This window comes from Columba livia, chromosome Z (assembly GCF_036013475.1).
Source record: "Columba livia isolate bColLiv1 breed racing homer chromosome Z, bColLiv1.pat.W.v2, whole genome shotgun sequence".
Taxonomy (NCBI): domain Eukaryota; kingdom Metazoa; phylum Chordata; class Aves; order Columbiformes; family Columbidae; genus Columba; species Columba livia.
The window spans coordinates 73,098,001-73,162,232 of NC_088642.1; the positions used below are offsets into that span (position 1 = coordinate 73,098,001).

The following is a 64,232-nucleotide window of genomic DNA, read 5'->3' on the forward strand; positions in this document are numbered from 1 at the left end:
ATGCTTCCCACATTAAACTGAAACAGATGTAGATGGAAGGAAGATAAGTACACAACAGATGAAGCCAGGCTTTCAGCCAGAGGTCAGGTTGCCAAGACTAAGCAAGGAGGCAAAGAGGGAAACTTGCAGGACCATAGCTGTCTTGGAGAACTGAAGATGGCAAGCAGTCCTGCCTGATGGCTTCTCCGTCACTGGTCTGTTCCTGGGTATTAATAAGCTGCACTGCTTTGCTATGCAGAGATGTCCAAATGAGTCAGTAAATACACTATGTGGATGTCTGGTGAAAAGAAATCTTGGTCTGAAAACATTAAGAAAATACAAGCTACATAAGGAAGAGGCACACAGAAAAGAAACTACTTGATGAAGGTTACATGTAGACCTCCAACTTTCCAATTATACCCAGTGACAAGATGGACTTCATGTTCCTGGTCTTGAATAACATACTGGATCTGGTTTAATAAAAGGCGAATGAGTTTTTCTTTCATAGATTATGGCACCTCTGTCACTTTAAATAATTTCCTGCCTCTCCAGCTCTCTCTTATTCAGGAACAGCTGCTCACGGACATCACAGGACGAGAGCTGCTGGAAAATGAACTAGAATGCAGAAGTATATACTGCTGTGCCAAACCTTGGCAACCTGTTCCATTGAGAAAGGGAATTACAAGCAGAATGTGTGAGAATGCGTTCCACAGCAGAAAAAATCAAGTAACAGTAACCCAGCATGAACAGTTAAGTTGTTCTTTCACCAGCAAAGGAAAACGTTACCAGCTCTTAATCACTAATGTAGACCAAGGAGTTCTTACTCAGCTACTAACTACTGAAAACTTAACTTGAAGGGCAGATTTAGTGAGCAGTGGAAATGCTGGGTAACAGAAATGGTATCTGCTCAGATCTGAAAAAGGCACCCCAGGTAGGTGCAGCAGTTAAAAACTCTCTCACGTAACTTTGACTGCAATTCTTCTCTGCTACCAACAATGAAGTCTGCTGTTACACTTTAAAATACCCTTTTTAAATACAAAAAAAGGACTTACACCACCTAGAGAGACAGAACATCTAAAAGTATAAAGCCAGCAGGAATCAGAAACATTTAAAATTCCAAGAAGGTGCATAATATATTCAAAGTGCTAAACCGCAAAACGTAACTTGGAAAAAATTACCAAACTGAGTAAAAAAAACCCAACTTTTTCTTTATTTCAACAGTTAACAGAAAATTATTTTGTTAGTATATCTCAAAGCAACTTCTGAGCAGGAGTGGAACCAATCAAAGACACGTGATTCTTTCTTACAGAAGAAAAATATTAACTGAGAATATGCCATAAGAAATTGATTAATTGTACTTTATTGACTCTAACCAGATGTTACACACCAGCTTATTAACCAGACAATGATTTAATGGCTTTACTCAGCTGTAATTATAGAACAGAAATTAGCAAAACTGCACTTAACAGAGATAGTTCCTTATTTCAATTAGTTTCACATGCCATTAAAACTGCTCAGCTTTTTGGCAAAAAAACCTGCAGTTTTATAGATTGGTATATTATTTGCAATTACTGCTAATTGCTACGAGCAATGACTGCAATATCTCTGGAACACATCTGTTGCTGACACTATTTAAATCTGACAATTTCATGGCTAACAACTCTGTACTTGTTCCTGAAGTACCATTATCCATGACTGATTAAAGTGTTTGACTTTGATACTGAGGAAGTACAATAACCACTTTATCTGATATAAGGGTTGATGTGCATTTTCTCTCATAATGGGCCAGTTTATCTGTCTAAAGGTATCTAAAGTAGCAGTTCATCCTCAGACAGTCTCAACTGAATCAGGGGATTATTCGTGTAATAAAGTAAAATACAGACATTCATCATCAGGCATTCACGTGGCTGGACTAGCTGAAAGTCAGTGGCCAACACAAAGGACACATGTTAATGTCTCTAACACAAACCTATTTGTTAAGGAAAGTTCTCCTTTACATATTACACCATTGGGAAACAAGGGGAAACAACTCCCAGTAACAAACACGTTCCAGTTGCCCATGCTACATATGTGTCGTGCAGATACATCCGTAACCAATAGATGCTGGCTTTGGTAAGAAAAGTCTATGCTGACTTCAGAGGATAACACATCAGAGAAGAGAGACATTTTCAGTCTCTGTGAATGACGATATAATCCCTGTTTGTGCCACGTCCATTGTAGCAGATAGATGTACAGCCTCGCAGGCTAAAGCTGCAGGTGGGGAGTGCACTGTGCTGTGGAGATAAGAGCTGTGAAAAGAAAAAAATCCAGTTAAAAAAATAATTGAAAAACCAGTTAAGATTCAAGTGTGAACCTGACAGAGAACATGCATCATACATGTGATAGAATAAATGACTGAGCTTCTAAAGTTTTTTGAAGACTTGAGGTGCTGATATAAATTCTGAAGATTGTAGCCAGTGCAAGAGGGGTAGGAAGCATTCCCACAGGGTCTGATGACTACCTGGCCTATGTAAACCTTGGCATTGACAACACTTGTGCCCAATGCAGATCTTCAGAAAGCTGAAGTTCTGACACTGTCCTTATGCATCTGAATGGGCATCATATATTAAGTGAAGCAAAGGATTAGAAGGAATGAAGCCAGGTCAATGTGTGACAAGGCACCTTAATAATAACAACTGTGGGCTAATGCATTTTTGAAATGAAAAAAACTTTACAATATCTAAGGAGATCAGCAGTCAGTCAGGCTGTGTGTTTTGTGAATCCAGTGTCAGACTTTTACTAACTGAGGAACAGTTAAAGCTGCTGTCAGCAACCAAGCAAGGGGGAATTCACAATCTGTCCCACTACAGTAACATGACATTTGAGGAAGCAGACATGTGGCAAGCTGGTGAGCACTTGAATACAGTGGTTCTTTGTGACAGAAGCTGCAGAACAGGAAACCTTACAGAGACCCCAAGAAATAATCTAACACCATTCACCCCACACCATGGCAGGATCAGCTGTAGCTGTGTCATTCCTGACAAAAGTTTAACCTGCTCTTGCAGACCGCCCAGAAGCCATGGTTTTACAGCATTTGCTGAAATCTGTTCCCATGCCTCCCTTTCCTACTGTTCAGAAGCACAGGGGTATGCTGCCCGTGGATGGCCCATGTACCATGGGCACTATGGACAGGAAGAAGTCTGTCTTCCTATAATGGCTCTCTGCGTATTTGTATATCATGCTTCACAGTTTATTCTCCTCCAGGCTAAGGAACACACTAGTAGATTAACCTTACTCGCAATTGGATCAGCCAGATTTCATGTCTCTCTTGTCAAGTTCCTTTGTCCCTTTTTCCTCATGAGCTGCATCTTTCTTGGAGCACAGTGCCTAAAACAGCACCATGGCTTTACAACTGTACAGGGCAGAAGGCTGATTTCACATGTTTTTTCAAAATACATTCTTACTTAGAAATGCATTAAACTGACGATTATTTAAAACTAAAAGAGTATTTGTTATTAATGAATATTACAGCTACCTCTTGTGAGCACTGTGATGGGTCTTATCACAAGTGACATATGGGTTTTCCCTTTTCTGTCTCCTACTGGGATGGGGCAGCTTTAATTCCTGCCAAGGATTCTGTCTCACTCCTTTTAAAAGAAGACTGAAATGGAAGTTCAGGATCTAATCTCTACACTCATTCACAACTGGTTCATATTCACACATGATTCTTCCAGTACTGCCTATTATCTTAAACAGCTTTCCTATCACCATTATGCTAATTGATTCGACACAGTTTTAAAAAGTATTCATATCCTCCTGTCACATTTCCACCAGAGAAACTGAAATAATGGAGAAGCCTTTCACACTGTGGCAGCCCAGGGATGCCCTTCTTCCTGCAACAATCCCACTGCCAGGAGTGCTACTTCTGATACTGAGACAGTTACAGCCCCTTCTGCCTCAAACATCGAAGCTGACTACGACAATGTTTTTCAAAACAATCAAGACTGCATGATCAAGTTTACCACTGCATCCTATTGCCAAGGGAACCAAGAGATCCCTTTCTCTAATTACTTAAAGAAAGACACCGTGGAATCTTTAATCTGGAATTTAGATTGTAAGAACAAATTTGAAATTTAGACAACTACAAATAATCCTAATTTCTCCAGCCCTGTAAAAGACTAGCTCCTTCTATTTCTGAATGCCAAACAAGCACCTTAAAAGATAAATGCTTGACTCACAGACCCCCAGCTGGAGGTTCCCAGCCATTCCAGGGACACAAGTCACAAGACTACTCTTAGAGATAAACATTTTAAAACAACAACAAAGACATATTTTTTAGTCTGATTTTACACACGCACAGACACTCACAATTATTTAAAGGCACACATTTGTTGTACCTTTGAAAGGAGGACAGTTAAAAAGTTGCTGCCCCTGCATGATGGATCATGAAACAGAAAGAAATCAATTTCTTACAAAATTCTAACACTTTTTTGTTGTGGCCTTTATCTAAGGATCAACTGCTACTGAAAAACAATCCTTCTAGACCTTTTGAATGAAGTTAGGAATTGGTTCCTCACATAAGAAAAGTACATCAATGTTTCTGTTGATATTACTTCACTTTTAGAGTAGCACAGCATATAAACTTTATTTAGTTATCATTAAATCAAAACACCTTTGAACTAAATTCCTGGTGCTACTTACTGTTAGAATCCTTCCTTTATTAAGATGAGCCCCATACCTTTCAGATGTTTTGCCAGTGATTGCATAGACATAGAGGGCATCAGTTCAAGGAATGGACAGCATTAATGGTCACTGAAGGAACTCTTGATAATAGTTTCTAACCACCTAAGAGGCCTAAACCAAGCAGGCTGGCAAAAAAAGAACTATCTGAAAAGATACATAAGCTTTGTACTGGAGGACTGCAAAAGTGGAGTTAATAATGATACATACCGTGCTGCTGAGAATGACAGGAACAGTATAAGGCAGACAGCAGCAACTGACCCTAATCCAACAGCAGTCATGTATTGCAGAGTGGGTGATAAGTCTGAAATAAAATATCAAACAATTCAAATGAATGAACATCAAATAGTATAGCTTCAGTCTGGTGACTGACCAATTAAGTCTGCTCAAAGCTAAAATTCTGTAACAAAACTCAGATGCTGGACTTACTGCTCAGTCAAGTAGTAATGGAACTTATTATCTAGTAGATACTGTCCAATTGAGGAAAATTATATGGTGTATATCTCAAAAATTATTATACTTCTCCATTCTTCAGTACCCTGCCTTTTTTTTTTTTTTTAATTCAGATACTCAATGTCAACATTTCTGGCAATTTCACTCTAAATCATATGCCAAGCTCATCTCTGGTGCCAGAAAATCCTAGTGCTTTATTAAATGGCTTGATGCATCTCCTTCAATTTTTTTTATGATCTGGGCATGACTGTTCTTCCCCATTCTTTTTTTTTTTTTTTCCCTCCCTTCCCAAGTGACAGAATAGACATAAGCCTGGCAATTACAGCCTTACCCAGGCCCATAATACCGAAACCCACCCAGGGACAGAACAGAAGGCTTACAGTGATTTGCTGTCAAAACCAGAATTACTGAGAACTACTGATGAAGATAATCTGAGAAAATAGAAACTCAATTGCTTCCCACCACCTTCATCACATCTTCAGCATTAGTCAAAGGTTACCTAAATGGTGTTTTAAAAGATGGACCCAGTTTCAAAGCAGCATATTGGGGTCCATCTTTTTAAATACCCTGTATTTCTTAGTGGATTTCCCACAGGCATCTAAGATGCCACATCTTCTTCCTGCAACATTCTGCAACTCTGCTGGCTCTCAAATATTGCAAGCGTTAGTATTTAATGTTTTAGCAAAAATTTTTATGTTTGTAAAAACGGCACTTATTCAGTAAAAATACTGTGTATGTCCATGATGAGAATCCAAGTGCCCAAACATCAGAAAAGCTACTTCTTTTACTTAAACTGAACCCTTTTTTGGCTCATCTGAATGCACCGGCACAAAGCAGGCTGGGCACTCACCCAAAACACCTTCGACAATTGATCTGAAGCACAAAAAATCATACAAAGTTATAAAAAGATCCTGGGCAGTTTACAATCTTTGCATGATACTGCTTGGTGAAGCACCACTCATATCTGTGCAGCACCTCTCACCTGTAAACCTGCTGTGGGTCTGGCAAAAAAAAAGAGTTTCAGACAGGGACTCTACAAGGAAAATCTGTTCAATCTACAAGAATGTTAAGTTTTGGTTAAAGTTGTGTCTGTCCTTATGTCACTGTAACACCGGTTTCCGTAAGCAAGTTATGCATCTGTAGACCAGATGAGAGCCCTCCATAGAAGTGACAGAACTGTCTTCCCTATAAATCATAGAGTATATTTAACACACTCAGAATTCCTTCTACTTACTTGTGACAGAAGGAAGTGTGCTTTTAACAGCTTTCTACCACTTTTTATGGCAACGATTTATCATGCAATGTGTATCTTTGTCTAGACAGCATGTGAAACAGGCCAGTTTACTTTAGATTTAATTTACAGATTTGTCTTCCACACAAGTTGAATTAAGAAACACTCCTCAAAGCGTTTGGTGAGCCAAAAATACTCTTAGCTGCACAAGTACATCAGACCATGGATGACACTTGGCTGGAAGTCCATTCAATATGAAGGTAGACAGATTTACAACAGAAAGTCAAAGCCTGACCTGTCCTACTCCCATCTTCCCATGCCCATTCTTTTAATCCCAAGACCAAAATCCACTGATGTGTAAGACAGTCTCTGATGATGCTCTGTAAGCTCATAAATGGCAAATTCAGAAGAGGACAGTTTTCTGTCTTTCCAGAGTTATTTTACAGCTCTTGCCTGTACAGCTCTAGCAATGGAGCTCTCATTGCTAGGGAATCCTTGATATTAAGCTGAGCATCCACAAACACAAACTGCCCAAATTAGTTATTCTAAATGTGGCAGTGAATGAAACACGTCACATGAGTAAACAACAAAATGCAACCTAGAAGTAAACATACAGCTGTCACCAGAAGATCAGTAATAGCAACAGTCACGCAAGGGTTTTGTGAACAGTAGAGGAGATGCACTTCAGGTGCTCCAGGCACCACATGATTTATTATCATTCAAAAGTACTGTTTCCAGAGTCACTGCATTTTCTAACTCCAATTTGTGAGCCTTTCAACTCAAAGGCAGAATTTAGAGTTTGCAGGGGACTCCAGTGGTTCCACTTTGTCAGGAGAAATGAATGTCTGCATTTTGCTGAAACGTGATGAAGTTGGTGAAGAGAGTACTTTCTACCATGGTGGAAAGGATGGAAACCGGATGTCTAGTGGATTCCAAACTCCTCTGAGGTAAACTCATTCACAGGCAACATTTTATAGTCAAAAAGAAAAACAAGGATAAAACCATGCTGAGAAATAAATTGGCTTTTACAGTTATGGAAGTATACTTTTAAGAAACTGTACTTCCAAGAACAAAAATTAGCCATATTTTTCATTTTTGCACAGTGTCTTTTATTGTCTTTAGTTCATAAAAGGACTTAATTCTCTGAGGACCAGCCAAACATACCAAAATAAATCATGTGGCTTCTAAAACATAGAAATTATCTTTTGTTTTACAAAAATATCTTTTTATCAATACAGAACTATCTTAAAACAGGCTTCTAAAATTTCACATCTTCTATGCTACAGACCCTTTGTGCACAAAAATTGCTGTAAAGATTTAGAAGTGATGCATAGAAAGAGTAATACTGAAAACGAGGGATAAACCAGAGAATCCACTTTAGAATGGATTACTGAATCAATTAGAACGGAATATCAAAGAGCAAGGCAACTTTTCTGCCTCTTACCTTTCCAGCCCTCAAAGTCAACCAATCGTTAATGGCAAATGAGGAAACAGCCACAGCAATTATCAATTTATGCTGTCAAGCAAAGCCACAAAACTTCTGTTGTCTCATTGAAGGAAAAATTGACTTACTTTTAATTTGTGCCCAAACAGCACAGGACTGTGTTTTCACCTGAAAAAGGAAACATAAAAATCTCTGTTTCTTATAAGATATATTTATTAACGTTAACACCCTCTGCAAGAGCAGCCATCCACAACATAATGTATTTTATTACTACTGGAAATTGAGTTAGTTATTTCCCTGGTAGCAGCCTCTGGCTTGTCTGAAAAGCTTATAAAATATAAAGATAGGATTTGAGACAGAGCTTTGATGAAAGACTGGCTCTAGTTTTTTAGATCATCACTCTTTCTTTCTTTCTTTCTGCAACCTAGGCACGCAAGTAACATGAAAGGATCTTTGAAGCTGCTTGGATAAGAATTCAGAATTTATTAAATGCTAAGATAAGGATGAATATGATGTATTAACTCTACCCCCATTTAGAATACATGTTAAAATATGGTACTTAATAGCATTTTTTTCAAACATCAGATGTAGGGTATCTTCAGTTATGACAACTTGCTTGGTAATTTTTAGCAATTTGAGTTGAAGACTTATAGTAGTTAACATTCACAATAGTTGAATAAAAGTTTATTAGCAATCTGCCTTTGCATGTGTTTAACAAGTTTGTGGGTTTTTCACAGTAAGATTTGGCCCCTGCACATCTTTTTCCCCCCAGCACTTCACGCTCATACATAGACAAGAAGTTCTATTCTAAGTTCTATTGTCTATTGTATAATTACTGAGAAGTCTATTTTTGTACTTCTTCTTTGTGTACTTTCCTCCTAAATGACTGTCACAGACATTCACAGAATACATACCCATGTATTTTTCATGTTTTGGCAAAATGTGTATTATGTTGCTCTGGTAACAGTATGTTTCCATAAAATGAAAGGCTACATTTTGAGGCATTGGCATGAAAGGACAAAGGCACATTTATAAGCCTAATCTTACTTTTGTGTGTCTGCATGCTGAACTGTGGACTCTCAGTGTTTCTTAAACTCATTTTTTATAAGAAATTTTTGGTTATGTAAAAAACCAAAACACTGACAAAGAAAATCCTCTTAGGAGAGGGACAAAAAGGAACAAGGGGTGGATTTAAAAACTCAACCAAATGCCAGATTCTGGAGGCAACGTTGTGAGTGCCATCATCTTGAAATAGCTACCCCTGTGGCACGCTGCAGTTTGGAGGAAATCAGTCATCTCCTGCATATCTGAGAAGTTACAGAGGTCCCAGGAATCTCAGCATTGCACTGATCTGCACTTTGTACTAAATCATAAACCCCTTCCTCTGATGAATTAGCACCTTCCCAGATAGTTATAAGTGAAATTACTCCTCCAAATACTTCAATGTCCACTGATCTCAAAGTCCATATTTCAACCTGGATATTCACAGGTAGCTAAACTGGAAATAGAAACCCCTTCCACAGACACACACTTAAAAGATTTCTGGAGAAAATAGAAAACATTTTTGCCATGCATATACACATTTCTCATCTGATTTTTTATTAGGCTAGTTTTAACAGACTCTTCTCACAATGGGGGTCATTTTGATTCAAATTTTTCAAAAATCTTACAGCATTTTTCCTGAGAAGACTGTATGTCATTTTCACCTTTCACAGGCCTGCTCTTACTCCTGTTGCATACATAAACTGTTTGATCCAAAAAATCTGATGCTGACACTGAACAAAATGTATGCTAAATAAATTAACCTCAAATAAGTTGTACTAAAGAAATTAATGTCAAATAAGTCTAAACTCCTAACATTTCTTTTTTAGTTCTTGCCTTTCAGTATAAGCCTTGGTTCTCTGCTCAGCATGGAATCCATAAAGTAATAATTGGAGATTAAAATAGGTACCAGATGCGTCTGAGTTATTTAATTAGCAGTATCCCTCATGGAGCAGGACACCTCCAAGGCTGGACAATTTGTTCCACGTAAGTAAGGTTTTCATGATAATGACGGTAAATTCTTGTTTGTTCCCAAATCCTCCCTTGGTCTCCATCATCCCCATTCTCCAACTGCCAAATTCAGTAATATGGAAAATGGTAATTTCCAGTATCTCCACCTTCCTAACTGTTTTTCATTTACATCCTCAACAATTTCCTCAGATCAGCCTTTTAACACATCTGAATATCCTGTACAAATGAAATATGCATTTTAAATCCTCTACCTTGAAAAATAAACTGAAAGTAAAAACCACACAGCAGACACCTATCTTAGGACCTCCAAATCTGAGATGGAGATAAATGTACATGCTCTCAGTGAAACAGGACAGCTTACTTGTCTCAACTGTGTCTACACAATTTTATCTGAAGTGATTTGCCCACCCTTACCACAAAAAAAAAAAAAAATTGTCAGTTATACTAAGGAATGATGGCAATAAAAAGTCACAACCAAGGCATGATTTTGCAGCATGTATTGTAGAAACCACACCATTCTCACTCAGCATGAAGGGGTCTGGAGCCAGAAGAGGCTCTGGAAGATGACAGAACATAAAAGTACAATAAAGGCAACATGAGTTAGGAGGTTATGACCTATATTTCATATGTGTCTGTATTCAAGTGCAAATGTGTTCACAAGTAAAACACACTACGGAAATGCTGATTTCACGTGTGTTAATAATTGAGGGCCAATTAAAGAACAGTTTGGTGTTTTTGTTTTTGTTTTTTTTTAAGCAGTCTTTTAAGTATTAACTGTTGAATCCAAATTCAGTTACCTAAGTAATCAGATTTTCAGAAATTCTCAAAACTGAACAACCCCCAACTTATAAATCAGAATTTCTTTACCTTCCTAATACCAACAATGACACAAAATACAAAGGCATGAGCATTGAAGATAAACCAGTAGTTCTGAGCCACGTGTCTAAGTTCCACTTCAAAGAATAGCTGAGAACCAAAGTTGTTTGGGATTTGCAATCCTTACAGTTATTTATAAATGTTGTATGTAACCTTGTGTACTTCGTCAAGTAACAAAAATCATACAGAAATGTGTATATCAAGATGATGCATTTAAATGGAAGGAAGCAAAAAGTAACTTCTACAAACAACAGTAATAATATTCCATTAAATCAGTGGCCTAGAAAATATATCTCTCAATGCTAAAGATGAAACATCAGGAAATAATTTATATGAAAGAGAAAGAATAATGTAATTTAGAAGCAGTTTAACAAACAGCTGCCAGAGATGCATAAGCAATCTGCACTGTTCTGAGCAAGAAAAGCCTTAACACAAGTAACAATAGGAAACGTTCCTCAGCATCAGAAAATACCAGAGGGAAAGAACTAGGGAAACCAGTGCATAAAACCCGAGAATACATAAACTGAGCTCAAGGATGTATTTAGGAGTGCCTGAAGTGGCTAAACTTGTCTACATTTGAGTGATTAAAAATCGTGCTCCACAGAGTAAATTTCTCTAAAATTTACAGTTGTCCAAATTCCAGGATAATTTGGGCTAATTTAACATTATTTATGAACCGAATGCTTTCTAATGTCATTTCCCTATTTATTCACTCACACAATCAAAAATTTATGACAACAGATTTGTATCAGGATCAGAAAAAGACTTTATCTGCGCTATAAAAGCTTCTTACACTATTGTTAAGGTAGATGCCACAAAAAACATACACTGCACAGACCAGCAGATACCAGTAACAGCTATTACATGTACTTGTTTTACTTCACTCACTTTGGACTGAAGCAGAGTTGTATTTCTTCACAGAACTTGTTTTCACTTATTGAGATTTGGGTGTAGGCTTTCAAGATTATTTACAAGTGACTCACAGATGAGTTTTTGCATGCCTCCCTGCTTTGTGCTGTATACACAAAGCCCCAAACTCTATTTTAATTTTTGGGGTGGCAGGGTGAGGCACTGTTTAAGCATGTTTTAATTTAGTATAGGTTGCTTTGTTCTGTTTTTATTTTTGACATTCAGGAAATGTATGCACATGAAAAATCTACCACCTGGCCCCACTGCTGAGACTTATGTTATAAAAAAATTACAAGCTGTTGACCCCTGAGATAGATAATGACTAGAAAACTACTGGCATAACAACATAATGGGAGGCAAAACACTGGAGCACTAAACAGGTGAGATGCATTTTTGTTTTTAATTAAAATACGTATTTACTTTAAAATTACAAAAAATAATGCTAGTAATATGCTTTTTTTCCCAAAAGGCTTTCCCAAGGGAGCTGGAGTTGAGATTCGTTGCTACCGGGAAGGTATTTTTCCTTGTCATTTGGAGAACTGGAATACTTCACTATAGAACATTCAATTAAAAAATGGCTGAGATTTCATTGCTAAGGAGCAATTTTCATACTCTCATACCAATCTCTTTCATTAACTCCTGGCCCGATAAAGACACCCTCAGTTACTGAGGGCAGTGATGGCCCTTCATTTTCAGTTTTTTCCACTGTTTGCCTTTTGGCATCCCAAGTTGCTCTAACATTACAATGACACAAATATCTGTAAAGAATGAGAAGAGTTATTTAAAGAGCTTCAGACCTAATCTAATTCTGTCAACTAACAGATCCTTACAACATCATAAAAAATTTAACACAAAGTGAACATTTTCCTCTTTTTTTCCCAGCAACATATCATTTGACAGGTATAAAGAAAAGGTTTTAAAACATCCATTACCTTATTCCACTCACTTATTATTCTCAAAACAACACAATACTCTTCTCCCAGCTTTAAAGGAGCATTATAAAACTTCCCGTAGTAATGTCTGTCTCCAAGAGCAATTGACATGTTATCAGCAACATCCTTCGCCTGAAATTCAGCTGCCACATATCCTTTAGCGTCAGTGGTGTTACCAAAGAAAGTTGCAGCAGCAAAGGAGTCACAAATAAAAGTGCTTTGCAAACCCAGAGGAAGGACAATCACTTGATAAAGACTAGAGTGAAACAAAAAAAAGTAAACATTAGCCCTCATTTCAATGTACTATACATCAGACAATCATTAATTCACATTGTCTTTACTACTTGTAAGCCCTTAACTGCTTTTTATTCTCAATGCCCAATATGAAGTCATCTTACACTAAAATATTGGTGTGTTCCACTGCATTTTGAAACAGAAGCACTGCATGCACAGCTCAGAGCTGATTCTTCTCATCAAATGGACACTCACTTCACATGTTCATTCCTGTTGCTCAGAAGAGCAAACTGAGTTATTGCAGGCTATTTCTTGCTCCTCTCGTCTAACACTTAAGTTCACCTACAAAACGTCATCATTGGTCTCTAAAACAATTCATAATTTCCCAGAAACAAGACATTTCTGTTTAAAGAAGGAAAGGACAGATAGAATTTGTAAACAGTTAATAAAATCTGTCTTCAGACCTCTCAAATCAATGTTCAGTCTGTGGTATCCAACCATAGAAAGAGTAATTACTAGTGCTATTACACAACTCAATTCCTGAAACATTACTAGCTTTCAAATATTTTCTGCTTTTGTGCAATGTTGAGTTACAGTTACAGTTTCCTTCTATCATAAATAGCACTTAGTAAGGTGTAAATCCTTTTTATCTAGAAGTACATTTTGGTAGTAATACACTAATATGAAAACACTATTTCAGAATATGCATAAATACAGACATGGTTCACCACTGCCTCTGGCTCTTAATAAAAAAAAATGTACTGCCTGCATGAGTTTGTTGGAAAAGAAAAATTACTTGCTTAGAGCTGTGCTTGGATCCATCAATAACAACCTACTGTGGCTTCACTGTGGACAAAGGAAAAAATAAAAAAGAAAAAACAACAAAACCAACAGCGAAAACTCAGAATTATCCAAACCAGAATTTTGTTCCAGAAAGCAGGGAACAATCTGAAGCCAAATATTACTCTGCTAAGGGACAAGAAACTGGGAGTTACAGTTTAAGTTTTCTCTAATCTCTAATACAAATATTCTAACCCCCAGAAGAAATTCCAGTATGTAAGTAACATAAAGCTGCAGAATGTTTCTTGAAAGGGTGAAGAGTGCAGAGACAAACCTGATCGGTCCATTTCGATCTTCTGCTTTCCGAAGTTTGAGCAAGGGTGCAGAACCTTTTACTGCCACAAATTCTACATCTGGGAAAGGGGGATCTAAAAGGTAAAAAAATCACCAGTGCTTCAGAGACTTTTCAGAAATACTTCAGGCATGAGGGTCCCTAGCTATTTTTTCCCCAAAAACTTCTTCTGTCAACTGAGCCTCAAACTCCTGACTGTTACAGTCTGCACGCAACATAGTCTGGTCAAGAAAAACTAAAATAAAACAAATAAGAGCATGATGGCATGGCAACCTCAACTCAAACCCCTGTATTGAAGTTTATCTGCCAGCTAGGGAAAACAGTTATGCCCCCAAATGGTGACAGACCACAGAGAAACAAGACAGGAAAGATTTGTTGGAAGAAGCAGCATTATTTATTAAACTAACTGAAATGGTCAAGAAGAAAAAGATGAAATTGCAATCACACAGCCCACTGCAAGAAATAAAATAGAATGAATAAAGGAGAATTAAGGCAAAAAACACTTTCAAGAAGGCAACTTCCTTAGTTACTGCTCACAGTCAGCTAGCAATATCCACCCCTTAAACTGGATTTAAATATGAGTACAGAGCTGCAATTTGTTTTAGTGGGAATTTGCATCAACACCAAAACTGAACAAACACTTCTGCCTCTAATTTCAATGGCAATGACAACAGCCGCACGCTGACAGAGACCAGTGCTGTGGTAATGGAAACTACTACTATCAGTCTTGAAGAAGAAGCAAAAGAACTTCAGTGTGTACAACCAATGGGGCAGAGTGAGCAGCACAGATACTACCTACCCCAGAAGTCCAAAAGAACTAGCAGAGATATTTACAGGCTTGGCAGTTTGAAGACTGGTCTACCAAGCTCCTGATATGATATCTGCAGTAAAAAATGCAGTGCTCATATACAGAAAACCAAGGCTAGAGAGCACTGTTAGAAAGAATAATCAGTGCCACGGAGACAAACCAAACAAAACTGATGCAAATTTGCTGCATTTAGGCCACATCAGGCGTTGCTTGCTGAGATGCACGTATTTTTAAAACAGCTGGAATACAGACAGCTGCACATATATGTTGAATTTTGTTAATAATCATGGTGCAAAGTCCAGGTGTGTACAGATGAATTTTGCTGCTCAGTGTTAGTGTACAATAAAAGCAGTATGGAGACATTACACAAGAACTGAATCACCTTTGTGGCTGTTTTGCAGAACCAGGATGAAATCCACCACTAGAAAGTACAAGGTGATACATCTGGGGCTACTAACAAGATTTTTTTTGCTATATGTTGTAAGCTCCTTTGAGTAGTTGGAAGAGTATATGAGTACATCTCAGAATGAGTGTTAGTCACCAAAATCATAACAGAAAACAAAAACAAAACAAAAAGACTGTGAAACAAGGTTTCTGTAACTCTAGAATAGTATCCCCAGAGGTACCGAAGGCCCAGGAGTGATCATTTCAGTGTCTGAAGTTCCAGTCACCAGTCCAGCAGAGCTAAGTGAAATCAGTGCACAGGATGGCTACAAGAAAGATCCAAACAAAGGAGAAATTGTCTTTCAGCAGGGAACCAAAAGCTTGTCTTTTTAGCCTATGAAAAAAAAATTTGAAAGCCTACATGATCTCTGCTTTAAATCGATGAAACATGGAAAAGGAACAACTTAAGCACAGAGTGCCTAAAATAAAGACAAGAGGCCATACAAGCATCCCTAGCAAGAAAATCCCCACCTTGACCTTGGCAAAAATCATCCTGAAAGCTTACCAAGTCAAATGAATTGCTCTGGACCTTCACCAGGTCCTCTTCAAAACGAGGCTATGAGTGAACTACCAGTGAAGAAACCAGCTATGAATGTTTAGGATTGAAATAAGATTAGTATCTAGCAAATCCTTAATGTTTTGCAGTGCCTTCCCCCTGTCAGAGACAGGGTAGCTTTTTGTTTGGTTAGGTCATTTTGGTGTTACAGCACCAGGAATACACAGAACATAGCAAGAAACGCAAGCGCATCCAGAGATAGTCCCACTCGAAGCACTCCACTGTCATAGCAGTGCTATGTTACTAACACTTGGACATTGCATACTGAGGCTCATTTTCTGCAATAAGAATCCATGCACTCAGTCTCCCTCTGAACTCGAGGCCAGGCTGTAGGAAAGAAACACCAGCTAGGAGGGGCCTACGATTGCAAACAACACATGCCTCAACACGGGAGCAAACGCTCGCTCAGTGTTATACTGTAATCACGCGCTTCAGAAAAAGCTGTCACATTGGAAGCACTTTACTATTACTTATCATGAAAGCATTTTGCAATGGAACAGCTGCATTTATTTCTTTAATCCTGGAAATATGCTGTTTACTTCTTGTATTAAAGCCCTGTTTTTGCCAATAACTATGGACCACAGAGGCAAACTGTTGCAATGCAAGGAACATGACCCTTTTATGACATTTGCCAGTAGTGATAACAGGAATATTTAAAGCCTTTCCTGTCATCTCATCCTTTGTAAAGCTCTGAAGCTGTAACTCTGGGACAACACTGTGCTACTTACCTTTGCACATATAATGCTGGCAAGAAAGGTTCCAAGTTTCCTATACACAGACGGATCAAAAATGAATGCACAAATCCATTTCTGTCCCACCCTACATATGGATATGCACTAAAACCTGTTAAACTGAATGATTTCTGCCTTACTGAAAAAACTTTAGCTTGGTGGCAGCATAACCCTCTCTACAGCATCCCTTCACCATTTTGTGCTAATCATAAAGCTTTAAAAATAGAATAATGGAATTGAACCTCAGAGTCCAAAACCAGACGGTAACTCTTCTCAAGTTCAGGGAAGTCAAATGAAAGATTCTCTTAAGGCCAAGTTCTAACTGATATAACCCTCTCCTGAAATAATGCGATTTGTGTGATCTTCATTTCCTGCAAACAATGGTTACTTGAGGGCTTTATGTCCAAAAATTTTTTTACTGCATTTTAAAACAAGGAAGTCATAAACACTGCTGTATTTTTTTTTTTTTAAGGTAGAGGTACTGATGCAATCAAAAAGCTTCTTTAACCATTTTTATTACTGTCTGAAGAGTAATTAGGTTTACATATTACAGATTAATTGCTTTAATAAAAACTAAGAATAAATTTTTAACTCGGAGAAAGACATTACTTAAAGAAGGGAGAGAAGGAAGTAGGTTAAATAAACCAAGAACACATCTACAGAAAATAATTATTTAAATCTTTAAAGATTGTATCTTAAAAATGGAAATACTAGCAGAGTGTACGTGTGATATTTTCATGTATAAATTCATAGCAAAAAGAGCTTACAATCTATCTTCCTCCCCATTTTAGCCTATACTTGAATTGTTTTTTTTCTCATTTGCATTTCATCTATTTTACTTAATGCTAATTACGCTAACATGTTGAGAACAACAAAAAGGCTGATGCACATACATCACTATAACTACTTAAAGGACTACCTGAAGCAATATGAAAGAACTCCCAGTTCACACAGACTGTTCAGCATGTACAGCATTGGCTATAAAGTATAAACTGTACCACCTATATTAAGCGTTTTGTAAACAGACTGATAGATGTGATCAGAATGATCATGACTTCACAAATATTTATGAAAAAATTGTTTATATTAAGGAGGCCAGAAAAATAACAGGGAGGTGGAGTTCATATAAAATTAAATATCATGCATTTGAGTAGTGTCTACATGAAAATTAAAAGTGCATGCATTAACATGTGTATGAAAGTGTTTACAGGATTCTCAGCTAATTTCCTACGTACATTAAAAAAAAAATATATCACGTTCAGGTTTAAAATCACTCCCCTTTTCCCATTAGACAAATCAGAAACTCCCTTCTTTGCAACATTTGTAAGCTGAAGCTTACACACATCTGAAGCTTCACGCTGTAATGGATTGTCTCTCTGCAGGTACGTGATACGCTGTCAGAGCACCACATCTCTAACCATCTTTCATTTCCTCACTAAGAAGTAGGTTTAGTCTTTTGCTCTTCTTCTCAGATCTTAAAGCAGTCCCTTTATGAAAGAATGAATGTAAACCTTTTCCATCATACAACAGAGAAACACAATGTGTCTTTCATGTGTGTGTCTACATCCATGGGTGGGCAAACAAATTAGACATCACAAACGGATCTGTAATGTCATACATTTTCACATACTGAGACAAAAGTGCAGAGCTCTAGAAGATTATAGTCATTATGTGATGGAACTCATTCTTCTAATTCAAGTAACTTTCTAGACTCCCTGTTTATGAGTCTACTTTCTGACTTATGTGTTCATACAAAGAGAGAGACAATACATATTCAAGAGTATGTGGCCTGCAGGGAAACCCTGAAATAAACCAAAAAGAACAGCTGCTGAGAAACATGGGAAATATTACAACTGTTTGACGTACACAGGCTCGAGGTCAAAGCTACCCAAACCCACTGGAAATTGCGTGTACAAGTATGTAGAAATGGCAGCATGTGGAAACAGTAAGCATAGAACCAACTCAAAATACACCTTGATTCTAAGCTAATAATTGAGAGTAGAAAGAGTAATCAGAAATCATAATTGATTCTAAGATGAATTATTTTACAAGAGGAAATGTAATCCAGTAATTCAGGCACAAAATATCTGTTCCTAGTGTCAAGAAAAAATTCTGTCTTACGATGTCTTAGGTCACAATGTTCTGCTCCAAACTAAAAAATGATAGGCAGACACTGCAAATAAGTAGGCATTCATGGAGTTCCCAGAGACCACCATTTTGTTGCATCCATCATACAGAATCTATGCCAAAGCAAAACTTGCAAAGAGATTCAAATACCAACAGTATTTTTATGTAGCTCAACTGAAGAAATTACTCTTATTTATGACATTAGAAGCAAAAGCAAAAGCATTAGCTCTTTATTATTCTGTTTTGCAAACACTTGTAAATGGTTAGAAATTCAGCCTTCTTGAATTTGTATGTGAAAACAAATAATGAAATTAACCATGCCTTGTCTAAGCATGCCTTAATAAATGATCTTCAAAAATGGAAAGATACAGACCCATGTGTAGGACAGAAAGAATGAATGAGAAAGTATACCCACAAGAGACTCCTTTCTTATAAACTGATATGAACGGCCTTCTTGCTTAAAAGACAATGTTGCTACCATCTTTTTACAACTGTAATATAATCATTGCCTAATAATTTTTCATAACTGACTCAACTTCCTATCTCAAGTAGACATGTGCTGAGAGCATGTCTGAAGTAAGCTAAGAAGACACAAAAGACCTTGCAATATGCCTGTTACTGGAAGTGTGAAAGGAGCAGAATTTCAATGATCCATGAAGCATGTGCTAGACTGTATTTACCATCCACAAGATGACGGGCAAAACCAAGTTTGTGCTCATCACATAACTATTTTTAAAGGATGCTACTTGTCAGGGAGAAAAGCAGGCTTCTAAATCCTAAGTTTTAGGTTTTTTTCTTTAGAAAGACTATGGATATAATATATCCTCATTCAGGAGAGGTATAGATACTCAAAATATAGAAGTAGCTTTCTTAACATGCATTTACAAATCTTCCTCTTTGAAAAAAGACCCAGCCTTATCTCTAGGATTTACATGTTTATTGTATTCTGAAACAGTCTTTAAGAACTTACACGGATGACTATCTGTTGTCAGGAAATTAAGTCTGTTACGCAGTAGTCATCCAACCATCTGGGACATGTCTCTTCACAGTACTTGAAACTTGACTGTTAAGGCTTCCCTAACTCAAAATTCAGGAGGCATGTGCCAGTCAAGGAGATACAACATCTGAATTTGCCCATAACTGGGCAAACAGACCAACCGACTGTGCATTTGTTAAAGGGTGCAATATGAAACCTTAGGCAACAAATGAGGCCACCTCCAGTACAGTAACAGTAAAACACTTTCGTAAGTCTCAGATTCCTTGAAGCCTCTGGGCTTAAGCTGTATCTCACATTTCTACAGTACTATGTAGCCAGAAAACAATCAGAGCCAGAAAACACTTTTCAGACTTAAGCTGGCAGATAAAACAGAGATAATTTCAACCACCAAACCACAACTATCTGGTTTAACAACATACATGATCACAAAATAACTGGACAAATGAAGAAGCAAATTATACAGCCACTCTAAAAGTAGAAATAGTTTTTTATAAAATTAAATTGCTTGTACAGATAATGCAATTCCTGAAACATAAGGCACAGAAGTCAAAGAGACACTGTCAGAAGAATTACTTCAACTGTATCTTTTTCATCTTGGATAAGCTGAAATTGCAACAAAAATAATATCTTATTTAGATTATAATTATTTAGTGAGCTTTGGAGCGTGATCACTCTTGGCTTTTTAATTTTCACTCAATTTCAACTGCAATAAGACCTGAATTTTTTTTTTTTGCTTCCATTAAAAAACAAACAAACAACAAACCACAACACAATATAGAGTGTTTGCATAGCAGATTTTAGTTCAAGATTCCTAATGACAGAGCAACACATACCTTATATTTTTCATTGAAAAGAGTAACTACTACCAGATATAAAATGGCTTGTGTCACAGGATTTCTTCAAAATGGAAATGACCTAACTTTTACACGAAGCCCTTTTCTGGGGTATTTGTTAAGCACTAACTCAGCAGAGAGGGAAACACGCCAGCTGCCAAGGCACAAATACCACTTCACACAGCACCTGCTGCAAAGTGTTCTCTAGAGCTCAGCTGAGTAAGCGACCTGACGCAATCCTGCAGACTTTAGGAAATACCACAGGATGACAGAGTAAAGAGCTATGCCTTTACTTTGGGTATGTATTAAAAAATTACTTCAGTCAACCAAATTCTGAGACAGCTTATTAGTTTTCACAAAGCTACATGTACTCATGGCTGCTACTTTCAAGTGAAAGCCAGCAAACTCCTGAAAAGGAGTTATGAAATGGTTGCTGTCATTTAACATAAATCCAGGTAATTGTATATCCTAAACAGCATCTTTAGGAAACAATATATGTTTTGCCTTTGTGAAGCTTAAAACCCCTAGATTTACCGTTAAAAATACTGTAATACTATCAGTTTCAAAACCACCAGAAATCCCCAGTTCTTCATAAGCTGTTAGAAGAGAACCAGTTCCATCTAGTGGCTGAACATTACAGACCCTCAGCTTTCACATTTCTTACCTATTCTGATTTGTGTCCCCAATGGGAAGAGTGATACCAGCACCAAACACTGCGCTTCACAGTGTAACACTAATAACCTAATACAGAAAGTCTGACAGTACAGGGATGGTGCAAGACTGCTTTGAACAAAAAACGGGCTAAAAAATGACAGATTTTTTTTTTTCTAATTGTAGCTTTTTAGTGCGATACAAATATCTTGCTAAACAGTGAAGCCAAGACTCTCCCTACAGAACCATATTTGCTCAAATGCCTTTTATATTTTGCACTCTACCAATTAGACATGAAGGTGTCTGCCTGAGGTACTTGCAGAGGCCTCTGTACTTTGGGTCCTTGCAGACTTTACTGATATTTGTTGTCACAAATACTCATACAAAGTGCAGTTGTGCTGTATCTCCACTTCACAGTGGAGAGAACTCGAACTGAAAAAGTGACTGAGCTTCTAGCAGGGCAGGGAATTTAAGCCAGCTTGCCTAGATACAAATCCCATGTCTAACCCATCAAATTATTTTTTCCCTCCTGCACCAAAATGACACTTCAAAACATCACACACCCATTTCTCTCCCCCTTCTACTGCTGACCTGTCAATTCTATGAAATCTTTGAAAACAAAAAACAATGAAAAATTTTGAGCATGGAAAGAGAAACTTTGACAATCCAGTACACAGCAGTGAGATCAACAGTGTTGTTTCACTTCAGCTTCTTGCCCCCAACGGGTGCTTTTGTAAATACAGCAAATAAACTGCAGGACCTACCTGTGATTTGTGTTGTCATGGAAACGAGCAGTGAAAAATTCAGTGCTACCATGGAAATATTAATAGAGTAATTCGTGCCTGGCTGCAAATCAAAACAAACTTCTGGAGCCTGCTTGTGTGTGGTAAGGTTGAAGGTCATTTCATGAGAGAACTCCTTCTGATACCAACGCTGGCCTTGCACATGAAACTGTAATGAAACAATCATGGCATGGAAATGTTTTAATATTATCACTTTCATTCAGTCATTTCATGCTCTAAATTAGAAGAAACAGCAGAAGAAACCATCACTGCACACAGAGTGTCAAAAATGTTGGCACTGACAGTTACTCAAATTCAAATGCTTCCAAAATTTGACAGGAATGGCAGACCCTCTTGATCAGTTCTGACATTGTCCTATTCTTTCACTTCTCCTCCTAGTCTATCCTCTTCATTATTAGTACTATAGTTTCCTTCAAGTCTTGATTTCCTGCTAACATATAGGCTTCCAGTAACAGTGCACTTTCATTGTAGTATGCCATCATGGTACAAAGTGATGAGTTAAACAAGTAAGCTCACAAGAACACCTCTCCAGTTTGACCCTGGGGATCAAATCAAAATCTAGTCATTCTGACCAATGTCAAAATGCAAAGTACCCTCCAGGATCTGCCACAGACAGACATGTTTCCAGACAAATTTACAGACCTATGGGGTTCTTTTGTTTGTTGCAGTTGGATTTTATGCATGTTTGTTTTGTTGTTGATGTCCCAAATTATAACGAAGTTATTAAATTAAGGCCTCTGTTAACGAAAACTAAAATGCTTGCTGTATTTTAATAATGTGCTAATTTTCCTTTAAATAGATCCTATGCCTATAGATAGTCTTGGAGCACCTCTTAGCACATGGAGATATGAGACAACAGCAGGTGGTCACAAGTCCTGGCAGAGACAGTTGATGCAAGAATGCCCTGCTGGGAGGAGGGAAGATTGAAGGCACATCACAAGGTGGAGTGGGCTGATTCCATAGAATTGGAACAGAGTTGGCTGAAGCCTGAACATGACAGAGTTGAAAGTATAGGGAACACAAAAAAGAGTACAACGGGGGAAAAAAACAAGCAAGAAACAGGAGACTTGTACAAAAGAGCATAGTGGTGTCTTTCTTTCCTGAAGGTTGCTATGCAAGCTTACACCCTGGGTTTTTATGACAGACATTATTATAATGAGGAACACTGCTAGCAGTGCATGTTTGAAAAATTACATGGGTTTTGTTTCACACAGGTGACTGATATAATTGGTTTTCTGGATTCGAAATACAGATTGTCACTTACTGAGTATCTGTCTTCCACACCAGTTCCCCTGACATTTCTCCGCCATTTCAAGCAGGTATCATTAAAAATTAATACGTTATTGAAAGCTTCCTTTACTGTAGAGACAATAAAAAAGGGAGAAACTTATTACAAAACTTCACCTTCTTCAACTTAATTGAACTAGAGTACCTGAAAATTTAAAAAATGGTTTTGTTTTTATTCTCTTCTGAGAAGGAGGTAGAATCATATTTATTTCTGAATGAACACAAACAGTTAATAAAACATGAACTTTTTTCAGAGAAAATGTATTTTGGAAAAATGTAAGCACGCTATTCAGGAAATCAAGACAGGATTTATTTGTCCAGACCTAGGGAGGTTAAAATGACAGAAAGGTCCAGGGCTTCAGAGCTTCTGACAGAAATAAAATTATCAGAGAACTGTTTGTCGCAATTGATGCCCTTTAAGAAACAGCACATGAGAAAAATGCATATTTGTGGATTGCAAGGGCAACTGCTTCTCAAGGTCTGTCTCATTGGAATTAGTATGTCAGAAAGCAAGCTTAAAAGTTTCCACGACCAAATTACTACAGAAGCCTGCTGCTGGAATATGCCTTTTCCACAACTATTAATTGTCAGAATATTGCTCATCACTGCTAAACATAGGAACATTATCTATAATGCTCACATCACTTAAGATTAGTACCGCACAGCTCAGCAACAGGGAATTCTCCCACAGACAGAGAACCAGTTTTCAAGGCAAGCAATGGAAACCAGTAAGTAGCACTACCACAGACTGAAATTCCCAGCATGTAGCCAGGAATGCCACTGCACCAATCCTGCCTCAGCCAGGAGACAAATCCTGAAGAAGCAAGTTTGACAAATCTTTCTGAAGGGCACTTACTGCCACTGCTCTGTTTGCTTATGCACTCAATGGCCACAGGGAGCAGAAAGCAAAACATCTTTCAGAAACAGAGGGTGCTGATGGTGGCTACATGTGTGTAGTCAGCATAAAGAATGACACAGTCCAGGAGACACTCTGTTATTCTGAGTGCTAGACTCAAAACAGTGAACTATGCAGCACAGTAAGTTATTCTATAAGCATATAGAATACAAAACACAACCTACCCTTTGTTTGAACTGCTACTGTAACTGAAACAGTGATGTTTGTGGAAGAGATGGTAGTAATATTCACCAGGTAGTTAATGCCAGAGCTGAGATCTAAACACACCTCTGGATTATCTTCACTTGTAGTGATGTTAAATATCACGTCTTCAGAGAAGTTCTTGTCATCCCATCTTTGGCTCAGTATGTGAAACTATTGAAGGATTAAGAAAAATTATGGTGCAATTGGTTGTGGCTCTCCAAAATTCAGAATGCTAGTTCAATTAAGCCTTAGAAACCTAGGATTACATCTTTTTTAGAATGTAATCTCAATCAAGAAAATAGGCTTGTGACTGACCTTTTTGGTGCAACAGGATGGTTTAATAAATTAGATTTTTAATTTATTCTGGCTGTTAAAATTAACATTTTTTCATATATTTCAACAATGAACAGAAGGAATCTATAATGTGGACCCCACAAACAACTCCAACACAAATAGTAAGGTGTAAGTAAATATTCTTTCTTGTTTACAGCACACAGATGGAAACTACATCTGCTTGCTACTTTCTGTTCTTTTTTTTCTAGCTTTTCTTCCCTCCCTTGCAGAAGCAGTCGTAAGACTGAATGCCAAACAAAAGTAAAAGACAAGCTTCCCTAAGATCGTGCTGTTGCAGTGAAACAGAAACCTGTCGTTTGTATGAGATGGACAGACAAAACTCATCCAGTTGAGCTCAAGACAGTCCAGACTGTGTTCTGAACTTTACTGCATACACTCTGTACCTACATTATCCTACGTTTTCATTATTCTTAAGTGTCCTGCAGATAGCTGAATTCAGACAAAAACCCATGCACAGAGCACATTACACCAGGGATCCATAGCTTGCCTGTTATGACTGGGTACATGAAAAGCACTTGTTTTGAACTGTTTTGCTAACTTGGAACTTGTTTTTTCTATCTCAGTAGTGTTCAATAAAAGCAGTCACACTAAAAACACATTGGTTTGTAACAAAGGAGAAGAAAGACAGGTTGTTTTCCCAAATTATCACACAACCTTGAAACATATTTTCCACATTAAACTATCCCTCTTGGAGATCCTAAAAAAAAAAAACTTTTTATCTTTTCCCTGTTTGTACACAATTAAAAAATGACCTTTCTTGGGTGCTGTCATTCTCCAAACATGCAAATGCTTATCATATTGTTTTGGCTTCCAGTAACACTGACTGAACTATTAATTGCTGAGAATTTATATCTTGACTCTTATGTTTATAGAGGGGGAAAAAAAAAAAAAAGTTGAAAAAGTAGTTACCGAGGTGGCTTTCAACTGCTATGAAAAACAGTTCTGAAATGTTCAAATATAAGATGGTTAAATGTCTTGAGCAAGGCATGGTATTTCAAAATACCTTGTATTTCTAAAACAAGTTACATCCAGTATCTGCAAACGATACACTGTTTACTTGAAATGTTTGTATCGCAGATAGGGACAAAGCCCAAGCTTTGCAATGTTTTCTATGTGAACGTGACCTTAGCTCTACCACAAACCTTCACTAAAAACATAAACTTGTGCTGAAATTCTTCTTATAGTTTCAAGCAGATGATTTGTTTATGTTCCAGTGTTTACTGGAATGGGAACCCAATAGCTTTTAAGTTTTTCACTCAACTATAGGACTTGAATTTGTTTCTTTTCTAACCCAGACACCTTCAGGCTTCTAGGCAGTTCACTGACAAGAGGGAGACAAATTACCATAAAAATAAAACCCACAAAACAAATCTCCACTGCTCACTCACCCAAATTAACCAGGATAAAGCTAGTCCCAGACTCACATACAGTTCCACTTACTGTGTATGTTTCCTGAACTCCCAGTCTTCCAGTTTTCCTTTGCCACTTCACACATGTTTCATTGAATATGGACAAATTACTGAATAATTCCTCCTCTGTGAGCAAAAATGTAATAATAGAATGAAAACAGTTACTATTTCTCATGCAAATCTTAATATGTTTGGAGCACTTGCCTATTTCTTCCTCTTTCTCTGTTTTGGTGTTGGTTTTTGTTGTTGTTTCAAACAGGAAAAAATAAAACAAGGTAGGCAGAATTTAGTAAGTTTTCCTTTAACTGTGTTGAGTCCTGAAATTAAAATAAAAGGCCAACTGAAGAAACATGTTCTGAACTAATGACTGTGAAGTCCATAAAAACACAGCCAGCATTACATACACTGCTATGATTAATGAAAACAAAATACTTTGCTAGGCTTGCGTTTTAAAGTAGAACAATTTAAATTCTTTTAATCTAATGACTTTTCAGTTTATCTCAAAAAGCTCTTCTTCCATATGTAAACATCATTAACCATTCCACAGAGGCCCCGTTGTAGCACATGAACATGATGCTGTCACTGAAATATACAAGTACATTGATAGTCTCTACACTTCCTACATGTGGGCAGTTAGTTAGAACCAAATTGTACCTGATTCTGTATTTTGAAGCACTGTATTTTCTTTTTCCTTTCTTCTGATTAGTAAAACTATCATAAAACTTTCCTAGTATCTCCATCTCCACATATTCAACAAATAGATGCCTCACTCACTAGAGCAGTTTAACTCCCAACTAATTTTAAATCCTCTATTCCAAACTGCCATTAAACAGAACAGAACAGAAGAAAAAGACATTAATCTGCATGTCCTCTAAAACAAATGTCCTTACAAATGGCTTTGTGATTAATTGTATTCATTATTTGTTTCACAACAATGTCTAAAAACTCCAGATTACTGACTTCTGTACCAACACAGAGCTAAAGAGTATCTTCAGTTGTTGTATTCTTCGAATCAGATATACTTCTATTAAAAGGCCAGATGGCAAAAACAAATCATTAGGGCACGGCTAGAGAGAAAATGTTTGCAAATCCACAAGATCTGAATTAAAATGAGTAACAAGAAAGGAAAAAGAGTCATTGCTGAGATTGCTCAGCAATAAAATCAGGCACTGGATTCGTAAGTTCATAAAATAGTCAGTAAAAAAAATAAAGCAAAATAAAGCAGCAAACAACAAGAAAGTTATTATGCCACGTATTCAGCCAAGGAAAGAAATCTTATGCAGTGGCCTCCTTGGAGGGAAGAAGACAAACCTAGCAGCATTTTTTTCTCTAACAACATCAATTTTTCTGTCTTGCTTTCTGAACTTCAAGAAGGACAAGGCCACCATGCACTTACCACACATACACAGAATAGCTGGCAGACTTTTTCTTACAAGTTTCCGCTCTAAATGAGCAGGAGTGAGAGGCTGAAAAGCTGTAACATGCACAAATCGAACACCACAGCAAAGTCCTGGGCTTCCTGAGGGGTCTGATTTTCCTCCCTGTTACTGATCCCAGCTCTGTTTGGATAACGTACAGTAAGTGCTTGGTTTAACATTAATCCCTGTAGCATAAACACAGTATCCAATAACAGCACAAAGGTATCTCTGTGAAAACTATTCTCACATATAGAGAGAAACAGGTTCCCTGACAGATTAGTTCTCCTGTAAAATCTAATGGTGCCAGTGACTTCCAGAGCTTGGGAATTCCTGGTGTCAAACGCACTATACACACCTGGCCTCAGTGCAATGTCTTGGCAGACAGCGTCAGCCAGATCTTCAACATATCTGATTTTGATCAACAGCTTTCATTGACTCACAAATGAGGTGGGAGAAGTGAAGACCCTTGACTTCATCATACTTCAGCATTAGAAATTTCAATTTGTGATTAACCGAGAAGGCCACTGGATGCCACTGCTGCTCCACTGACCTCCACATCACCCTCACAATCTCCCTCCTGTCCTAAGGGAAGGGTCCTAGAAACGACCAATGTGTAAATGCCTGGAGACCAGAGCAGACAGGTGGAAAAAGATCCTGGAGAAGTCAAATACTGAAAGGCAAATCTGGGAGAGCGTAGAGAGATGCAAATAGCATCTGGCTGTTAGCCAGGAAAAACAGGTGCTGGTAAACAGGACAGAAATGGGAAACCATAAAAAGCAAGCAACAAAGTAATTCAACAGTGCCAGTGAGCACTGGAGGGGGAGAAATAGTGCTATAAAAGCCAAAGAAATTAATTCTAAGAAGGAAAACAAGTGAAGGTCTCAGCCTTTTTACTCCACTTGCAAAAGCTCTGCTAGAAAGGAGGGCCACTCTCGGTGCTTGAGTGTGTGGGAAAATCTTTACAGTAATTACTGGCAGTGCATAAATGCCTGTATTGCCATGCTCTTCTGCCTTAGCCCTTGGCTGTGCAGCCTTATTCCTTCACTTATCAGTCTCTGTGAGTTCAGGTCCCAGCACTCATTGTTATTATTTGCTGATTCAGGAAAAATATAACACACTAACAGCTCTATGTTTAAACAGTTATTAAAGCCACATGACTTCTTCCACATATACAGTCCACTCCTCCTCAGCTGAAAGAGCACTTGACTACCACTGACCTCAACTTGAGACATGTCTTATCAGTGAAGTATTTTTGAACTTGCACGAAAAAACAGTATTTACCAGAAAGCAGATAGAATAAGCTCAAATCTGACATTTCTTCTTCTGCAAGTCGCTTAGAGAGCACTCACATCTGCACATCCACTTGCTGACCTCTTCCCACCAATCCCCACATATACATGCAATTTAGGGGAAAGAAAAATCCCCACATTACCTATTTTTGGTATGTTTTGCCTGCTCAATTCTGTGTAAACTGTGAATGATGCAGCAAATGCCATCTGCTACTAACATGCACCACACATATGTTCAGATACACAAATTATATGACAGCAAACAACATTTCAAAGAGAACTTCTGCTCAAACTATTTCAAGGTACCTGCTCCATAGCATACAGGCAAAGTCCTCATGCACAATAGCTTTCCGAAGTATATATGGAATTTATTTTAAAAAGACATATATTTGAGAGTAGCACAGGTTTTCACATTTTAAGTAACATACTTGCTTCCAGTTCAACTAGCATTGCAAAATTTCAGCAGGTTTTCACCTTCAGCCTGAAATTTTACACGTAGAAAATCCACAAGGAAGCAGCAAAACTGCAGGCAGAGACAGTCATGCAGGAAGGAGCAGACAGAAAGCTAATGATTTACTACTTCCTTTGGTCTAGCAGTGTTACTATGAGATAATCAGGAGCAGAGTAATTCATGTATTGTACCAGACGGACAAAAATATGAGATGCAATTGTGAGCACACTTACAAAGGAAAGATCTATCGATAAAGGGTGTCAGACTAGACAGGATTAGATGGGCTGAGATCAGAAATGCACATGATCTACTCAGCAGCTGAAAGAGGTTTCAAGACGGGTATTTGCTATCACAAACTGACTATTAATTTGGTTTCAAAACAAACAAACACCTAAATAGCCTGCAAAACGCTACACATTTGTTTAGCTGTCACTGTGTTGCATCACTTCAATTTAAGTAGCAACCCCCTTAACACAGGCTCCACCTGTGTTTTTCCAGGCAGTTAAATAAATTACCAGATGTCTGGATTTAATGTACCAAATTAGGCCTTTACAAAAACTAAGGCACAGAAGATCCTTGTCATTTATTACTACAATTATCTTAACTGTTTGATGGGGTTCTTATTCCTACAGAACCACAGGTTTTGAATCAATGCCCACACATGAGTGACACCTTTTCTATCAAGATCATCGTGGTTGACATGAATTATTTACACATGGATGTGAATAAAAATTAGGACAGTGCTGCCACCATAGAAACATTCCAGCTGTCTTTCTTTATCACCTAGTATTGTACAAGTGAGGATGTAAAAACTGACATCCCAGAGGATTCCAGCTAGAGGGGAAATAAGTCATTGGAAATATGGTCAAAGCATAGGGGAAGAATGGAAAGTGGAAGCAAAGGGAAAACAACTCTGAATAAAGAGAGACTAATTAGATAGACACTCTCCATTGCAGGGAAATTATCTTCCTCGCAAATCTACAGTTAAATTACACCTGAAGGATGATCCTGCTCTGTTTATTCCAGACTAGATCCAGATTTTGCTTTTGAATTTTTTCAAGTTGTTTTCTTTCACATTAAGAAAGAATTCTTTTCCTCCTCTGCGATGTTTTAAAGTACACAGTGTGTACAATCTGCTATGCCTTCTCTGGACCTATTAATCAAACCAGACTTCCTTCCAAACCCTCAAATCTCTGAAGCAAGTATCCTCTGACCTCTTCATCCATTCCAATTTTCAATAAAGCATCAATTTTCTGGGAAAAGGCTCAAAACCTACTAATACCTTATTTTCTTGATGCTTTGAAGGTATTCCTCACTACCACAATAACCGAGTTTCATGTTACTATTTCAACAAAGTTTCAAGGTGTCAAGGTATGCAGCTAAACCCTACTTGTGGATGGGGAGTCACAACACAGAAAAATGAAGCATTCTGAAACAGAAAATTAACGTTTTGTGAAAGATGCTGATTGGAATAAGCTGTTGGATTAAATGCAATTCACACTGCTTTTAGTAAGAGGTAACATGAAAAAGAGGATGCACACGAAAAGTTAGGACACAGAAGCTCCAAGCTAAGAATCAGATGGAACATGCACTGGTGTGAAGAAGGATTATTTTTCCCTACTTGAGTTCCAGATTCGCAATACATTGGGACTGGGTTGTCATCTCCTCTGGACACCATGTACACGAAGCTTGCAATGTGCTGACACCACTTACTGCCTAACACTATTTTGGAAGCCTCTCACAACTGACTGGTAAGATTGCTGTGCTGTCAGGCCCAGCATTAAAGGCACACAGAGGTCAGTTTTCCCTTTCCCACTGCCAGAATTTTGGAATACTTTACCAATAATGTGCATTACTTTTCCATGCAGGCCAGATTCACTCAGTCCTCCAGCCTTTTCACATATCCATGAACTTTTCCCACACCTATGCTGCAGCTGCTTCTTTTGTGAGGACAATATTTCACTTAATACATCAAAAAACACTTTAATAAATGCATTTGTAATAATAAGAGTGGTACTGGAGACTTACTTAAACACCGTAATTCTTTAATGCAGATTTGTATTTGCTTTGGATAAAAATAAGGAAACTGGACAAACTGTTTTTCCTATGACAAAATATTGTTGCTACCCACACCAAGAGCTGCTAAATACACTGAATACTAACAATCTCCAAAGAAAACAGACATAGAGTAGGAGTTTTCTAGGATCAGAATAATGAGCAGCAGCCAACCCAGTCTATGTGCTTATAGCTGAGACTAGAGCCAATTGTTATGGAAAGGATATATCAGATACTGTGAAAAACATCTCCATGAGAAGGATATCTCTAGGACGTGAGCCTGGGAAATTGCAACAAGCTTGATGAATAGTAGAAGGGAGTACTCTGCAAACAGGATGAAGAGAGCTGCAGTAGGTAAAGGGACTATTTACCCCCAAAATCTACCTAACAATTATCCATTTAACATTAAAAACTGCATCAGACACTGTCCCTTCTGTGCACTAACTGACCCCTTCACAACTGTGAAGAAGATTGGAAAAAGTACCAAAAATAGTTTTAGAGCTGCACATGGTATTAATAGGCATCTCCATAAGCACTCAATTCACCGTAATTTATTGTAACTTTCCCTGGATGCCCAAGAAAGATGCTCTCAGAAGTTAAGCTCTCTCTCTCTGTATATGCATGCACATACGCAATCTACACATATTACAAGGGGAAAAGGTTTTCCTAGCACATTTGTGTTAGCCCTTCTGACCTTTTACTTTCAAAACACTTGTGTCCAAGCTCAGTGAAAGATGAAACCAACTAATTCACACTTTTTCATTTCAGACACCCTCCAGTTCCTCTCCCTGCCCTTCTCAGAGTGATGCTCTTCATGGATTTGGTAAAGGCTCACAATATACATTGCACAATGTGCCACTTGCAAGTGCAGATATCAGATAGCGAAAACACAATTCACCTTTTTCCTGGCCCTCTTACAGACACAATAAATTAAAAAAAAAAAAAACAAAAACAAAAAACAAAAAACAAAACCACAACAAACTTATCTGTGGAATCCACTAAAGAATTAAAATAAGAGTGGGAAGGCTTCGTTTTAGAATTTTCACTTTAATAAAAAGTGCAACCCTAAGTCTTATATTACCTTATGTCCCATTTTGAGCCCACACAGAGAACAACCTCTCTCAGGTAAATATTACTACCAAAAAAGCTCAGGTTGACAATTTCTCCTCTGAAACTCACAATGGGAAAACCAAGCTTTTTGTTTCAGGCTGCGTTGTACCACTGCATGCTACAATGCTTTGTAGCCAAAGCCCTTCTCTGAAACAAACTGAAACATTATTCCCGCAAGGGGATCTTGTTTTCACTCTGAAAAAAGCTTTGCAAATTTACCATGATATCCCACCAGAGCTCAACACAATGTGTCCCTGGGATAATAGCACACCATTTCTGCAATTAATATAAATGAAACCACGCATTCCTGCTCCACGGGGAAAAAATAAGTTCTTCCAGGACAAGCTATACAGAATGTCCTGACTCACACACTAAGTATACTGGACAGCAGGCATTTCATTGCTGTATGTTCTCTGCACTTTAGCCTCTTGAGTTTATGTATGCATATCAGGGGTTGGGAAAGGAAGTCTTATCCAGATGACTATTGCCAGACTTCACTGCTGACAGCTTAATCCAATCAGCATCTCTCAGTAAAAAGAATTTTGTTATTAAAACCAACTACTATTAAATATACTTACATACACACATACACATTTACCATATACCCCAACAGGCAACGCAAATAAAGGACATTCTGCAGCAATCACTGCCTAAGAAATATAGAAGTGATAACTGGCCAAAGGGAACATGCTCAGGGAAAATTCTTAGCTTCCTTACTTCTAATGAGGTTTATCAGCAAGTAGGAAAAGACAAATGGTTTTCTGACTTCTATCATAAATTATTCTGGAATGCTACATTATTTTCTTTCATTTTAAGTGGAATTACTGATTAATTACACATACCTTAAAGATCATACACATCTGAAAGGTATCATTACTGAAACTGAAATTTCATTTAATTTGAAATGAATTTGATACATCTAATCAGTGTGAAAAATGTAGAAGTTAAGAAGCTGAAGACCCTGTATTAATTTCCTATCCATGATTTTTTTTTTCCAAAGGAGCTTGGACTAGTTAGGCTATTTTTAAAAGTTCTTTCCATTATACTTGACTGTAGCTCTGACATTTTTGGCCCTCTGATCCAACAGCTAGAGCTGGAGTCTACATTTTTGCCTCTGGGAAAGCTCTTGGCTGAAATCCATGGTAATCCTGTGAGTGCAGTCTGCAGGTTCAGGCCCTTCAAAGCTTCAGAGTGCTCAAGACAGAAGTCTCAGCACTGCGAAGACTGACATACCTGATTAACTTAGCCACTCTACACAACGCCGGCTTCAAAACCAACTCAGAAAGTACAGCTATGCAAATTGCCTAAATGAAATACGAATTATGACTTCTAAGAACAGCAGTTCCATTTTATCAGGGCACTATAAAAAGTGAGACAACTGCTTATCTGCTGCTGATTTTATATGATGTCATGTGTTTTATATTCGCAGTGAATGCTCAAGACATCAAGTGAGGCAGAGAGGCATCAAGTGGCAACTCTTTGTGTAAAGGCTCGGTCTGTGAAGTGGTAGCAGTCAAAGACACACTTCCAGTTCTTTTGAAAAACACATGGATGTCGCAAAGCTACAGGAACGTTACCATCTGCAAAAGACAGCACTGCTACTTAAGAACAAGAGATGCATAGTCATAGAACTATCTTGTGACACCACTTTCTAAGGACACCCAAGGAGCACAACACAAAGGAGCACAACAGCCATAGTCCAAAACATATGTTGGGTTTTTGGTATTATTAGAATGTCAGTACATCCTATCTCCAAGCTCACAGTATGACAACACCTTCATTAGAGACCTCCTTTCACAGGACTCACTCTTACATAAGAAAATCCTTCTAGGCTGAAATTCAGACAACTAGATCCAGACTAGAAAGGCAACCATGAACAAATTTTACTTTGGGCATTGTGAGAGAATTAAAAAAAAAGGGAAAAGGAGTTTTGAATTCCATTGCACCCACTTTCATCACACCGCACTTTACAGTACCAGGCCCACAACAAAATGTCATTAAATGTCTTCTGCTCCTCTGGTGATGTTCCCCTGTCTTTTAAAGCTGGACGTTCTCAGTGCAGCAAGGAAACTCTAGCTTCATTAGTCCCTTTCTTTTTGAAACAAAAAGCAAGACAGCCATAGAAAGATCTGAGGCATCCACTAGAAATTGTTGTATGGCTAATATTCTCTTCCGTCACTCTTTCATCCAAAAGTACCACCATGTTCCCTACACTATAAATTACAGATTTCTTGCCTTCATCCTTCCTCCTGTTCCTACCTTCGCAACAGGAATGACAAACTATTTAAATAGCACACCCCACTGCAACTTCCTGCAGTAATATTTACCTTTGCATATGTATGTAATATTCTCCCATGACTGATCTATTCTGCATTCTGAAAAATTCTTGTCTCCATTAAAATAATATCCTTCTTCACACTTATAGTACACTCTGCTCCATAAAGTTGTAGAGTTGTCCCAGATCATTTCTGTGTGTGGAATCAGGAAAGGTTTGCCACAGTCTATTTCTGAAATGGAAAAAAAACAGGATGGCAAAACCTGAAAATGAAAACAGGCAAGGTGTATCAAAGTGTTCAAGAGAGTTAAATTGTCCCGGCATCTAACACTCCACCTTTTTTCACTTCATAGAGACTTCACTTCATAGTCAGGTCAGCCATTTGGAAACAAGAATTTTGTGACTGGACACTTTCTAGCAGGGTGGAACATTTATCCTTCAAGATGATAAAATTAAATAGTGTCCTGTTTAAAAATGGAGAACAAGGATCTCTATGCAAATTTTCACAAATGGATCTATACCTATCATTAGTAACAACAGACCTGAAAAACAACACATGGTCCAAGCAGTGGCATGAAAGAAGAGCATGAAGGTTATATTCCTTTGCTAGTGGATTTAATTCAAGCTTTGAAAAAAAAAAAAAGGAGCAGCTGCTATGGACAAGCAGAAAGAGCACTCCTGGGGGAAAATAAGATGGATTCTTCAGACTGCTTTGGACTTAATTAGAAAGCTGAGGTAATGCACTTATAAATGAATTCATTTGGTCAGTTGTTTTCTGGAGTTTCATAATAAAATTAGGCAACAAAAAAGAATAAAGAGTAAAGATCAAATCAATGGAAGAATACTGTTAGGGTTAAAATCTCTTTTCAAATCCACAATAAACATTATAGCCCAATAAAAGATTCTTCATTTCATTTATAAGAAGCAAACTACATAATTAAAATCTTACCTTCACTAAAGCTTATATGCAGAAAAAAAGTGCTTTGAACTGTTTAATGGATAATCTTAAGCAATTCTGAAATTCTTCTCAAAGGAAAACAAATAAGTAAAAACCAAAGTGTATACAATTATGACCTGTACAACTTCTAAAGATAAACATATGTCTTGCAACAGGCAATACATCCACCATCATGACTACCTTCATTTTCATATCCCAATGTGTATGACAGTATGTATCTATTAGATCAAGAACAAGCTTTAGAATTACTAATGCACATGAAATTAACATGTTTAACTTATAGAAGGACAGTATGTAATGAAATTTAAAAAAAATGCTGCTTGACTTGAGCTATCTGCCCATGGTCATCCTGTAATCAGATTGAAAAGTAAAAATGCAGAAGTAGCGAACCTGCTATTTACACTAGTAACCCAGAATATTAAAGATTCTAAAAGTGAAGAGTGATTGCAACACAGACATGGCATAAGCAAAAAAATTACTACACTTGGTTGCAGTGAACACAATACTCAAACCCTCTGGATCAAGCTCAAAAGATATTATCCAGTGAATGGAAAGGTGAAGTTGTGCCAATGTAAAAACTGACTAAAGACTGTAATTATCCTGACCTCACATTAACTAATAATTATGAACTCAGAGTAATAATACGCTAGAAATTTTGTTGGCCAAAATACTTTTTTTTAAATGTACCTTTATGTTTCTTCTTACCAAAGAACTTGTTAGGCTACATTCTTCCCATTCATAATAACAAAAGGGATGTATAACTCCTGTCAAGTAACAATAGCATGCTTAAGCAATGATAGTTTGAAACTGGAAACAGTCTGAATATCAGGATTTTAAGGGGATGCTAACTGCTAAGAGTGGTTCAAATCCCGAGTAGTGGCTTCAAGCACAGAGTAGATACTGAGTTAGAAAATGGCAGCAATTTAGGCTGAATATTCAACTCAGGGAAAACCCAACGTCTAACATGCATCGGGCTTGTGTTCTTAGTATGTTAACTTTTAACAACTTATTGCAACTTCATTAGCAACACAGATAAAAAATGCTGTTTAATATATGGCTTTTGGTTTGCAACTGAACTTAATATGCCCAAAAACTGTATAAACTAAATGCCCAAAGACAAAATCCCTAACTGATGACTCCTATTTATTATGGTGGCTGAAACACTATGCTAAACAAACCTGAAAGCAGATTTGATTTACCTTTGCACACCAAATCAGTACCATCCCATTGTCCTTTCGCATTGCAGACTGCAGTCTGATTACCACTTGCAATAAAGTAACCATGAACACAGTTGTAAGTAACTTCACTTCCATATGTAGTCTCATTTACAGATGCTGGATGTGCATGTAAAACAGAAGGTGGAAACCCACAATCCACACCTAGGGAAAGGAAGAAAGAGGAAGAGAAACTTGTTTATCAAGCAGCAGAAGTAATGACAGCTGCACTCGCATGAGAATTTCTTTCGTCGTCATCAACTGACCCTCTTCCCCGTGGTAATCCAGCAGTCCCTGATGTCCTCTGCAACATCCACACCGTGACTGAGGGTGTTACAGCTACTCCACAGCCGCCTCCAAATAAAATGACTTCTCTCTGCCTTTCTCTCAGTATGGCGTGATAGACCTGTGACTCCTTCCTCAGCCTAGCTGCTAGTATACAGAAAATGCCCTGTTTTGTTTTCAATCTTTAAGATTCTCCTGCTTTTACAAAGGTGGCAAATTGGTCTGATACTGTTTGCAGTGAGTAACAGTCAAAGGGAGGCAGACAAGCAGAAACTGCCTTTAGGAAGCCAAAGTGCACGAGGACTAGAACACGTAGAAACACAGAAAAGGCTAAAACATACAGTACAAAAGTTTCCTGCTAAAGACATAGTCTAACATGGTGTTCAAAACACATTGCAATAGTTGCTCTGTTTAAAAACATACTGAGTTGTCATTTACAAATGCATAAAACAAATAAGTCAAGCAGCACAGAAAAGTATTTTCTTTGATGTAATGTCTATTTTTTTAAAAGTAAGGTACCATCAAAAAGGCTTTCATGTTAGCATGACACAACACTGATGTTCAATAGTTTAACTACTCCTTGTCACATACATCACATCTTCCCACTAAACTATCTGACTTTTCACCTCAAGACAATTTTTAATGATACTCAAGGGAAGCTGTACTCTCTAAAGGCATGTTACATTCATACACTTATGTTCAAATAAAAAAGGGGGATCTGCTCCACTTACAGTAACCTGATGTTAGGTCACACATCTTGCCAAGTTTGATCTACTTTCAATTACCAGTTTTATCATGACTACAAAAAATAAACTCCTAAATTACCATAGGACAGTAAACAAAAGACAAATTTATTAATTTCCCTAAAAATGATTATAAAACTTTACACCTGGTCATGAGAAATACTTAATTTAGCAATAAAGACATATCAGGGAAACTCTCAGAGTTTAAAGATCTGTTTAAAGGTGCCCTCACTAATATTAAAAAAAAAAAAAGAGTCAGACATGCTGGTTTTACAAAAAGGGAAGTCCTAACTGAAATCCAGGAAAAGAGCTTGCAATACAAAGGGGAAATAAGTTTGTCATTTCAGACTCATAGGCAGTTTCTTGGTGTTTGATGTATTTTGTTTCAGTTAACCACGAAAGATGTGCTCAGAAACTCCAACCTGACCTACTGTTAGATTGTAGAAATTAAAAAATCACACGAGAAAGCGAGCACTAAAAAATATTAATAAAAACCAAATGTACAAAGCGTATCAAAACAACTCACAAGGACTGCATTCCACAAGCTTTCTTTGGGGACCTCTTTACACTTTGGGCACTTCGTTTCTGTTTTGGAATTCATTGTCCTTTATTTATTTTGGTTAAAAAATTATTATTTCAATTATTTTTTTTATGCCAATAATTTGGTCTCAAAATGTCTTATGTTTTCTTTCTTACAAATTTTCTGGTATCTTTAATATTTCACTTCTCCCAGCCACACTGATTTAGCATCCTTATTCTAATTTATTCACTTCCCCTAGACACATGTACAAGTGTTACACTTCTACCTCCTTCTCAAAGAAAAAAAAAAAAAAAGAAAATGAGAAAAAAGAGAGAGAAGAGAGCTTTAATAATTTTTAGAAGGAACACTCCTCACTTTAGTGATAATTTTCAGAATGACAATTCTCCCCTGTAGAATTGTTATACAGAGGGTAGCTTCTGTTAGCTAGAACTTCAAGTGTCATTTAACTAACACACAGACTTTCTAACTAGTCATAGGAACACAAAATCCTGCACTTGTAAGTAGCAATATTTCAACAGGATGGGCAAAAAAACACCAAAGCAAGTGCAAGTTTTAAAGATCCTCACAGGAGACTTTACACTTCAGAGATGTGAACCTGTTTACTCTTGCATGAATGCTCTTAAAAAATAAGGCAATTCAGAGATGAGGGGTGGTGTGATTCCTCTCCTCTGCATCTACAGTCAGTTTTAAGAAAAGCTTCACAAAATTGTTATTTTCATGAGAGGTCAACTAATGCCTTCTAACTCAGTGGCCTGTCCCATGAAATGCTACAGAAATCTAGTTTTCTAGGCCCTGGTTCACAGGCAGAAGGACATGCTGTAGTGTCTGCAAAAATGCAAGGACCGTCATCAAAAATGTTATTACACTAACAAGAAGAGGTGGCATTGATACAGTGAATTGACAACTAAGTTATTAACACTTAGTAACTAACACTTAAAGAGCTAACCCTACCCCACATCACTAAAGACACTTAGAGAACTAACCCTTTAACACACATCACTATTGCCTAGCCTTGCTTAACTCTGTGTAACTCACTGTACGAAAAACAGGACTTCACTGACACCTTGCAAAAATAATAATCCTTGGTTGCATCCTTGGTGCATCCTTAGGTGACCTAGATTACAGAAACTTGGGCACAGGACAGAAGATACGCCAGTTTTAACCAACTGAGCAGTCTGAGACCTAACCAACTCATCACACTGGACCAAAGGTGACCGTGTACAGAGAAAGAGGACCTGGGTCCACGATCACTGTGCAGCTGCAACCAGGAGGAGCCAGAGGTGGAGACTGTGGAAATGGTCTCCCGGAACTCATTGTAATATGAACCGCCTTCTCGGGGACAGGTTATGAATATGTATAGACGTTCCTTTCATGAATATGTAACACTTCATTGCATTTAACCAAACTCACAGCCACTGTAATTTTACACACACGTTAGGTGAAATGATTCCCTGTGTGTCCGGCGTTGTAAATAAATGCATACCTTCCTTATAACTTCAAGGGTTGTAAGGTCATTCCACGCCACAGCATCTTTTTTTTTTTCTTTCCTTTTCTTTTTTTTTTTTTTTTTCTTTTCTTTTCTTTTTTTTTTTTTTTTTTTGCTAATAGATGAATCTTGAAAAATTATCCTTCAGATTAAGGAAACAGTCTACTGTGTTTCACAAACACACTCCCCCATGCATAAACACATTTAATAAAGAATTTAAGAAAGATTTAAGACTCTTTTCACCTTTACAGCTCAAAGTGGCAGGTTCCCAAGTTTCATTTGACGTGCAATATGAGAACTTTCCCTCATTGCTGTAAAACCCTTCTTCACACTTGTAATGAACCACACTTCCTGGCAGCAAGCTGTAGTTCCCCACAGTGTAGCCATGCTCCATTTCAGGAGGGGACCCACATCCAATTTTTGCAAAGAGATTGAGTTAAAAGATCTCACAGTACAAAAATCACAACACACAATCACTTTAAGGGATGCTGGACTGATGAATCTGAGGAGTCGCCAAAGGGGTATAAGATTAGAGTTGAAGAGTTGTAGTGACCACAGCTGGAGGAAAACAGTGACCCAGATATGGAGCTACATCTTTACTAGCATACAGCTGAAGCCACCCACAACACCTAAGAGGAGACACTGTAATGTGATGGTGCTTTGCATGTGCCAGGCTCATTACAGCAATGGCTTAAGGATCCTTCAACACCAGAGGAAAATTTCAGGCCCCTATTCACAACTTTATTTCTCTGTGCACAGGAAAAGTGAAGCCCTGTGGACAGGCTGAAATGAAATGGTCTGACCCTCAATTCCTCCACCTCACTGAACCAGCCTGCACAAAAAAGGCTACATTCCTTCTGCACAGCTGCTTGACAGGTCTCCCTTGTCCAACTCTGCAACTGACACTGTCAGTACAGACACACTACTTTGCCACAGCATGTGGGAGGAGAAGTTGGTGAGATAAGCAGGGTTATCAGCACTTCTGACATAATGAAGTGGAGCACTCCAGTCAGAAAAAAATGGATGAACTACAGGCAGTGAGCTTTATTAACGGGTCTTGCAGTAGTTCAGAAAAGAGAGCTGGATATAATCGAGGCAGTTCCCTCCACCTGGGATGCCTGGGTTCATTACGTACTCTGGCAGCTACAGCTAACACTGCTAGCACTTTGCATCTGTGAAAACCTGCACTAGAGAGGAAAGGAGCAAGGCTTCAAATTTTATTTTTTTTTAATGGCAAGATAAACAGAACAGTTTATTTGTGCACATGGTACAATATGTAATACATAGCTAAACTATTGTTTTATAATTCCTCTCCTCTAGGTTTGTTTCATTCGTTTGACCTCTCTTACCAGGTATTTCTCTGCTCTTCCCTTCCCCTTCACGCAGTGTGATTACATGAGCAAGTGGATTATACCACACTTCCTTCCTATTCAGAAACTAATTACGTCACCTTCATGGTATTAAGCTTCTCTGATCCTGCACACCAGAACCACTGGTGAAAGCCTGTAAAAATCTCATGCAGTGTTGACCCTACCACCCAGACGTTACTGGAAGAAACTGAATCCAAGAAGGAAAATCATACAGCAGACAAAATCCACAGAGAGGGCTTCTGCCCTGCACACTTAAAAGCACAGGTCAGAGCAGGTACTACTATGCCACGTAAGATCTGATTTTACCTGCTAGTAAAAACAGCATCCAAAGACTCTCACCTTTGCATGAAACTATGTTCCCATCTGGATGAAACGAAAGCTCTCCATTTTCTAATTTATAACCATCATTGCAGTGACATTCGTAGCTTCCTTCAGTATTCACGCATCTTGCATTGTGACCACACAGCCCAGACTCCTCACATTCATCTATATCTAAAAATTCAGATTAAAATGTATGCACTTTGTAATATTTTCTACTTAGTTCATACAGGACCAAAGCTTAAAACAAATACAGCATTCCATGAATGGGTTCTGCACAGTTTCTGATGGCTCTTCTGGGAAACAAAGAGGCTTATCGCTGCCCCATGTTCAAACATCTGAAAGGAAGAGACTTGCAATTTTGTAGCTAGCTGTCTTGCAAATTGTTTCTGGTTTACCTGACAAATAGTTTCCAATGTTATTTCCTGCTACAACAATCCCAGAAAAATCCTGTATCTGCACATATCTTAATCAATTAAAACAGTTCATCACTGTAACAATGAACTGGCTAATATTCTACGCTAAACGCAAGTACGACATTCTGGGGTAAAGATAAGGATAATCTTGTTTTCTTTAATCTAGCTTCCTCTTCTGGAAAGATTATTGTTTGAATGTGACTGTGAAGCAATGATATGTAACACAGCAAAGATTGTAAAATGGAACTAATTCACAGCTGTTAGAACCCAGCTCTGATATAGTATTAGAAAGCAAGTTCTAAAGCAACTGAAAAAAGCCACATCTGTATAGTAGAAAATTAAGTTCTGGATTCCTGGTGCTCAAGATTCTTTGTGATGTCTACCTGTACAGTTCGTGCCATCATTTGGAATAAATGTCTTGTTGTTGTTGGAAGCTCGGTATCCATCAAGGCAAACACAGTAAAAACTTCCATGTGTATTATGACACAGCGTATGATTTCCACAGATCTTGCTGGCTCCAATCTGGCATTCATCTTTATCTGTCAGCACATTTAAAACAAAACAGAGAGAGAGATCATGTAAAGTAGAATATTCTTCCCTCCTCACTCATTCTTGTGTAACCACACCTCCCCTTACAGTTTTCTCTGTATGTTATTCGGGATGTAGACACTGCTAGAAAGCTGGAGTATCTAGACCAACAGGGGCTGGTCTGTCCCTGGATGAAACTGTGAATAAACATGACACAGCTTGAGCTGATCTAAGAGCTGTTGAAATGAGCAAGTCCTGCACTCCATTTCTGCTCTTCCTTACGTCATGCACTGGCTGCAGCACTTGATGAAGTTCATGCTGATCTTACCCAGTTGACCCAACTGGCACAGAATTAACATGGTAAAATATGCAGCTTGTCTTCTCCCACAATAATGAGGTCACTGGATCAGGGCTTGGCAGGTGCCAGTGCTTCTGAAGGAAGGAGATTGGAGTGGAAGAGATCAGAGGTGGAGGACCTGCTGCTTTAGGCAGTGATAAGATATTACATACACTCAGACAGAGTATTTTACATCATCCTTTGATTCACGTACTGATTTGTCATGCGTGAGACAGTATTAAAAGGACACTACCTGCTACAGTAATAAAACAATGCTGAACACCACTTTTCACATAACACATTTGCACTTAAGAAATCTGTGTGTATATGCACACTGTTATTAAGAACAGACGTTTAACTTATTAAATTATTTTTAGTTACACAGTAATCTGAGTTAACTGCAAAATCAGTAAAAAGGGACTGAATTTAATTGTCAGTTTTGCAGTCTAGTTTTCATTTCACTGGTGCATAGCTTGAAAAGAATAATAAAGTGAAGCCCAGTATATATGATTTTTTGCTGAACTTAAGATAAAAAATATCCAATAAACCATTTAATAAACCAATAAATTTTATTTTTAACTACATGTTTGTTAAACCCCTACATTTTCTAAGACAAAATTAATTTAAATCCTTCATTATATAGCAGAAGCTGAGTAAAACAGTTAAGCAACTAAATACAAAGCAATATTTACATCAAGTACAAGTAAAGTACAGCTCATGGCCAGCCATTCAAACAAGCAAACAAACCAACCAGCCACAAAAACAAAACACCACCACAAGCCACACATATTCTAGGTTCTGGAAATGCTACCAGGAAATGACCAAGTTTTACTGTGTTTTGAAGAATTTAGTAATATTACTTGAGAAAGAACATTTTAGGAATGTATATGTTTTCTTGTGATTTCACCAACAGGCAGCATACCTTGACAATGAGTTCTTCCATTGCCTACAAATCCATAGTTACAGATGCAGACACTTTTTCCTTCAATTTGATGACATGTAGCATGAATGTGGCAAGTTGCACAGACATCTGGAACTGATCTGTTCACAAGTGCTTTAAGAACAAAAAGATGCAATTGCCTTTTTTTAAGAAGGAACATAAAGATTGTCTGGGATGGGTAACTGGCACAGAATTTGAAGTGGAGATAAAATGCAGATTAAAACACATCAAACAAAATCCCATGTCCTCCCATCTAATTTTCAAACTTGCAGGAAAACCACTGCCAGAGTATTCAGAGACCAAAAGTAATAATAAAAAACAAACAGAAAGGATTAAATAAAACTACACTGAACAGTTTTCTCCACCCATCTATTCTTTCACAATGAACAAAACAGCCTTTCAGCAGGCAGCAACACATAATAAATAGCTCTACCCAATATTGTTAATCTTCTCTATAATTATTTTCTTTCCTTTTTGTCTTGATTTCTGTTTCCTCATTTATTCTATTATTTTGTTTCTGTCATTTATGCACAGACATTTGGCCGGTTTACCGAACTATTTGTGTCTTCTATCATCAACATGTATATGGTATAAATGTTATTCATAAAAACAATGCTGAGAATATTGCCAGCTGAAAGATGACTTAGTCATTTCAGAATTGAATTTATATTAGTAGCATTTTAGCAGTGTATGACACACAACCTAATTAACTGTAAACTGATAGGACTATAAATATACCTGAAACTAGCATAAAATACGAACTTATTCCTTTATTTGTATTCCTACTTTCAGCACATTATGTGCATTTCTCTTTGTTTTTTTGTAAACCACTTTTGTTATCTTCACACATACACTGGGTTTACAAATGATAAACTTCAGAATGGACAGCCTGAATGCAGACAGACCATGTATATGCTTACACCTTTTTTATATTTTTAAAGAAATAACTAATATGCACAGCTGAAGTTGTCTCATGATGCTGGACACATCACTACATAAATTTTTGCTCTTCTAAAACAGCTAAGATTGATAAGGATGGTGTGATTCTTATAGAATACGAATCCTACTGCATATAAAGCAGCTCTGACAAAATTCTGCCTGCCTTTACACGGTGTATAAATACGCAACTTTAACTGGAAGGAGAAGGCAACTGAACGCTCTTGCCAGCTTGTTTTATGCAGCAAATTTATCGGTGTGATAGAACCTTTCACATGCACAGTGTTTGTTTTACTCACTGTGCATTTCCAAATGCCGTAAAACTGGTGGGAAGCATCATAGATTACTACTCCTAATCTCAATGCTTTTATATACTTTTTGTGTGTGTTCCTAATAAGACCAGAAAACAAAAACCGTCAGCATGCGACGGTAGCCAACGTAGATCAAAAAATTAAATTTAAAAACAGCCACAGGAAGAACTTTCTCATGATACCTCAATCTTCTGATAAGACGTGGGAGTGTCCTCCTCAGATTGCTGCTCCGGGAGATAACAAACAGTTTCTCCCCCACACACACTCCCCACTCCCCCGCCTTTACTGCTATGGATAAAACTTTACGACTTATTTAGCTTTAATAACGTTAAATTTTTCACTCCAGCACTGAAGTCATCTCACGGTTCCAGCCCTACCCGGCCGCTCTGGCTCGGGACGGAGGGCGAGGAGACGCACCCGTCGGTGCGCGGCATGGCGCCGGCGCCCACCCGGGCCTGTCCCCGCCACCACGGCCGGGCCTCCCCGTCCCGCTGCGGCAGCGTCCCCCGCCAGGCCACCACTCTCCCGCCGCCTCCCCTCCCCTCGTCCCAGAGCCGCCATCCCCTTCCCGCCTTTCCCGCCTCGGCTGACGGGCGCCGCCCTCACGGCCCCGCCGGCGGGACCCGGGGAGGGGCCGTACTCACCCCGCCGCCCCGCGCACCGCAGGAGAGCCAGCAGCAGCAGCAGCAGCGGCCCCAGCGCCCGGCCGCCCCCCGGGCTCATGTCCCCGCGGCCTCCGCGTCCCTGGGTGCTGCGCGGTGCCTCCGCATCCTCCCCACGGGCGGAGGGAAGCCCGAGGGCGTCGCGCTGCCCGCAGCGCCTGCCTCCCTTATCGCCGCCGCCGCGCCCGACCGGCCCCTCCGGCTTTCTCCTCAGCGAGGCCCCTTTCCCGGCCGAAGAACCCTTGCCCGCAAAACCCTCGCTTTTCTTCCTTTTTTTTTTTTTTTCTTTCCCTCATCCCTGGCACAACCCCTTTCCTTCCCCGGGACACCGCCTCTGCCCCGGCCGGGCGAGTGGCAGAGCTGATAAGGGCTGTTGCTGTCTGCAGCCACCGGTCCTCACCCCAGAGCGGGAGAGAAGCAAAGGGAAGCGTTACATATGATTCCTGGGAAGGGCGAGGGGAAAGTTACACCTCTATGTAATAACAACTGTGTTATTATGGCAAGTTGAACATGAGCCAACAGTGTCCCTGGCAGCCAAGAGGGACCCGTGTCCTGGTGCATCCAGCACAGCATCACCAGCCGGGCAGGGAGGGGATGGTCCCGCTCTGCTCTGCACTGGTGCGGCCTCACCTGGGGCATTCACTGTGTGCAGGGCTGGGTGCCACAGGATAAAAAGGGTATAAAGCTACCAGTGTGTCCAGACACGGATTTGGTGAAGCATTTAGAGCAGAAGCCGTATGAGGAGTGGCTAAAGTCGCTTGGTTTGTTCAACCTATAGAAGAGGAGGCTGAGAGGAGACCTCATGGCAGCTACAGCTTACCCACAAGGGGAGGACGAGGAGCAGGTCTTTACTGACCAGTAACAGAACCCGAGGGAAGGGCAGGAAGATGTGCCAGGGGAGGTTTAGGTTGGACATTAGGAAAAGGTTCTTTACCCAGAGGGTGCTGGACACTGGAACAGGCTCCCCAGGGAGGTGTGACGGCCCCAAGCCTGACAGCGTTCAAGAACAGATGGACAACTCCCTCAGACACACGGTGTGAACTGTGGGATTGTCACATGCAGGGACAGGAGTTGGACTCGATGGTCCTTGTGGGTCCATTCCAACTCAGGATGTTCTATATAAGCACTTCCTTATAAACCATGCTGGTGTCCTGCCTTGGCACCTCCAGGTTGATGTTGTTGAGGAATGGTGGCCACCAGCCGGTGTTTGGCCTGCAGGGCAATGCCGCAGCCCCCCGCTGAAGGGCCCATGTCCCCCTGTGCACGAGGGAGTCAGAGCCCAACAGCCCCTCTGGACCCTTCTGCAAGCTTGCCTGAAGCTGGCACATCCGTTCCACAAATGTGTGAAAATTGTGTAAGGGTACGCCACCAGCCCTTGGTACTTGACAATGAGTAGCACTTTCTCATAGTAGGCGTTTAAGACAGTACAGGCGAATCCCAAAACTTCTGTTTCAATCAGTACCAGCAACACTGCCTGCAGCATTTTCTGCTGCAGAAGAACGGCAATCCTCCTAAAGCTCACGGTCCTCATTCTAGTCTGCAAGTCTGACTTTTATAAAGCTGCATAAACTTGTATTTATCTACAAATGCAGTTGCCCGGTTGTCACAACTACAATGGATGAGTGTCACGGAGATGAATGGAGAAAGCCTAACACAGAAGTAGATTTAGGCATCTTTCATGTGTTCTAGTGAACTTCCTGCAGAAGTTGTGCTTATGTGCTACGTTGGCTTTACATTAGTGCCCTTTAATGCTAGCACACTCAAGCCCTACATCACAACTGCGCTTAAGTGACATAATTTGATCTTTAACTGCTGTGTTATAACAACAAAGAACAAACAATCTGTGTCTGATTTCAATGGCAACAAAACCCAGTTTCATAAAACTATCAGCTTTATTGATCTATTTCTGTAAGTTGGTCTGTTCCAGTCTTTTTTAATTACTGCTCTGCCTACTTAAGCATGTATATATTTTTAACCAGCTTCTGCTACCCTTATGCGTCTTCACCAGAACACAAAGTGACCTGATTCTCCAGCAGTGGCCAGTTACATCACAAGTGACCCTGCTTTTGGAATAGCTCATTACTGATGCTCACTCCTGTTTATTTATATCTGAAATTACAGAAATTGGAGGCATGTATTCTCAATTGTGGTATTTTATTACTGCAAGAAATTATTCAGAGAGAAATTGTTGTTCACAATGTACTAGAAATTATCTGGATATTACATTTTTTCTCTCACTTAGAAGCCCACTATGTTGCAGACCCACTAATCACTGCAATTTCTACTGTTCCTTTCATAAAGTGTAGTGGGAGCAACTGTATGTAGCCATAAACACCTCACATAGCAAAGAGGAAAATATTTTTGGCGGCCAGCCTGAAGAAATATGAGTACGTCACTACATTTACAAAGAGAACAAGTTTAAAAATGTAATATATATATTTGTTAAAGTAACAAGGAAGTGTATCGGTTGAAGAAAATACAGGACCTAGGCTGGAGCAAACCCCCTTGTTTTGTTCCGGTCTAGTATGTCCTAAACAGCTGATGAGTTCCTATTTAAGACATACTTCAGTACTGAATAATGAAATTGTACACAAATGCTACTTTAAATTACATGTATGCTGTTTGCTTATTTAAATTCAAAGCACAGGAACCAAGTATCAAAAAGAAGTTGAGAGGTCATCTGCTCTGTTTTTCTGCTCTATTACAAGATCAACTCTGCATGAATTATTCCTGACATTCTTTTCTAACCTGCACTTTATAGAGGCAGTGATGTAGAATTCAGAGAATTCCCAAGTGATCTGCTGCAGTACTTTGCTCCCTAAAAATGGTAATCTAACGTTCAACTTAACTTTTAGTTAAATTGCTAAGTCTTTGTTCAGTTCACAGACTCCCAACAGCCTTCATGATCTGGACCCAAGTTGAATCAGCCACTGAGACAGGTCACAGATCACTTCTGCACTGACGTCACTTGCCCAACTCCTGAGTTGATTTATTTGGAAAGACAATTAAAGATTCACGAGGGTAAGACAGATCAGTGTCCCAACATGCTGATCCTTACACCTTACACAAATTTAGCTTATTTCATACACAAATCTGTCTAACGAAAATATAGGCCACCATGCATCTAGTTTTTCTGTTCTGAATAAGGTTTTCAACCCTTTTACTGTCAAACTTCAAAGCCCTAGCCTGTAATTACAATGTTTCCTTTGTCCCTAATAGCATTAGATCTCACTACCCAGAAGGCATCTATAGCAGTACTTGATTCCATTTTTCCTCTTTGTGATAAGAAAACAGTTGTGATGGTCAATGTAATTGAATTCATCCAGAGACATTTGGAAGTTTCTTGTGCAGTTTTTTCCTTGTAGCTGTCTAAATGGAGATAATTGAAAATCAGAAAGGCAAGGGCGATTAAACATCTCCTCAGCTGTCTGTATTTGTTCTGTCTCTTTTGCAGACAGTGAATGTCACTATGTCATCTAAATCACTTGGGTTTTTTGGTAAGGATGTTTGGCATATATTACACTACTTATTCTGACATAAACACAAAATATTCATACTATTTCATACTAATGGCTCTTTCATCAAACAGATTTTTTAAAAACACAGCAAACATATTCAGCCAGACCAAATAAATGTAATTCATCCTTGTTAACAGATCAGTCAGCTATTCATAGTGCAGTTGCACTCTTGAACAAACTTGCTATCAAGCTCTTATTTCCAGCTGGCAATGAAAAGAGTAACTGTAACCTGATGGCAGGTTCCTTACATCTGAATTCTGCCTCTCTTGCCTGTTGAAAATGAATCAGATTAATGAGTGATCTCTCATTATCCACTTAATTTCCAGAATAAGCAACAGCAATTGGTACATTAGAAATAACTGAAAAATTGCCTGACCCTCCTCAGCCTCTAATGAAAGTGCTTCAGCAAGCATTGTGCAGAAGAAGAACATTCTCTTGTAATGGATTTTGCTACAAAGGAAATATTACCACTCAAATTGTTTGCAGCATTTCTGTCTGTACTCCCAGGTGCCCCTATGCTACTGTCTCAACTCCTAGCAAATGAAGTCAAGATGGAAAAAAAAAGAAATGGAATTTCTGCAAAAGATTTAGAGTGAGAGATACTTGAATTTGAACCTTAAATATTGAATGCTTGTATACAATTTCCCTGGAGGATAGGCTTTGGATGAAAAAGACATACACATATATATCTCATAGCAAAAGCATGGTAGGTGATAAAGCCTGCTGACAGTTGCTGCTAATCAGAAAAGTAGCTCTACAGAGCAAAAGGGCTGCTATCTGTGGGTTTTAGCACAGGAGCAGGAGCCCAAACTGAGCTTTGCCACAACCTCACTGTGACCTTTGATAAGATAACGCCTTTCTGCCTCTCTCAGCTTCTCCCTCCCACTTAGTTGTAAAACTAGGATAATATTCCAACATAGGCATTTTGAGGCTTAATACCATAAAAGAAAGAATGAGATGATGCAATGTAAACTTCTCTGACAGAAGTTTTGATGTCAGTATAATCTGCCCCCAGTTTTTTTTAAATCTCAAGGACTTGGCATCAATAAGTTTATGGGCGAGTGTCCTAATGTTACTGGATCTTGGAATATCGTGTGAGAAGGCTGCTGACTAGTCATTGCTTCTGGTTGTTCCATGTTGTTATACACAAATTGTGTCATTATTTTGAGGGTTATGCTGGCTGGAGGCAATAGTTAAGAGGACAGACAGGGAGTCACAAAGGAAAAGTAAATAAAAATTAACAACACCCCCTTTGTACATTATAAAAAGAAAAAAGTTTAAAAAGAAAAAAATGTAGTGGTGTGATTTTCTTGTCTCCAGACAGATGAATAGGCATCTTTTCCTTTCTGATTCTAGAATACCTGCTAAAATAAGAAGAGGAAGAACTGGGCAACAATCTCAATGCTTCCTTCTCTGCCAGGCTCCTGAGCTCATCCACAAGGGTGCTTGTCTTGCCATTGCAGCTGCACAAAACATAATAATAACATATGGTTATTGCAACAATTAATGATAATTACTTTGATAGGTACAGGAAGAAAATCAAATCCCTCTGATTGTATTAGCCTTCTCTCACCACTAGCTTTGCCATATTTTGAGACAAGATCAGTCTAGAAGGGCTATAATCATTAAATGGAAAATATGGCGACTTGTCAAATTCCATACACCCATCTTATGGGAAGAAAAAAGCAAATATTGACCAGAGACTATAAACCAAACAGTTTTCCTCGAGCTGTTCAGGCAGCTGGGCATTCTTTTCCCGTGGCTTCTTTCCCTACAGGCCAAATGTATGCTGTCAACTGGCAACCTCCTATTTGCATCAACACTTCGTAGTGGCAAAGAAGAGGGGCAGAATCTTAATAACCAAACCTTTCATAGTATAATAAATACCTTGACTGTCACAGTCTGAGTTGTTTTGTAAGCAATTTAAATTTACTTCCAGTCTTTAAAACTCCAAGGGGTGTGTTTTAAAACTAGGCTGAAGGTACAGTCCCATAATTGGGAGGAAAAAAAAAATCAAGATTAGTCAGCAGGAACTTTCAACTTGCATTCAGCATCTTAATCAAGCCCATTGTTTCTATGCAATTGATCTGCAAAGTTATTAGCAGTTTTCCTGTTTGATTACATGACACAGTAAGTGACTGAGATATATCCTAGGCAAGACGGGATGTTATTGGTAACATCTTACGGTTGTGCAGACCCTTCGGAAGTAATTTCTTCCTTGCTTATTTTCCCCCTGATGAGTGGCAATAATGACTGTGAAAATGTTTTTCAGAGGCCTTGATTAAAGTCTGATGCATCAAAACAAAAACTAAATGAAAAATGTGATCTTCCCATCACGAAGTTGAGAGAACCTAAGCCCCACAGATTAAGCAGTTTGTACGACAGCTAAAGGCACACAGTAGTTGAATACTATCCTCAAATAAACGCAGTTTTAACAAGCAGCGGTCATAGTCCTGCACTGAGTGCTGAATGAAGCGCTCCATAAAGAGTTCCAGGAAGTTCTTTGGGATTCTGACAAGCATATATAGCATGTCCCAAAAGTGAAATTAGCCCAGCCATCTTGTGACGGGCAGGCTGTAACCAACAGTGCCAACCCAGAGCAGAAAGAGAGAAAAAGGCATTTAAGCCATAGTAAGTCCTAGCATCAAGAAGCATCATGTTGTGTATTAACTTCTATAGCCCTGTGGTTGAATCAACATTTAATGATCTTATCTTAGGAGATGCTGAAATCCAGGAACTCAAAGAGCATAATGCATTGTTGTTTACTGTTGAAATGGAAGGCACTCAACTGCTGGGACACATCTCCTATCAAAATCTTTAACCACCTCAGTATCTAATAGACTAATGAAGGCTCTGAAAAAGAGGATAAGCTTGTTGAAACACATACAGGAAATCTTTAGGCTTTTGACAAGATAATTAAAGCCTCAGCAAGAAATAATTTGAAGCTATTCACTGACACTGAGAACAAACACAAAAAGGAAAATAGTATGTCACACAGCCAAATTTCATATGTGAAGGAAGCTGTAGAAACAACTTTTGGTTAAAAGATGTGATAGAAGAGAGAGTCAGGTAGCAAACCCTTTTCAGAAACCTACTGTGCTCTTAAATAGAAAAACTACTCTCACAGCTTTGTAAAATGAGGAACCTTAGTTACACAATTCTCAAGATATTTCCAAATCTGTTGAGCAGATGAGTCAAATTCTGCATATACAGGAATAACATTGTGCTGAATGTGCTGTGCAGCTGCTATTAAATCTCATACTGCTTTTGAGCAATTTGGCCATGGGAGAGAATTGGAAATAAAAGGAGAGGGAAGGAAAGGACAGGTTAGAAATGCTGAAAAGTCAGCCAGTGACATTGCAATGTTCTTTGGTAAGAACTTGTCACGGTGTCTCTTATCTTTTCCCTGTACAGGCCACCACTGAATCTGTCAAAGTTTAATGCAAGGCGACAATAAACCGTGGCAGATGCTCTCTGTTAACCCTCCACCCTCCCTGCATAGGAAGGGGTGGTAAGGAAAAGGGAGAGAGATTTAGATTTGCAAGTTAGAAAAAAAAAGGATTTAAAATGCTTTACTAATGCTTTACTAACGGTACTAAAAAATAGAGAAAATAATACAAAATATACAAAACCAATCTTGAATATCCCGGGGTAGCCAGGGTTGCTCATTTCCCCACCCGCAGTGGATAGAGTTGGCCTCACTCCAGCAGCTCCAGGGCAGGCACCCTGAAGTCCTGCCCAGGACTTCACAGCAAACTGGAACTGGATTCAGGGATGCAGGGTCTCAGGCCTGGGATCACAGGCATGAGTGGCAACGTCCTGTTCAGATGCCGGCCATGGTCAAAGAGAGCGAGACCCTCGTGATCTCCCTCTTTTATTGGGTGTATGATGTGTATGGTATGGAATACTCAATTGGTCAATTTTAGTCACCTGTTCTCTCCGGCCCTCCTTGCAAATACGCCCGGTTATCAGAATTCTTGTTTTTTATAGCAATAAATCTAAACTTAAGCCTTCTTCTGCATTCCGTTGGTCATTCTTATCAGCCCAGAGCACAGTGTCTCGCAAAACATGTAGCTAAATTCAGAAAAAATGCAGTTACTTAGAAGGTACTTAGAAGAACTTAGCTGAAAGGAAAATTCACTAAAAGAACTGGTCTTGTTTTTAACAAAACCAGGACAGAACTAAACCTGACAATTTCAATATTTTTGCCAATTCTTGACTTCAAAGTTTTTAATTAGAAAAGAACCTACAACCCTCCCTCCAAACACCCACCAACATTGCAGTGACTAAAATAGTTTATGGAGCTACAGAAAGTTCTTTTCAGATCACCAACAGAATTTATAGTCCTGAACGGAAGAGTTATCCTGCTATTTTAGCTTTTGAGATATCACTAAGTGTCATTTTTTGTGTTAAGATCATACATTAAAAAAAAAAAATCTTCATTTTTATTTTTACAGGCAGTGATAATTAAACACAAAACACTGGAAATACATTCTCTGGGTGTGTGCTAGGTAGCACCATAGCAGGGTAGAAATGTCCAACCAGAGCTGCAAGCCTGCAGCATTATGCAATATCTTTCAGTCTGCTCTCTTTTGAAAGTTTCCAAGCATAGAATAACGTGGCTTTTCAGACTGAGGTGTGCTCTGGAGGGAAGGGGGGAAAACAAAACAAAACTAACCAAACAAAAAGCTCTATAAAAACCATTATAGACCCTTCATCATACAAGTAATATACACACACAAGAGAACCAGTTAAACAACAGATGGAAAAATACTCTACACAGTACACTTTATGCAAGTACTATAGAACGTATGCCTTTGCTTTTCAAACAAATACAATTTAATGCTTGCATTAAAACCCGAGATTCTCTCTCAGATGGACACTGACTAGCTGTACTTGAAGCAGACTGGAAATAAAAATCAGGACCTAAAAGTACTACTGTGACAAACTGACTTAGACTAAGCAGCGATAATTGAGAAGTGGGGATGATCACTAGCCTGAGACTGAAGTATTACTCTCCCTCTGAGAATGCTTTTTAGTCAGGCGACTCATGTTGCTACCCTACACTACCCTAACGAGGTTCATACTCGTTGTCAATGGACAATTTATCTCATTTTATTGTTGTTGGGTTTTTTTTTCCAGTATCTGAGCTGAGTTTATGGCCAGCAGCAAAGCCATTGGTCTGTAGATGGTCTCTGGAAGCATTCACTTCTCTGAGGTGTCTTTTCCTCTCTTCCTCTGCCTCACATGTTTCCTCTCACCTACATATTCTACCATGACTTACGATTTCATCTCTTTTGTTTAGACATCTTTGTGCTCGCCTGCAACACTCTGAAGAACTCCAGGCCAAACATCCAAGTGCACTTAAGAAGATGCCAAGAGGGGATTTTTGTTTTATTTTTAAAACATACATTAATTTGTTTCCAGCTTTGTAAATGGGTGAGCACTGGGGTTGTAGAGTAATCTTTTGGGACTGATCCAAAACATATGAGATCTCATCTGTTGGCAAATTTCACTAGTCACTGCCCTTTCTGTTTCAGCTTGCAAGTAACAGAACAAATTCTGGTGTCAAAAATTTTATATCCATGCTGTTTAAGAGAGATTTTTTCATTTTCCAGGATGGACACTCATTAACTACTTGAGGAAAAATAATTGTTTGTTATTATATTACAAGGTTACAACAACAGCAGACAAGAATTTGAAACGGGATTTATTTTTTTGGTTCAGCAGGTAGGGGAGAAGACAACAGGTAGGAATTCCGCTCTTCTACTACCCTTCCTCAAGCAGACTTTGACAAAAGAAGAAGCCAGATTTTGGCCACCAAAATGTAGCATTTTCTCCAGAATACTCATCAAGTATTTAAGTATCAAGGATAAAATCAAGAGTTACAGTTGGGGACTGCCTGTCCAGCCTTCAGAGATTAAGCATTTTGCTGAAAGCTGCAATCCAGTCTAAATTGAATTAGATTCTACTCCCTACAAAAGCATCTACATTCAGAGATTGGTAATAGTGTAGTTTCCACGAGGCTTGATGAGTGCTCTAGTCCTAGCCTTGAGGCACAGCATGCCATTATGTACCTGTATGAGACTTCAGACTCTTGAAGATCTGGACTCAGTTGCAGAGAATTAAATCTTCAACAGATTGGTTGAGAGTTTTATCTCAGAAAGAGGCACTGCACACCCCACATCACCCACATACTTGTACCTATTTATTTAAACTACTGCCTGTTTACTATCAGTCCTGAATTTTGAATGCAACAATAAAAGGCTCTAAATTACTGTTGTGCGACACACAGAAGGACAAGCAGAAGAGTATGAAAGAAAAGCAACTAACAAAAAAAGTTGAGAAACAGGAAGGTGAAAGCAGACCATATTTTTCAGCTATTTTTCAAATTTTTTAAAATCTTTGTGAAAGTTATACGAATTGAATCCTAAGGCTTGAAAGGCGTACAGCATGTTAACAGAGAAAACAAAAGTATTCTCACTGGTGAAGCCCACAAGCTTGAAGTCTCTCATCCCCATCTCAAAAGATGGAGCAGTCTTCAGCTGCTGTATTGGCTTAGAGTTGTGTAACATATTTCCATCCTGAAATGAGACTTTCTACCCTGCTCAGGGGAAACCCGGGGTGCTGCTAAACTTCAGCTGTTGCTGAAGATGTGCATTAGTCCTCTTAAAATACTTCTGATGTAACAAGTTTTTGCTTTGATGGCCATGTGTGCTAAAGAAAAAAAAAATAAAGCAAAACCAAACAAAAACAGAAAATAAGACATTATTAGCTGCACAATTATAATACAAGAAAAAAAACTAAAGCAATATGGAAGAACATAGGAAAAGTGTAGTGGGTACAGCTGTAATGACCTTTATTGAAAGGCAGGCAACAACAACTGGAGTTAGGAAAAGAGTTAGGTATAGGTATCAAGTAATCAGCAAATACACTAACCTAAAAGAAACAGAATATATTGCAGCATAAACTAAACCACTACACAGTCAGAAAATGTTTCTTTAATATTACATCTTTTCAGTTTTAAGTTCTCAACAGACATGGAATCCTTTTTCTGCAATGGCACAGGATGCTTTACAAATTAAAGCTGTTGTTTATTAAAATATACGAGGCAATTTTTTTGTATTAAAACATTTTAAACTTTCATTTGTTCCCCAAAACATTTTATGCATAGCTTAAAAAAAAAATCCAAAATGATGTTACAAATATTTACAGTACTAAAAGTAGTCAAGTAGTCCATTCACCTTTTGCCTTATATCGCACCATTTGGCTCACATTGTGATCTCATTTTCCACTATGTTTCATCTGCCAGTAGTTGTCCCAAGTAAAAGCCACTTTGCATTGCATCTTATCATCAGAAAGGAGCATGAGAGAAAATGCAGGTTTTCCACAAAATGTCTCAGTAAAACCAGGTCAGTCTTTGGTCAAAGAGTGAGGTGAAGTTCTGATCCAAGAACCTGTTTGCTTAGCACGGACCTTTATCTTGTCCCACTGCAGTTTTAAGATGAGTGTTTGCAGAAAGTGGCAACATATTAAAAAATAATTGGGAAGTGCTTAAGATGAATTAAGTACATAGATGGTAGCTTCTTCCCACTTATAAATAGTTTCCAAGAACTGAAAAACTGCTTACAGTGATGATGTGAGTCTGCTACGGTAAATGTTTTCTTCATCCATCAAGGACCTTCAACTTAGTGAGCATTTCATTTCTTAGGGACTGCTTCAGGCACAACATGTTACTACTATTTGAAATTGGAAATATATGGGTTATGCCTGAATTTCTGCATATTACAGTAAAAAAGAAAAAACTGCAATGGTAAAGGCAGAGGGATAAATAAATCTGTATTGAAAGAGCTCTATTTCACTTCTTGTATAATCAGTGGAGAACATTCACTTTTAACAATATAAATGTACAATGTCCAGGGGGAAAGGGTGTTTATTATACTTAAGACAGCAATAGATATGAAAAAACCCTGCATGTAAAAATACTGAAGGCACATAAACTTTGGTCCAATTTTGTCGCTATCACCCATCCTAGTGCTATAAAACCTCAGAATTTTTCTGTTCTTTCTTGAAACAATTCATGATTCCTAACTGTTAGGATTTGCTTTGTGAAGAGTAGGCAAACAGTATATAGCAAACAAATCTTCCAAAGACAGTTCAACATAAAGTTAATTTAAAGAAAATGTTTCTGTGCAATCTGACCGGTGTCCTTCTAGCACAACAGTGACAACACTAAGTGTGGTAGTTCTGCTCCAGTTAAAACATACTAGGGCAAAAGGTAAAGGCAAAACAATGCTTTTTATAAGCACTTGACCTCCCATTTGAAAAACAGCAGCATGTACAACAGTATACAGTGACAAGTAAAAAGTCCACATGCCTTATAAAAAAAACACTTTTGTTCTGACATGAATCGGAGGAGGGCAAGATATTTGATCACACAAACCACAATGGCAGTTTTATCAAAGGTGAATAGTTTTCTTGTCATACAAACAGAGGTTTTCCATCTGTAATCAGAAAGTGTCATGTATAGGCAAATCCCCCTGGCTTGCCACCCAGAGAGGCTCCAGGGGGATGCCCCCCAAAAGGTGATGGACCCCCTGTCCCTGTCGGGCAGACGGGGAAGACCCGAGACAGCTCCTGCCCTGTCGCTGTCCAGCAGAGGTAGGGGACCAAAAAGATGACGAGGGTTGGAAGCTAGTTCCAGTTCAGCATCATGGGCAAGCCCCCTCCCTTCCTGGTTTGCTTCCCCAGGTGCCCCCCCGTAACAGGTTTGAGGCCCTGGATCTTCAAGAAGAGATAGGTGAGGATGTGGTGTGAGGCCTGCCTACAAGGTCACATAGAAAGAGGCAATTGACTCCACACCTCAAGACCGCCTCAGATAAGAAAGAAAGAAGGGTAATTGTAGTAGGCAATTCCCTTCTGAGAGGGACAGAGGGCCCAATAGGAAGAGCTGACCCTCATCATAGGGAAGTGTGCAGTCTATCAGGGACATCACCAGGACGCTCCCCAACCTGGTGCACCCAACAGACTACTATCCACTGCTGATCTTCCAGACAGATGGGGAGGAAGTTGCATTCCACAGGCTGAGGGGAATGAAGAAAGTCTGGAGCTCAAGTGATTTTCTCTTCCCTCCTTCCATTTTTGGATGACAACGTGGGAGGAAATAGAAAAATTCAGTCCATAAATGATTGGCTCCAAGACTGGTGCTACAGGCAGGGCTTTGGATTCTTTGATAATAGCTGGTTTTATAAGACACCGGTGCAGACAGTGATACGTAGGAAATGTTTATCTCACTGTGGCAAAACGATGCTGGGACAGGAATTAGCAGGGCTCATTTGGAGAGCTTTAAACTAAACTCGAAGCGGGATGGGGTTGGAGCTGGGCTTGCATCAGTGGGGCAGCACTCTAGAGTTGATGAAGGCTGGGAGGTCTCCCATAGCCCTAGGGTGAAATCAGAGTGCTCAGCTTGCTCCCTGAAATGCCTGTACACCAATGCATGCAGCATGGAGAATGAGCAGGAGGAGTTAGAAACCTGTGTTAGGGCAGGAGATTATGACCTGGTGGCAGTTACAGAGACATGGTGGGACAGCACACATGACTGGAATGTGGTCATGGATGGCTATGTCCTTCTCAGGAAAGACAGGCCAGCCAGGCGTGGTGGTGGAGTCACTCTTTACATGAGAGAGCAACTACAATGTATTGAGTATTGTCCAGGCACAGATGATGAGCGAGTTGAGAGTCTGTGGGTGAAAATTAAGGGGCAGGCTGGCAGGGGTGATACTGTTGTGGGTGTCCATTATAGGCCACCAGATAAGGAAGGTGATGAGGCCTTCTATGTGGCAGAATGCAACCCCCCCCTCTCTCTCCCTCCCTCCTTCAGTATGGAAGGAGTGGGCACACCTCCCTCTTTCTCTGCTACTTGAGGCTAACAGCTTCTTTTGTTTGGCCCCAGAACACCCTGGCCAGGACCCTTAGGAGAAGGGAGTGCCAAGGCACACTGAGCCGCGCCCAGTGTGGGGGATGTTTGGAGGCTTCAGGGGCACACACAGCCAGTGTGGGGGTGCAGAGAAGCTTCTAGAATGCCTACAGTCAGATCTGATCAGCCAGTATAAAAACGGGACTCTCGTCGAGACTCCGCCCATTGTCGCGGGTCTCTCGGAGCACGAGCAAGATGCTGCCGCCGAGAGCCCCCTCCCCTGGATGGGGACCCCGCTTGCCTTGCCGCCACGGGTGTGAGTAAAACTTCTCACGGGATTGCGAGTACATTTACACTTTTCGTGCACATATGCACGTATAACTTTCTGCGCTCCATATGAGCGCGTGTAAAATTAATCCTCCCACAATCGCGGTTGTATTTTCCTCCCGTGCACATATGCACGTGTAACTTTCCGTGCACATTTGCACGCGTACTTTAAATTATTTCCTTGCACAATCGTGAGTGTATTTTCCTTCTGTGCACACTTGCACGCGTAACTTTCCGTCCCCAATACGAGCACATGTATAAATTATTTCCTCGCACAATCGCGAGTGGCCGCCGAGAGCCCCTCGCACAATCGCGAGTGTATTTTCCTCCCGTGCTTCCACATAAGCACGTGTAGGATTCCTTGCACACTTGCACGTGTAAGTAAATTAACTCTCGCAGGATTGCGGGTGTATTATAAATTTACTCTCGCGGAATCGTGAGTGTACACTTCCCGTACTCACTACGAGTGTGTGTATCTCTTTAAAAATAATCCTGCACCGTGTTTAGGCAAGTGTGTATTTCTCCGGGACTCAGGGATGGCTCCGGCATTGTTTTGGGTGAAGCCACGTGCATGCACACTATGGACCGCCTGCTGTATTGGTTGCTGCCTCCTAAATAATTTTCCTCAACTGATATCCGAACCTTTATTTAAGTCACTTTTGGAGTGCTAAAACCCTGTTTCTCACTGGTTTAATAAAAGTTGTTTTGGACTCTGTTGTCCCTTAAATTAACCTCGGGGTACCTCCGTGACAGGGTGATACTGTTGTGGGTGTCTATTATAGGCCACCAGATAAGGAAGTTGATGAGGCCTTCTATGGGCAGTTGAGAGTGGCCTCACAGTCACAGGCCCTGGTTGTTGTGGGGGATTTTAACTTCCCTGATGTTTGCTGGAAGGACCATTCAGCCAGCCAGACACAGTCCAGGAGGTTCCTCCAGTGCATTGATGATAACTTCCTCATGCAGATGGTGGAGGAGCCGACTAGGAGAGGTGCACTGCTGGATCTCATCCTCACTAACAAGGAGGGTCTGGTTGAAGCGGGCTTCAACCAGACTGAAGGCTGCCTTGGCTGCAGTGACCATGAGATGGTGGAGCTCAGGATCTTGTGTGGCAGGAACAGAATAGCAAGTAGAATTGCAACCCTGGACTTTAGCAGGACAAACTTCGGCCTTTTCAAACAATAGCTAGGAGAAATCCCGTGGGCAAGGCTGCTTGAAGGTAAAGGGGACCAAGATAGTTGGTTAGTGTTCAGGGACTGCTTCTACCAGGCTCAAGATCAGAGCATCCCCACACGTAGGAAGTGAAGGAAGGGAGCTAGGAGACCTGCGTGGTTAAACAGGGAACTGCTGGGTATGCACAAGTGGAAGAGGAGAGTTTATAGATCATGGAAGGAGGGGCTGGCCACTTGGGGAGAATATAAGGCTGTTGTCAGAGGATCTGGGAAAGCAACTAGTAAAACTTAAGGCCTCCTTAGAATCAAACCTGGTGAGAGGGGTCAAGGACAACAAGAAGAGCTTTTTCTAATACATGGCAGATAAAACTAACACCAGAGGCAACATCGGCCCATGGATGAATGAGGTGGGTGCCCTGGTGACAAAAGATACAGAGAAGGCAGAATTACTGAATGCCTTCTTTGTCTCTGTCTACTCTGCCAGAGGCTGTCCTGAGGAGCCCCGTACCACTGAGACCCCAGAGGAAATCAGGACAGTGGAGGAGTTTGCCTCAGTTGATGAGGACTGGGTTAGGGAGCAGTTAAATAGTCTGGACATCCATAAATCCATGGGTCCAGATGGGATGCACCCATGGGTGCTGAGGGAGCTGGCTGAGGTCATTGCTGTGCCACTCTCCATCATCTTTGCCAAGTCTTGGGAAATGGGAGAGGTGCCTGAGGACTGGAGGAAAGCAAATGTCACTCCAGTCTTCAAAAAGGGCAAGGAGGACCTGGGTAACTATAGACCGGTCAGCCGCACCTCCATCCCTGGGAAACTGATGGAACAACTTATCCTTGGTGCCATCTCAAGGCATATCAGGGATAAGAGGGTCATTAGGGGCAGTCAACATGGCTTCACAAGGGGAAGTCGTGCTTGACCAACCTCATTGACTTTTATGAGGACATAACAAGTAACTGAGGTGGACTGTGAACCGGCTGAAGGAAAGAAGCCAGAGAGTCATGGTCGGTGAGGCAGAGTCTAGTTGGAGGCCTGTATCTAGTGGAGTGCCTCAGGGGTCAGTACTGGGGGCCTGTATTATTCAATATATTAATCAATTATTTGGATGAGGGAATAGAGTGCACTGTCAGCAAGTTTGCTGATGACACAAAGCTGGGAGGAGTGGCTGACACACCAGAGGCTGTGAGAGCTGGGCAGGGGAAAATTTAATGAAATATAAAAATGGGAGGTGTAGAGTCCTGCATCTGGGCAGGAACAACCTGAGATTCCAGTATAAGTTGGGGAATGACCTATTAGAGAGCAGTATATGGGAAAGGGACCTGGGGGTCCTGGTGGACAGCAGGATGACCATGAGCCAGCACTGTGCCCTTGTGGTCAGGAAGGCCAATGGCATCCTGGGGGTGTATTAGAAGTCAGCAGGTCCAGAGAGGATCTCATTCCCCTCCACTCTGCCCTGGTGATACCACATCTGGAATATTGTGTCCAGTTCTGGACCCCTCAGTTCTAGAAGGACAGGGAACTGCTGGAGAGAGTCCAGCGTAGGGCAACAAAGATGATAAAGGGAGTGGAGCACCTCCCTTATGAAGAAAGGCTGAGGGAGCTGGGGGCTCTTTAGCTTGGGGAAGAGGAGACTGAGGGGTCACCTCATTAATGTTTATAAATATATAAAGGGTGAGTGTCATGAGGATGGAGCCAGGCTCTTCTCGGTGACAATCAACAGTAAGACAAGGGATAATGGGATCAATCTGGAACACAAGAGGTTCCACTTAAATTTGAGACGAAACTTCTTCTCAGTGAGTGTGACAGACACAGGAACAGGCTGTCCAGGGGGGTTGTGGAGTCTCCTACCCTGCAGACATTCAAAACCTGCCTGGACACATTCCTGTGTAACCTCATCTGGGTGTTCCTGCTCCTGCAGGGGGATTGGACTAGATGGTCTTTTGAGGTCCCTTCCAATCCCCGACATTCTGGGATTCTGTGATCTCAGATCTGTGGAATATCTGAGGCATTAAAAAAAGGACTTTAATCAAAGCAGTGCACAAAAATGTGCAACTGACAGAACCAGCAGGCAAGGCAACTGAGTCAACTTATGAATCAAAGTTTAAGAAATTTGTTCTTATGTTTAAATTTAAAGAAATTGAAATAAGAAAAAGTTTTACGACTATGCAACAGATGACAGGTCATTTGCAAAGGCACAAAGCTGCTCCTGGGTTGTTATAAAGGCCTTACTACACTTTGAACCAAAAAAAAAAAAATGGAGCTGGAGGTAACTCAGAGCTGATTTGTGGACTTGACATATACCCAGCCAGAGAACTCCATCCTCAAGCATTTCCAGTATCTGTAGTCAGGATATAAGCACTAGTGTTTTAGAGTGCACGTTATGGGCTACATTATGAACATTACTATATACTTCACAAATGATTTAAATAGTGCCCAAAGCAGGCGTACAGGAAAGCTGGAGAAGGACTTTTTACAAGGGCATGTAGTGACAGGACAAGGGGTAATGGCTTTAAACTGAAAGAGGGTAGATATAGATAGTTATAAGGACAAAATTCTTCACCATGAGGGTGGCAAGAGGAAATTCTTCACTATGAGGGTGGTGAGGCCCTGGAACAGGCCACCCAGAGGAGCTGTGGATGCCCCATCCCTGGCAGTGCTCAAGGCCATGTTGGAACAGTGAGAAGAATAGAGAATTTGTGAAATCTCCATTCTTGGAAATACTGAAAACTTAACTGGACAATCCTCTGAGCAACTGCTTCAAGTTAGCCTAATCTGGGTGAGAGGTAGGATTAAGGCCTCCAGAGGTTCCTTTCCAACATACGTCATTGTAAGAACGTGTAAAATAATCCCATTCTTTCCCAAATCCCACTGTTTTCACAGATATCAAGAGGTTTGCTCAGTTCTTGATTCTCTAAAGCATATGTGAGATACAACTGTGCTTTTGCAGCCAGGCACTAATGAGTCAAACACAAAGTATAGGAATTATTCCTTTTGTCCTGATCCTTTACTTTGCATTATGATAAACAAAGGTTTACATTTTCACTTGTAATTATTCAAGGCAGAATACTGCATGAGATAACCTAGCCTTAACTAGTGCCTTCACTCTGCTATTCAAACATTAAGATGTACTGTTGATTTTGAAGCTTGTCTGCATTTCTTGTAAAAGATCTCCCAAAGAGGCAGCATCTTTAAGATATACACAAATCTAAAAACAATTGACAAGAGCCCTTCAATTGCAGAAACAAAACAAAGGAGAATTTAAAAAATATAATGATAAATTTGTCACAAAATAAAAAAGCAAACATCAAATATCCACCATGTGGATTTTTCTTAAATTAAAAAATTGTACATCTCTGTTAACGGATATGTAGAAGCCTACAGTTCAGAAGTGCAAGCAGCCCAGAGCTGACATTATCCATACTCTATGTTACAACAGTAAAATTTTTCCCTTCTCTTTTTGAGAGAATATCAGAGGCCCTGATGCATCTGTGTTTGGTTAAGCCTTCTCAACTTCTGCTATCAGAGTCAATAAACTAAAATGCATGTGATTCACATGTTTGTTTACAATATACATACACCGGTCCTTATATTATATGTGCCAATACTAACTCTCAGGTTTAAAGTTCCTCTCTTCCTGCTT

The 64,232-nt window shown here is 39.4% G+C and overlaps 1 protein-coding gene across 4 annotated transcripts; it reads right to left on the reverse strand.

The window, feature by feature from the left end:
• Positions 1–1,166: 1,166 nt before the first annotated feature.
• SUSD1 (sushi domain containing 1) lies at positions 1,167–45,955 on the reverse strand. Of its 4 annotated transcripts, none has more exons than XM_065046367.1 (15): positions 45,647–45,939; positions 43,738–43,869; positions 42,334–42,489; positions 41,556–41,708; positions 36,777–36,956; positions 34,672–34,851; positions 26,053–26,147; positions 24,240–24,429; positions 23,137–23,231; positions 21,834–22,020; positions 13,905–13,998; positions 12,557–12,812; positions 7,955–7,994; positions 4,909–5,002; positions 1,167–2,267 (listed from the first exon to the last, which is right to left on the reverse strand). In XM_065046367.1, the coding sequence occupies exons 1-15, from the start codon at positions 45,723–45,725 to the stop codon at positions 2,129–2,131; spliced, it is 2,070 nt and encodes a 689-aa protein (XP_064902439.1). In that variant the 5' UTR covers positions 45,726–45,939; the 3' UTR covers positions 1,167–2,128. The 4 variants fall into 4 exon arrangements, with proteins under 4 accessions (XP_064902439.1, XP_064902435.1, XP_064902437.1 ...); XM_065046363.1 differs by lacking the exon at positions 45,647–45,939 and adding an exon at positions 42,807–42,910 and having other exon boundaries at positions 43,738–43,867; XM_065046365.1 differs by lacking the exon at positions 45,647–45,939 and adding an exon at positions 42,807–42,957 and having other exon boundaries at positions 43,738–43,859.
• Positions 45,956–64,232: the final 18,277 nt, after the last annotated feature.

Bases quoted from the DNA above. Each gene is read 5' to 3' on its own strand.
- SUSD1 (XM_065046367.1), bottom strand. From the start codon at position 45,725: ATGAGCCCGGGGGGCGGCCGGGCGCTGGGGCCGCTGCTGCTGCTGCTG. The intron at 24,430-26,052 runs GTAAGTGGAACT...ATCCTTCAATAG, and splicing joins GAGTTCAGGAAACATACACA to TTTCACATACTGAGCCAAAG. The intron at 2,268-4,908 runs GTATGTATCATT...TTCTTTTCACAG, and splicing joins CTGTCATTCTCAGCAGCACG to CTCTTATCTCCACAGCACAG.